The sequence below is a fragment of the Hyperoodon ampullatus genome (assembly GCF_949752795.1).
Source record: "Hyperoodon ampullatus genome assembly, chromosome: 1".
In the NCBI taxonomy this organism is placed as follows: domain Eukaryota; kingdom Metazoa; phylum Chordata; class Mammalia; order Artiodactyla; family Ziphiidae; genus Hyperoodon; species Hyperoodon ampullatus.
In genome coordinates, this window is record NC_136914.1 from 172,135,923 (window position 1) to 172,208,011 (window position 72,089).

The window sequence follows — 72,089 nt, forward strand, 5'->3', positions numbered from 1 at the left end:
ACCCAACTCTTTTTCCTTCCTTATATTTCATTTCAATGTTGTATTATAATTCCCTCAGTTGAAATAAAGAGTTAAAAAGTGATGTGGTAATGGAATAGAGGGAACAGTTACAGAAAACCTTGAATTCTAATGCAAGTTCAGCTCTTTGTCCATCCAGTGACCTTGGACAAGACTTTCAACTTCTAATCTCCGAGTTTTCTCTTCAGTAAAAAGAGGATACTAATTTGCCAAATAGCATCTCTGAAGCAAGAACAAGTAACTTTTTCTATATCTCAACAGAGCTATATTTATTGTAAATTAGAAAGCATTATGGCTGCATTGTCTCCCCACAAAATTCATATGTTAAAGCTCTAATCCCCCAGTACCTCAGAATATGACTACGTGGAGATAGGATCTCAGAAGAGGTGATTAAGGTAAAATGAGGTCATATATTTAGGCTCTAATGCAGTATGACTGGTGTCCTTATAAGAAGAGGAGATTAGGACACAGACAACAGAGACAACAGAAGAACAACTGTATGAGGACACAGCAAGAAGGCAGCCACCTGCAAGCTAAGGAGAGAGGCCTCAGAAGAAACCAAACCTGCCAACACCTTGATCACCTAGCCTCCAGAACCATGAAAAAATAAATTTCTGTTGAGTCAGCCAGTCTATGGTATTTTGTTATAGCAGCCCTAGCAAACTAATACTGCAAGTCTAATCAAAGGTTAAAGAGTCATTCTCAATATCAGCCCTACCTTTTTAGCCATCATTCTATTCCTCAGCCACCTCAACTGATCCAAACCCATGCCCAGAATTCAGAAAAAATACATGCATACATACACTCCTAAGAGCAAAAGAAATGTTTACTCCCTCTCCATACAGGTAAGGATCATTCTTCTCATCTGAATCTCACAGTTGGAAGATTTTTATTCAAATTTTTAGTTACATCACTAATCCAGTTTTTGGAGTACCTGTTTAAGAACATGGTCCTGATTCTCTACCAGGAATACAAAATTATACCCAAGCTCTGATCTAGCCACTTGAGAATAACCAAATAATTCATAAAGGAGATTTTGTTAACTAATGAGAAAAACTCATCAATGTCTTTTGAAAGAATTCCAAGTGGCCACAAATGTTTTGTGCTCAAACTCCTTCCAGTTTCTTCTTAATAGTAATTTCCATTTTTTTACATCTTTATTGGAGTATAATTGCTTTACAATAGTGTGTTAGTTTCTGCTTTATAACAAAGTGAATCAGTTATACATATATATATATATATGTTCCCATATCTCTTCCCTCTTGCATCTCCCTCCCTCCCACCCTCCCTATCCCACCCCTCTAAGTGGTCACAAAGCACCGAGCTGATCTCCCTGTGCTATGCGGCTGCTTCCCACTAGCTATCTATTTTACATTTGGTAGTGTATATATGTTCATGCCACTCTCTCACTTTTTCACAGCTTACCCTTCTCCCTCCCCATATCCTGTAATTTCCATTATTAATGGATGCTCAGTAATGTCACACTTTTACGCAAAGGACCATAATCTATGAAGTCACTTTCTGTCTTCTCTCCCATTCTCTTCCTAGATCTGATGGCGTAAAAAATTCTGCTTCTAATGTCAATTTAAAAAATATATTTAATATGAGTATTAATAGAAATGCAACATTAAATTGCATATGAAAAGTATGCAATTAAATTGTGCTGGAGAGATTAAGCAAATTAAGATTTTTAGTAGATTTATAAAGCATACTTGGGAAGCCTCTGTTGCTTAGTCTTATATACTAATGGTTGAAAGTTTTGGTGATATAAAAAATTATAAGCCTGAAGTTCAACATTATAACCCTACCATACTTAGTCATAAAAGAGATCGAGGACCAATTCATTGCAAACAAGGAAAGAAGAGATACTTGTAAATAACTAATTTATCCATCAAACTTTTATTGAGTAACATGGTGAGACTGCATTGACTACTGTTTTGCCTAGTCCACAACCTTTTGCTTCTCCACTCTTCTGTTAAAAGAATCCCCTCTCTCTTATGACTTATGTATTGCTGACCAAATCCTTCCCCCAATTTAGGGGACCCAGGCCTGGACATTGAAAACATTGAATTTGTTTAATAATAATTGGTATAAGAATGAACAAGTGGGGCCAATCAGAGACCTGTATGGATAATTCTCAAATTGCTTCAATAGGTGATTTAAATCTAAAACTTCTAGACATCTTGAACCAGGTGGGGATAGTATGCCTGAGAATTTCACCATCAGAGAAGAAAAAAAGAGCCAAGAGTTGGAAATCACTGATACCACTTTTTTATTCTCCTTGACCTAGCTAGAACTAATGCTAACTTCCCATTTAGTGAGCCAATACATCTTTTTTTATAATTTCCTTTTTTAAAAATGTATGTTTGTACAAGCAGAACTCATGAAGTAAAATTGCAAAACATTCTTTTTACCCCACTGTACCTTAAAATTGAATCCAATGGAGAAAGTTCTTCCTTTGTCCCTGGAAGGCATGACGCTTTGGTCATTCTTAAATGATTACTTTAAGGGAACAAATGCATTTTCTGTTCAATAATGTAAAATGTCCAGTTCTATATAATAATCAAAACCCATATTTGAGTTAAAGTTGCATGTTCTTCCCTCCTTCAGCTGGGCCTTCAGCAGGCTGGAAAGCAGGGAGTGGAGCTGTGCTCTTTTCAAAATAGTGACATGCCTTTGCACTCTCTAGGCATGGCAGGTGCCTAAAGCTCTTCCTCTTGTGGGAATTTCCATGTGTTATTCAGAGCCTCCTTCTCCTCTCCATCATTTTACCTCTTACCTTCAGTTCCTTAATTCTAATGATTTACCTTCCTAGAGCTCATTATCAACTGTTGCCATTGACGCTAGATCTAGCCATCCCTTCTTCTCTTCCCACTGCGATGCATTCACCCATCCAGGAAATTCTATTTGGTCAAAACTTAACATGACTCCCACTGGCTTTTTCACATGTGCTCATATTTTGTCCACAAGAAACCCTACTGCACACTTAACCATAACTCTAGGAGTATAAACTGATCCCAGATCTGTCACGTCCCCTTTGGCTTGCCTATTGGCAGCTATGGAAGCTGGAGTTTTACTCAATACCTCTGTGGCCTCACCTACAGACATGTCTTTAGCTATCCAAATGCTTTCATTGGGTTTGGCATGAGAGACAGAGGGAGGGAGACAAACCATCCCAGTTCCTTAGGACTGTCCATCTCTTAGCACCAAAACTCTCTTGTCCTAAGAAACTCTTCAGTCTGGAACAAACCAGGAAATATGTTCCCAGCAGAATAGGTACCTCTAACTCGCTCCTTGATTAAGTCTTAAGCATGGCTCTCTCCAAAGAAATATTTAAAAACCTTCCAGCCTTTTTACTTTCAATGTGGGGAAGGATTTAAGAGTTGTATAATAGTTTCATAATCATCTTTTTCAAGACTCTTTGACCACTGTCATTTTTGAGATTTCAGGAGAAACTTTCCTTTTAACATCCTGTTATACTTTTTTGGGGGGAGAGGGATTTTATTTTTTTCCCCAGTCAACCGAAATATATGTGATTACTATACCTGGGTATTATGTGTTTTTTCAGTCAGTCAATACAGAATTATGTACAACAGTGGTTCTCCAAAGCATGGTACCTGGAACAGCTGTGTTAGCATCATCTAGCATCACCTGGGAACCTGTTAAAAATATAAATTCTTGGGCTTCCCTGGTGGCGCAGTGGTTGATAGTCTGCCTGCCAATGCAGGGGACATGGGTTCGTGCCCCGGCCCAGGAAGATCCCACATGCCGTGGAGCGGCTGGGCCCATGAGCCATGGCCGCTGAGCCTGTGCTCTGCAGGGGAGAGGCCACAACAGTGAGAGGCCCGAGTAACGCAAAAAAAAAAAAAAAAAATATATATATATATATATATATATATATGTATATATATATATAAATTCTTGAATCCCATCAGAGACTTACTGAATCAAAAACTCTAGGTTTGAGGCCCAGCAGTTTGTATGGTAACAAGCCTTCCAAGTAACCTAAAATAATGTATGAGAACCATTGATCTAAAATTTTGATTCTCAATTCAAACATTAGAATCACTGAATCCTCTTTTAAAACAAAATTCTAAGGCCCAGATATTTCATGTGTATCTGTTGGGGCTCAGGCACCAGCAGACTTTCAAAAGCACCCCCGGTAATCTCATGAGTAGCCAAGATTTTGAATCACTTGTCTACCATATTACTTATTGAATCTCTGTATTGACTGCAGAATTGCTAGTTGTTTCAGAGCAGTAGGACCCAAGGACTAAATAATTACTGGATTCTTCACTTCAAGTCATCAATTATGTATGTTTAACTATATGTAAACAAAATGTTCCAGTTCATTCCATCTATTTCCTCAGTACTGAATTTCACTGTATTTTCCATTTCTTTATATTCATTTGTTTATGCTTTGTGAAATTTCAAACTGAAGAGAATGCCATCAAAATATGGAATTATGGTTCATTTTAATTTGTGTGTGGTTTTGCCTGTGCTGCCCATGGGTACACAAAGATATCTGTCAATGAGCAGCAAAACTTGAAAAGACATTTACATATGTTTGCTCGATGCTATGACAATATGCATTGAGGATTTAAAAGTGGATGGTATTTATTTCACTAGACTGCAAATCTTGTAACAACATACAGTGTATATGTTACAAATGATATGTGGAAATATGATCATTTGCAAATAGGCACATTAATCTGCAAATGGCCACATGAACCGAGGACCAGTTAAGGCTCTTGAAAACCATTAAGACTGTTAGTTCTGTCCAGAGATAAGCAAAATAAACAAATTCTTGCTGAACTGGAATCAGTTCTGCTGCCTTTCAAACCCCTCCAAAGGATGATGAAGCCCAAAGCTTTCACTGACGTTTTCCTTTTTATTGTTTTGCTTACTCTGCTCTTTCCAAATCAGAGGAACTTAATGTTTGCATCACTAAGGGAGATTTTGCTGAGACCTTCCTCCTCTGGTTGACTTAGAAAAAATAATAATAACAATAATAAAAGCTTAAAAGATTCTTGAGATTTGGGCTGTGATAATTTGGCCTTGTGCAAAGAGATAAGCTAAATTTTAGCTGGAGCTATTTAGATTCAAACAAACTTAGAATAAAAGTAACTACATTATTCAAACAAACGGAATAGTTAACTCTAGCTCTCAACACGCTTTATATTGCAGATTTAAGCATGTCTGAGAGACTTGACCTGATCTAAAATAAAAGTTTAAATATATCTGATAAAAACCTCTGACTTTGCTTTGAATGGAAAGTCTCACACAGGTGGGGGAGAGGGGGATTCTACGAGGGAGGGCTGATATCCCTATTTCCCTTTATAGCTTGCTAAATTTGGGTCCTTTTGATTTGTTTGTTTTAAAGAAACAAACGTGATAGGAATATGCTGCAAATTAAAAACTGATTTCAAATGAGTTTATAAGGTAAAAGGAGAATGTGTATTTAATAGGTTTAAAGAATTTAATCTGATGTAACATAAAAACCCACCACCCCCCAACGCCCCCTGTAATTCTTCATGACACTCTTTTGCTTAATTTTACAGATCTACCCTACGGCTTTCCAAATAATTCACTGAAGTGCTCAGGGTCATGGATTATATTGATCTTTTTCATGGAACTTGACCGAGTTAATTCTCTTCTACCATCACTGCCCTGTTCCTACTCCAGAGAAAAAAAAACAATTGAGTAGAAACTTTATTCAAACTTAAATGCATTCATTATAGCTGAAGCAAAATAATTATTTTGTACTAGTGCAGAAAGAGTATTTTATCCAATAAGTTAAGTAATATTCCAAATGGGTAACTCACTGAAATGACATCATAAAATGACCCAAAAGGTAAAAGCCATTTCCAAATGTTAATACAGAGCTATGTGATTCCACCAATGGCATCCTGAAGGACAAGGCAGTTAGAGTAGAGAGTGTGCAATAACTTTCAAGAATAAATGAAAGCATGTAGCCTGATCTTCTACCCTATGGTCCAGAAGTTAAGCCCATAAATCTCACATAGGATAAAAGAAAAAGAAGTAGCCTTTCTATGAAGAGGCAAAGGGAAAGAGTTGTCTCTTCTTAGAACCCAGGAGCTCTGTGAAGGTGCCCTTTGGAGCGAGAGTGGGGCTAATTAGGCTATTTACATGAAACTCACGATGGAGCATGATATCTAATCACATCGTTTTGACAACTAATTAGAAGATAAATCATTCAAATGACAGTTACTGTATCTTAAAACTACAGTGCAAATACTGTTGACAGCCTTTACAATTGCACTTATTTATTTAATTTTTCATTTAACAGAAAAGAAAGCAGAAGGCAGATTTGTGTACCAGCCAATCTAGCCTTCAAATTCTGGCAAGGGTTAAGCTTGGGCACACAGCAATCTTGCATGAAATAGGACTCTGCTTCTCATTTATAGCAAACATTGGAAAGTTATAAAATATAATACGTGATTTGGGGTCTTTTCTTGTTAACTGATGGTAAATACTAGTCTTTGGGTTATGTGGGAAATACCAATACATGTTTATGGTCTTCAAAGGGTTGCACAGAAAGTGCTGCAGAGGCAGCCTCTTCAGATTTTTCAACCCCCTCCAAGTTGTTTAAATGTCTGTTTATGAATGCTTTTATTCTGAAACATTTATCTTTGAATAAAAGCAAAATGAAAATGCCAAGGAAATGGTGTAAGTACATATATGCGATTCTTGAATGTCCTGTCCATCACATTTATAAATGATTAGAAGACTCAGGAATTTAATTTTTAATTAAAAGCTAAGGAGTTTAAAGAGTTTAAAGTAAAAGTTAAGGAGTTTAAATTTATGGTATATGCCACACTATGTTTTCATAGTGGCAAGGTCATTGCATATTTTATTTCAAGCCAAAATTAAGCCAGATCTAGTCTTTTTTTTTTTTTGCTTTCAAATCAAATTCATGTACACACACACACACACACGCACACACACGTATGAATTTGTGTGTGCCTGTCAACAAGTTTATTTCTTAAAAGTGGTTTTGTACAGAGTCAAGTGATAGGATAGGTATGTGAAAGGGAATGTGATATGATCTGACTGCTGAATGAAGTCTTAAAGGATTGCTCTATGTTATTAAATAAGCAAGAAATTGATCAGCTGTAGTTTGCATTGCTATGTTGGTTCTAACTTAAAATAGTTCTAGGGAAGGATCAAACTATACAACACTTTCTTACTGATTATAGTTTATATTGTGGAGATCTGGGATACCAGGCTCATTTCTTTAATGTGCATCCCTTGGGATACTGCTTTCCTAAAGAGTAATTTTTTCCCAAGATTTTTACAAGTTACCTATGAACCATGTTACATCATCTTTGCCCAAGGAATTTAATGATTTCTTGACGTAGCCTTACACCTCAAAGGATTATAAATACTCAAATGATTAAACCTAAAACTTATTTTTCCTGTTATGATTAAACTAACGTGATTCCTTTAGGATTCTAAAAACAGGTGATAAAGCTGAAACTGGAAATGGAAATTGAGTCTTTGCTTTCTAAGATTAAGTTTTCGGTAACTTGCCCAGAGGACACAGTATGTGGCAAAAGAACTTCCTAAACAAGGATTTGAATTCTCTGCTTTTATTCCATGTACTATGTAGTTTCCAGGGTTGGAAAAGTCCAAAGACTTACTTCATGGTCCTTATGTAATCATTAGAACATTCTGGAGGTCCAGTTCTATCTCTGTAAACATCTATCCAAACTTTGAGACATATTTTCACACCAAATATCACCCCAGTTTCAAACCAACCCGCCAGTGGAAAGTTGAAATGCATATCTAGGACAGAGCAGGACAAGAGCAGACACAATATTGTGAAGGCTGAATCAAGTCTGAGAATTCAACATTTAATCAATTCATAAATGCAAGTGAGTAGGACAACCAATGGATAGAATAGAGGAAAGAGAATAAAAGTCCTATCACTCGAAAAGAAAGGACTTAAATAGTGTGTGTGTGTGTGTGCGCGCGCGCGTGCGTGTGTGTGTGTTTATGTCAAGGATATTTTTGCTTTAAAAAAAAAAAGTCTAGATTCTGGTGCCAAGAAGGGATTAGAAAGAAAGTAGGCCGGTTATAGTTCACTTTAGTCTCTCAGGCACATACCACTGTCATAGCCCCTTTGGACTAGGACTGATACTGTCTTAGAATTTTTTAATCAATTTTAAATTGACTGCTATGTTTGGATCAGAAGAAAAAAATTAGGTAATGTCAGTGAGTCATCAAACTTTTAAATTCAATCTTAGAGTGTCTCTCCCCCAGCCTGTCCAAATAGAATCAGATTACAGAAGGGTCTTCTGGTGTCCATACAACAGGGTGGGGTGTGAATAAAGATCTGGTAACATTTTACTCAATTTCTAATAACTACTAAGACTACTGAATTGTACCTTTTTTTTTTTTTACAATAATGGTGAACTAAATAGAAGGAGGGCTGGTTGGTTGAGGAACACTCCAGTGACAACTGCTGTCTAAAATCCTCTAGCACATACTTCCTGGCTGTTTCAGGTATTTCCAATAAAATGCAAGACTTTTGGATTAAGAACCTTTCCTTGTTGAAGAGTCTCTGCTAAATGACTCTATCAGAATGGGGTGGAGTAAGGCATCATGTTGCACCATTACGTCAACCACCAGTACCTGGCTGTCTGTGGTAGAAGATGGGGTAAGGGAGGATTGAGGTAATGAGAAACATGGTGGTCAGGGAGGTGGACCAGGGGGAAGGCAAAACTGAGCAAGATTGACCATTACTAAAGTGGAAAAAGACTTCATTTTAAAGAAGGGGTTCCAAAGATAAATATCATTGCACTTTATTTTCTTGCTTCGGGCTAGTAATAGCAGAGAGTCTGCATTTAGAAGTGACCTACTGGTGTTGAGTATACCACCCAACTGAGAGCAAGACTTTCTTCTTCAATATACCAAGGAAAGGTTCAGCTTCTTCCTGATACCTCATGTGACAAGTCAGCTTGAAACAACATGAGGCAGTTCTCTCTCTCTCTCTCTCTCTCTCCCTCTCTCTCTCTCTCTCTCTCTCTCTTTCCTCTCTCATTCCCTTTTACCTTTGAGTAGCTCTAACTGGACTGAAACCCATTTTACTCTAGTAAATACCGTCCAGTCCTTCAGAGCTCAGCTCAAGTGCCAACTCCTTAGTGAGGCCTCACCTGCCTGGTCAATCTGACAGAGAAGTCTCTCCCTAGGTTTCCCATCACATCTTGGATAAATGCTTATTTCCCTCTCACAAAAGACAGTGAGCTCCATAAGGGCAGAAACATATCTTCTTAATTTTTTTTTTTTTTTTTTTTTTTTTTTTTTTTTTTTACTTTCTAGAATTTAGCAGAGGGACTTGTACACAGATGGGAGTCAGTGAATATTTCACAAATCATGAGCCAAAATCTACCATGCTGTGAGTAACCTCCAATTACTGTGGCTTATGATTCCCTCAGGAAATACTCAGAATTAGTCTCATCCCCCTAATAGGATTGTTCCTCAATTGTACATCACTTTGCCTCAATTTTATTTCCTTGGCATCACCACTTCAATTCCTTAAGCCAGTGGTTCTCACAGTCACCTGGAAGACTTGTTAAAACACCCATTGCAGGGTCCTATCCCTGGAGCTGTGATTCAGTAGGTCTAGGGTGGGACCCGAGAATTTTCATCTCCAAGTTGCCTGGTGTTGATGAAACTCCTGGTTCAGGACCACACTTTGAGAATTAGTACCTTCTACCATTCCTCATCTGGCTGGATTCATGGTCTCTATTTTCCCGCCTATTCTCTTTGTAGTGTACCCTCTCATAATTAACCAGAACTGAACATAAAACTGGAAATAGAAATGGTCTAAAACTACATTTGGAGAAACAATGCCTTAGACCTTGGTTTATTTTTTGTATTTTTGTTTTTTACACGAACTTCCAATAATCTAAATCATTTTAAGAATATTTAAAAACCTGAGTCAATAAACTATTCCCAAGTTTTGTTGAAGCCAATGTTGAACTTACTCATCAATGGGTTTTAGCATCTACCTATTTTCATTTTATAGTAATCACAATATGATAACTTATAAAAGCATTCAAAGACACTTGTATTCAATAGTCATTCCATTAATACTTATTGAATACCTCCTATTTATTGTACCAGGCTCTGGAGACTCAAGTGAATAAGTAATCCTTATCCTAAAGAAGCTTAAATTTTCCTTATTTCGCATTTTAAACTATAAAAGAATTAGAAAAATGCTACATAACTTAAATTTAGTGCCTGCCATACTTTTAGATTTTTATTTTTGGAGCAGGACAGCTTTGATTTCTGACTTTCCATGTTATAGTCCTTGGTTTATAAATAAACAACAAGATGATAAACTGCTCATAACAAACACAATCACTTGCATTATCCTTTTTGGAATTCTACTTAATGATAAAATGGGACTGAATAATAAATCAAATATTAAATCTATACAGAAAATGCTTAAAATAAATTTCACTTCCTCTCAATAACCTATTTGGAGAAAGTATTTGGGAGTAGGGGAGAATATAAATTTCCTCAGATGCTTTGCAAATAAATTAAAAGTACTATTCAAAAGTTAAGAGGATGGAATTGTCAAGTGTATTATTTACTTGCTACATTATTTTCTTCATGTACACAACCATGTTATGTTTTACATAAAGTACATTGACCATGATGATGAATTCCATGGACTTCTTTGCATATGTAATAGTAATATTACACTGTTTTGTCTAAGATATACTTTGGATAATTACATTGTCATAAATTCGCTTTTATCAACTTATGTTGTCCAAGTTATGCTTCCAATGTGGATGGGATTTGATACTGTCCAAATAATTAATTTATAGGAGACAATAAAATTACTAGAAAGTATATGATGCTTGAATGAACAAAAGAATACAAAATTATATTAAATTTTATTTAAATTAAATCATAAACTCAAACACATGAACATTACTGTTAAAATGTCAGGACCTTTCTAATTGTGTTTACTCTTCTATAAATTAGTAAAAGCTAAAATACAAGCAAAGTTTTATGTACATTGAAATCTGTGTGCTGGAAAATACCTAATAGCAAACTGGTCCCCAAAAGGGTAAGCTCTTTTAAAAAATCCTTTTTGAAAGGAAACAAACAGTTATTCCCTTTGATCATATGTTAAAACAGCTCTGTAGGATGCTGACTTTATGTTTGGTAAAACATAATGTGTTTTAAGGTTCTGTTTCCAATTCCTGACCTACATGAATGCTAGTCTCTCTAAGATCAACCTGGACTGAAAAACAGGAGACTGAGAGGATACAGCTCTTGGTGGCTGTTTGAATTGGTTTTGGGAAAAAATCTACTTTGCTCTGGGGCAGTAGGCAACAAGGCTAGATGTGGAAGGATGAAAAAGGGAAGAACTTGCTGGAATTCTGCTCATGCTCCTGCCCTCCATTGTCTAGATACGATCAGTCCACACCTGGACCAATGGTGAGAGCACTTCCTGAATCAAGAGTTACGTTTTTGTTTTTTTGTTATTTTTTTTTTTGTTTTTTGTGGTACGCGGGTCTCTCACTGTTGTGGCCTCTTCTGTTGCGGAGCACAGGCTCTGGACGCACAGGCTCAGCGGCCATGGCTCATGGGCCTAGCCGCTCTGCAGCATGTGGGATCCTCCTAGACCAGGGCACGAACCCGTGTCCCCTGCATCGGCAGGCGGACTCTCAACCTCTGCGCCACCAGGGAAGCCCAAGATTTACATTTTATGTCATTCTGTGTACCTGAGGGCTGAAGGAAAAGAAATTACTATAAATGGGGGTGAGGGATAAAAATTTTTGCTTGAGAGCAAGAAAAAAGATCAAAAGTCACAAACTCAAATGGCTATATGGTTCAGACAACTAATATAAGTGAAAAAAAAAAAAAAAAAGGCTGGTCGGGGATACAAATGAGAGGTGAGTGGGTAAACTGCCCCTTCGAGAAAGGCAGTGGTCACTTAGCATCAACAGATGGTCGCCATGTTGTGAGCACAGGGATGCCAGACCTTGAGATAGTCTGACGGAAGCCAGAAATTTGGTTTTTATTAGAAATTTACCACTGTTTGAGCGTTGCTTCATTTTTTTAACTCGGTGCAAGCCAAATGAAAGTCACCTGTGAGCATTTACGGCCTGTCTTGTTCCTCAACAGTCCATTCTCCACACAGCAGACATAATGAGTTTCTTAATACATAAATCAGATTGCTTAAAATTCTCCAATGTTTTCCCATTTCACCTGGAATAGTTAAATCTAATTTCATGGTCTGTGTGATCTGTCTCATGTCTACATTTCCAAAGTCATCTTCTCTGTGCCAAGATACTTTATGACTTAGGGTCTTATTTGCTATTTCTTTTGCTGGAAATGTGATTACATAAGCTCTTCAGAGAGCTTCTCATCTTTGTGAACTCTGTTCAGTTGCTGTTTCCTGAGACCACCTTTCTAATATAGCCTTCCTTCACCACTGCACTGGTCACTTACTAGCCCCTTCTTGGTTTTATTCTTTTCTGGAATGTATAACTATCTGGGATAGTATTATTTATTTATTCATTTACTTTATTATTGTTTCTAGACTATATACTCAATAAAAGTGGAGGCTTTATTATGCTCACAACTATATCTAGAGCTTGATTTGTGGCACATATTAGGTCTGTTGGATATTTACTTCTTTTTCCCTCTCAGCTCCAAATCCACCCTTCTAAATTCTGCTCTGTGAGATTGGAGCTTGGCAAACTGTATTTCTCCATTGTCAACTGGATTCCTGTGAGACATTGCTAATCAGGAGCCCTGGATTAGCAGAAAGATGGAAGATGGACTTCCTTCTTACTGTTTTCCTGCTGTTCTGCTGGTAGCATTTCATTCTGGTTTCTAGCTTTTTTCCACAGTCCCACGACCAGCTTCACAGAGCCTCATCAGAGACACTAACCCCTGCCAAGCAACAGCCTTCCACAGAGGAAAGCCCATTCCTATAAGTGTGCATCTCCACTGAGCAGCGCCTTCTCCTCAGAAGCCTTGGTCTCCATCCACATCCATGGGGCAGCCCTCTGAGCTTCTAGTTTTCAACCACCCAAGCCTACCTTTGATCTCCCAGCCCAAATCTCTCTACAGAATGCTCTCTTAGTGGGGGTGATTTCTGCTTTCCTTGCTAAGTCCTGACTGAAACAGTAGGTATTTAATAAATATTTAACACTTATGAATGAATGAATGAATGTGGGCAGCAGATATCCAGTTTCTAAAATGTGCCCTAAAGATCCTACTCGCAAATTTCCATGACAAAAACATCATCCTTACACAAACACAACCATGGTTTGTGTTCTCTTTGAGCCACTTGTCACACCAGGTCAGATGCTCTGTAATCCATCTGTTTGTACCATACCTCCAGGGCCAGATTACAGTCTTTAGAGACCCTTAGACACTGAGAAGATTATGGTGTTTTGAATGGGTAACTCAAAACAAAATAAAATATATAGAGGGAGACGGGGTACAAATATATAATTTACAAGTAAATAAATGTAAGTACATAAATATAATTCTAGCAATGATCTTATTTTTTCATACTATTTCATTGCAGTTTTTTATTTTTAATAATCAATTCCTTCCAGAAAAATATCTTTTCCCTTTATTTTCTGATGCCCCTACTTTCCTGATGCCCTAATCATGCATTCTGTCTGCTGCATAGCCCAGATCTCTGTTTATTAACATTCTTCAAATAACTATGTGAAGAAAATGTTTAAAGACATAAACTTCTGGAATGATTCAGGTAACCACTGGACTCTTCCTTCATTTTTTGACCCTCTGGAGAACCATCATCCATCCTTAGATTAGCGCTTCTATAATATCCTGAATCTCTCACATTTATTGAGTGTTCATTATGAGCTAATGCCCATGCCAGACACTTTATATATATTGTCTCATCTTAGCTGCACAAAACTACTGTAAATTAGAAATCACCCTTATTTTCGCTCTGACAGACCTAACAGAGTGCTGAGTACCCCCCCAGGTACTCCATAAAAGTTGATTGTGTCTCTCTTCACATTTTTAAGAGCATAAAATGGGCCAGGAATTTGTCAAGTTGATTGGCATATATTAAACTTATTTAATTATGAAAGCAAGGTTTTTACCCTAATTTTACATGTAAGAACAACTGATAAACAAAAAATAACTCATCCAAGTTCACCCAAAGAGTAAATGGCAGAAATGGGATTTGAAACCCATCAGTCTGGGTCCTCTTTTAACCATTTACATGTGCTGACCTAGACAATGACCTAGACAATTAAATTTGCTGGATTTTAATACTGGGTTAATACTTTGTGAATAATTGTGTTCAAATAAAACCTGCATTATTGTGTTTAGCCCTTCATAGATTATCTACAATAATGGTCCACAAAATATTTAAATATGAGCACCCCTTTTAGTATGAATGATAGTAGGACTACTTTTAATTTCTCTTTGTTGACAACACAAATGACAAAATGCTGTGATTATTAAGCCAGTACTTTACAGGTCTTACTGGGAATTCTTTAATATCTTCCTATTGTCCATAAGACAAAATCTAAAATACTTAACTTAGCCTTGCCAGCTCACCCCCAACCTTTCTTTCTAGTCTTGGTTTTGACCACTTTCCCCATATGGTTATGGTCTAACCACGTGAGTCTTCTTTCAGTTCCTCCAGCAACTTCAGAGTCTTGACATGTAAGCATTCTGCCTCTACCCGGAATGCTCTGCCCCTCCCCAGAATGCTCTGCCCCTCCCCACTCATATGTAAGTAGTCAATTCCCACTCATGTTTTAGATCTCAAATGTCTCTTCACCCAAGAAGTCTTCCTTAATCCTCCCATCTTGGCTGGGTCCCCTGTGACACATCTTAGTAGTTCTACAAACTTCCCCTTTGGAGTATTTATGATTGCACTACACAATCCTATGTATATGTAGTTGTTAGGCAGCTATGTCCCACAGAGACATAAACGTCTTCTGAGAGCACAGACCATGTCTGTTTCATTCACTCTGTATCCCTAGCACCTTAAAGCAGGAAGAGGGTTTTAGGTTCCCAAGATAGAGATGGCTCTTTCCATCTTTACCTGATAAAATGGGCAAAAGTTCTATTGTCTCTTGAGTTTTGGAAACAATGACCAATACTAATAACAATGATAATGGTTAACACTTAATGAGCAGTTTCTATTTTCCAGGAACTATTTTAAGAGGTTTGAAGTTTGGAAATCAATTCATCTTCACAGCACTGTGAGGTTGGTACTGAAATTTATAGAACTTTCAGTACATACATGCTTCACTCCTGCCAGGGGCTCAAATTTGATGAAGAATTAGTTCTGCTTTCTTTTGACCCAGGCTAACACCTGAAGTAACATCACTTACTTCAAAGTGATCCTTAAAAATATTCTGCTTGCAGAAAACCTGGCCTGGTGGTTAAATTTCTCAAAGATTTCAAACCAGAGGACAGTGGTCCCCAGTGTCTGAACAGTGATCACTGGGGTGAAAGTTTATGGTACAAATTCCCAAATCAAACACACATAAAACCTGAAAAGGAGTCTCAACAAATAGCACAAGACACAGAGAACTGTCACAGTTTTTTTTCAAATATGAGTGGTATTGTCATAATTAGTAAACCTCAAATGCATTTGAAACTGTTTCTTTGTTAATCATGATTGTTGCTGTCTTAGCACTAAATGCAGGATGACTATCATGGCCAATGAAAGGAGTTCTCATAGTTGAATAATTTGGGATCCACCTCTACTGATCATCTATGAAGGGCTATAGACCATTACATCAGTTTTATTTGAACACCTACAAATGCAAAACATTCATAAATCTTAGATATGACAAATATGATAAATCTAGTTGCATATCATGACTGGTCTATAGAAATGTACATGAAGTACGTAGCAATCTTCCAATATCCTTCCTTAGGATAGTTATCCTTCTGGGACACTTTCACCCAGAAAAAGACATCTGGTTTCCTTATATTAACAAACCATAAAGGAAGACTTTATGGAATTCTCAAAATAACAATCACTTTCCCATGTCTCTCTGTCTCAAGATAGTGTCATCACCATTCATATATACTTAGGGATTAAAATTAGATGAATTATTACAGAATGATTTATTTTAAATTAAAAAGAGATGGGATAAAAATTCTAAACAATACTGTAATCTAAAAATCTCTTTGATGAGAATGTGACCTTCACAACTTGAAGACACATGCATGTTCATCAAATGAGAATATGCTACAAAGTGCACTGCAATCCACTTGTTATTTTAGGCATATACAAATCATTTTACATTTTAACAAATCATGATTTATTTCCAGTAACAAAGAATATTTCCTTTGGATTATATGTAAAGAAAGGACTATGGTCTTCCCGCTTTGGCTGGAAGAACAACTGATAAACAAAAAATAACTCATCCAAGTTCACCCAAAGAATAAATGGCAGAAATGGGATTTGAAACCCATCAGTCTGGGTCCTCTTTTAACCATTTACATGTGCTGACCTAGACAATGACCTAGACAATTAAATTTGCCGGATTTTAATACTGGGTCAATACTTTGTGAATAATTGTGTTCAAATAAAACCTGCATTACTGTGTTTAGCCCTTCATTTGGAAAATGTAGAGAAAAAGAATTACAGAAGGGGAGGGGAGAAAGACTATGAAAAATAGGAAGATAAATATGTTGAAGAAGAAAGGATTTAGATTTCTAAAATACAGAAGAAATTTTCAAGGTTTATCTGACTTAAATGACAAGAAACTTATGGAATGTAAATACCTAATGTACATTGATTTTTGAACCAATGAATTATAACACTAATTATAACTAATGGGGAGAAACAATAAACTAGTAAACTAGTAAATAGATATAGCATATGCAGTGGAGAAAGTAAGGCAGAACAAAGGAAGAAAGAAAGATGGGCAGAGGGTAATCATGCCCTGGGGTGCTGTGGGTTCAGTTTTAATTAGAGGGATCCAGGAAGGTCTCAGGGATAAAGTGACATTTGAGCAAAGACCTGAATGTGGTAAAAATTGAAGTCACAAGAATCTGACTGTTTTCTAGAGAGAACAAGTTTACAAATGTATGAAATATAAGACAATTCAGAGAAAACATTGAATATCCATTTTTTTTGTCCTCACATTAATATATTTCAGTATGTATGGGCTTCTCTCTTTTGTATGGAATTCTGATATAGTATTGAAAATTGAGATGGGAATATGGAGGGAAAAATTACACCTGTTTTCAGCTAATTTGTTTTTCATGTTGTATTGCATATTTCATGTATTTAAATATAGTTTTTCAGCTGTAGCTCAAAAGAGCCCCTCTGGAAATGACATAGTACATCTCTGTGGGATATATTTCCTAAATTTAAAAAATACACAATAAAAAAACAACTCCATAGTGTCTGTGTTCCATCAACCATAACCTATTTTCTAATTAAACCACATGCACACTCCTTTTAAAGTTGATTTTCTCTATATATAAACATCTTAACAGACTCATTTTTAGATCTTTGTTTAGCTTGATTTTATTCCATTTAGAAGAAGAGCATTTTGATTTTTCAGACACGTTTGTATGTTTATGATTAACCATCAAATATGGAACTCTATTTAAAATAAAAATGATTTTAATGGCAAAAAAGGAAAAAAATCCTGTTTCCACAAGCTCAGTTTGAAGAAGATAAACTTTTAATTCTAAGTTTGCAAGCATCTTCAATGTGCTTGGTATTTTACATAGAAAAAAACAAAGTCCAAGATGTTACATTGGTAATAATAAGTTAACTAAGTAAGCATGCTAAATTATTAAATTTGGAGAATACATTGTGCTTATTGTATTACTTACCCTTGCAGTGAACTAGAAAATGAATGTGGTCATTCCAGACTGGTTAAATTGGAAATATATTTTATACAGATGTGTCTAATGCAGTTTCCTGGCAAAGGAATAATGCACACAACGTATATTTATAAGTATACAAATCTGGTTTTATATTACGATGCTGTTCTGTAAAATCAGATTTTCCCCTCTGCACTTTGGTTTTCACTTTCAGGATATATTTACATCCTTTTATCATTTAAAGTATCTTTATTAAAACACTATTTTTTTCCAGATCCTTTGGAGTTTGTTTCCTTTATGGGTAGGTTGGGGGTTGGGGGTTGGGGGTTTGAATAGAGAGAATTTAAGAATAAACAGCAAGCAACCTATTTAAAACCAAGGGATTCACCCTCTTCAATTAGTGCTAAATTGATTTTTATAAAATCCTGTTTCTGCCAGCTGCTTAGTTGAGATCATGTTCCTTTTTATTTTGTTTTAGAATTTGTATTAATATTAACTAATTACACTTCAATTTGTTAAGATAGCTGGACTATATTACAGCATCCATTTCATTTCTTTTGGCAATTTTCATTAGATTCACTCAGCCCCAGAGACAATGGAAAATTTACCTAGACTAACTTTCCATTAACATCTCTGATATCTTGGATTTTATGAGTGTGTGTGTTTGTGTGTGTGTGTATGTGTGTGTGATAATTGCTTGTTTAGTTTCACCGCCTGCATTTTAAGAGGAGTTTTATTGAACTGGATTTATTACAGAAATAAAATATATATTGTTACATTTACTTTTCAGTTAATGAATAATACGTATTACACATAATAGAGTGTTTCCAAAATTAGTCCATTCAAAAATGTGTGTTTTCATAGGATGGCAATACAAAGGCAGCACAGAAAGGCATAAACAAGTTAGAATGAAATAATCATGTGTCATTATAAAAGTGTCATCGGACTGCTATTCTAGTTCTAAAGGCAACTAATACTTATGCTCCTTCTCTGGGCCCCCTGTAAAAGGAAGGTTTATTAATTAGTAATTTTTTTCAAATCAAGGCTCATAAAGTCTGGGTGTTAGATCACTCCTGGAATACATTTTTATCAGTGGATTATTACACCATGGATAAGAAGGCATACATTTCAAATTGGGCCTTTAATTTGTGTCCAGTTGGTCCAAAGTGTACAATGCTGAGAAGGCTGAAAAAGCACTCTGTGGTTTCTTGGGATCTGCCAATGGCCATAACCAATGGAGTTCAAGATTGGTCCTCAGAAAAATTATCAATTAGCCAATATTTGCTGTCAGCATCACTGCACCACTTCCTTTCCTCTCTGCAGGATTGCCTCAGAGCTAACTTGAACTGGAAATCATTCCCATGTAATTCTTTATTTTGGACCTTTTCCCAAAAAGTCACACACAAAAAAATACAGGGCAATTTATGCTAAATGATACACATGGTATCCTGGTCAGGGAAGACTCTCCAGAAACAGTACAAACTGAGCTATTTATTGAGCATTCACTGTACATGAGGCACTATGATAAGTACTTTGTGCATATTTTGATAATGTAATAAATAAGTGTAATACCTCCTGTACAAATAATAAATCTCAGGCTAAATGCAATTACGTGTCATGTTTGGAATCACATGTTCTTAGTCAAATGAGCTGAAAATACCTCCTTTTATGCATAGACATGAGCCTGAATAATTTCTTACAATACTTTCTTGAAAAGGTGAGAAGGGTGATGGCGGTCTAAGATGTGGGATCCCTGCTTCTTCCTTAATAAGCAAGACCCTTCCAGATTTGAAATAAAACATCTGGGCCTTGTTGAAACATGAAATTTAAATCAAGCCAAGAACACAATATCAAGCTTAAGATGTTCGTTTAAATAATGTTTATGCATGAATCACTAGATGGGCAATATTTTTAAATTGTCAGTGGCATTTGGCTGGTTTCTCAGCTTTAAGCATTATATATGGATTTGATAGTCTATTCCCCACTCCCAAACTTATCGTGAAAAATGGGTAGATATCAGATTTAGAGACTGAAAGGAAATATCTTGGCAGTACAAGAGCATCACTTTAAGAAATAATTATGATCTGGTAACACAATGTACAGCTACCATGATTGAACAAATAACATCATAAACTACAAAACTGGCAGCTATCCTAAATGATTCCCCCTTCCTCACTTTCACGAACATTTAGTCACCTCTATATCCTATTGATTTTATATCTGCAGTTTCTTTCCTGACTTCTCCTTTCTAGGACCTCAACTCAATTGCATATTCATTCAATGAACATTCACTGGGCTCCTACTATGTTCCAGGCACTCTTGCAGGTGTTGAGGATAAGCCAGCAAACAAAACTAGAGCACAATTTGAATGTAAAGTCTTTCTAGGCAGGAATATTGATTTCTATTTGTTTCTTTTCACTGTTATATTACTAATTTTCACAACAGTTCCTGCCCCATAGCAGACACTAGGTAATTACTGGTTGAATGAATAAAAACAGACTAAATCTGTGTTCTCATGTAGATTTATATTCATCTTTGTGTGTGTGTGTGCATTTGTGTGTGTGTGTTTGTGTGTGTGTGTGTTTGTGTGTGTGTGTATTGGGGTGGAGGGGTAGGGGAGTCTGACAATCAAAAATAAATAGATAGGCATATATTAGGTTACATAATACTGTGCATAAAATAAGGTAAGATAATACATGTAAAGTCAGTGAGTATTAAAGAGGGTGCTTTTTAAAACAGGGTAGTCAGTAAAAATACTTTCAAATGAGATTCTATTTGAGCAAAGATCTTAAAGATCTGAGAGATGATATGGCCATGGAGAAAAGACTGTACAAATAAATCTCCTGAGGAAGAAGTATATCTGGTATTATCATAGAACTGATCGATGAATAAGGTCAGAGCAGTGTGAGTGTGGGCCCAGAGGGTGGTAGGGAGGAACAGAAATGAGGTCAAGTGAGTAGCAAATCAGTGGTCAGTACCAGTCACACTAAGCCCTGTGGTCCCTGGTTAGGGCATTGGATTTTAATCTGAGTGGTATGAGAATACACGTGAGCAGTTTGAACAGAGAGGTGATCTGACCTGTCTGTTTTTGGTTTCTTCCAGTTTTATTAAGAAATAATTGACATACAGCACTCTATGTGTTTCAGGTGTGCAGCATAATAATTTGGCATATATACATCATGAAATGACTATCACAGTAAGTTTAGTGAACATTCATCATCTCATATAGGTACAAAATTATAAAAATAGAAAAAAAAGTTGTTTTTCCCTGTGATGAGAACTCTTAGGGTTTATTGTCATGACAACTCTCATATATAGCATACAGCTGTGTTCATTATATTTATCATGTTGTATATACCATCCCTAGTACTTATTTATCTTATAACTGGAAGTTTGTTTTAACTGGATCTCTCTGGGGAGCAAAGGAAGAAGCTGGAATACCAATGAGGAGGAGATTACAATGGTCCAAACAAAACACTGAAGGAGAGTAAGAGCCTTTCTACCTCTTATCTTATTAACACGCCTATCACCCAGCCCGCTTGCCACCACAGCACCAAGTTGATCTTTTTCATATGTAAATAAAACTGTTCATTTTCTTCTCAAAATTCTTCAAATCGTGGGACTTCCCTGGTGGTCCAGTGGTTAGGACTTCGTCTTCCAATGCAGGGGGTGCAGGTTCAATCCCTGGTCAGGGAATTAAGATCCCACATGCCTCATGGCCAAAAAACCAAAACATAAAAAACAGCAGCAATATTTTAACAAATTCAATAAAGACTTAAAAAAAAAATCTTCAAATCTTTCTCATTTGCCTAAATAATAAATTTTAATCTCCTGTGGTATGTAAAGCAACTCTATCTACCAAGTGTATCTACTCATTCCCTTTGTGATCCTTTTCTGCTCTACTTCACTGCTCAGTCCCGACACGTGGTATACTCCGGTATATGAAATTATTTTCAGTACACCAACCCATCATTAATTCCAGGGCCTCTGCTCCTTTAACTTTATACACTCAGAACTTTACAAAGCTTTCCAATGAAAGTGCTGTACCAGGGTTGGTTAAATTTTGGGTGTTATGGACCTCTGAGAGGTTATTCCTTTAAAAAGTAATATATATATACAAATTTTCCCTTGTACGGGAATTTTTTAGATCCCCGCAAAATCCATTCTTGAGACATATTAACAAATAGATATCCTTAAGAATTATCAAATCCAGCACTTCCGAATTTCATTGCATTACAAATCATTCTTTTTTGGGGGAAAAGGAGTTCATAGTTAAGTAAACTTGGGAAATGCTTTCTACTATTCCTCTATCTTGGGGAATCTCTGCATTAATTTTTATTAAAGGTTCTGAGACATACTGTTGAAATTAGCATACAGTTGAAACTAAGATACAAAGAGATTAAATAATTAGCCCAGGAAAGAAAATACAGAAAATGACAGTGACAAGATGTAAACCCAGAATTTCAGCTCCATGCCCAACCCTCTAACTCCACATCAGATGCAATTTTAGTTCTAAATCAGTGTCTTTATTACACAGTTGGGCCCCAATGAAATTAAGCTATTGCTCCAAATTTTTTTCTTTAACATATATTTCCTAAGCTTTAAGTGATTTTACAGACTATAAGCATTTATAATCCAAATTGAGAACATATACATTTAACTAGTCCATGAGAATGAAACAGGTGGGTAATTATTATTTTTCAAAGAATCCTAATATGAGTTTAAAAAAAAATGAATTAATTTTCCCCTAAAGTACAGTAAAACAATTAGTTTTATTGTCATAGCTTTTAATACTTTCTATTAATTTTCCATCACAATGCTGTAATTAACTGCATCATTAATAAATAATTCATTTATTTATACATCACGAAATGACTATCACAGTAAGTTTAGTGAACATTCATCATCTCATATAGGTACAAAATTGTAAAAATAGAAAAATTATAAATAGTAGTTTCACATTTGAAACTACTATTTATAATTGAGAATTGAGGATATGAACTTCTCATTTGATTAATCTTTTTTCATTTGTAATAAATATCCAATCCAATACTAGTTCTCCAAATTGATTGATATGAATATTTTCATGTAAAATGCTCCAATTCTCACAAGAGCAATATCATCTGAAACATTTGTAAGGTGGTTAAAAATGAGGGAAGAAGTAGGCCGTTTAGTTGAATTGAAATAACCAAATTTGAGTTAAGTACGTTTGTCTAAGGAGGGAACCAGGAGAGTAAGGGAGCACTTATTCATTTGATTAATTTACTCAGTTACTTGTAAAGGTAAAAACAAGACTCATGTATAAACCATGAGGTTAAAGGGAGTCAAGCATATCAGGCAGAGAGAACACCAGTTGAAAGGCTCTGAGATGGGAGCTTGCTTGAATGCCTGAGGAATAGAATGGAAGCCGGTATGACTGGAGCAGATTGTTCAAGAAGAAGTGTTTGGGAAAATGAAATTTGACAGACATGAAGACCAAACATCCCAGAGCTTTGCAGACTAACTGATATGTCGTGGCCTTCCAGAGAGTGGAGGGCAGCTAGGACATGCCATCTGCCTTAACACGATTATTCTGGCCACTCACACTATGATAGACTGAAGGTGTATGCGGTCTGAAGCTAATGGACCAGTTAGTTGGCTGGCTTTGGAAATTCAGGCGAGAGATAATTATACATGGATCAGAATAGTAGAATAAGGAAAAAATATTGGTGTCTAGAAATATTCTGGACAGAAAAGCCAACAAGTTATGCTGATAGATTTGATATGTGGAATGAGAGAAATTCAAGGATGTCTCCAGAGTGTTTGGCCTGAGCCATGGGAAGGATAAAATAAACATCACAGCAGAGGGAAAAGTGATGAGGAGCCCATGTACATAAAGAAAGGCATGAATCACTTTGCTATACACCTGAAACTAACACAACATTGTAAATCAACTATACTCCAATAAAGTTAAACAAAAAACAGTAGGGAAGCCGTGGCATAGGTGTGGAATGGCCAGGAGCTGAGTTATCTGAATGGATGCATGAGGTTCATTCTGAGACATAATGGTAAAAAAGGGTGTAAGGTCAGTTGAAGTCAGATCACAGAAAGCCTTGAATGCCAGCAAACGAATTTGCAATTTATACAGTTTAGGAGAGAAGCTAAGTAAAAGTTTTTGAGGCATTCCAGTAAAAAACTTAAAGTTTACAAAAGATCTGCCCAGCAGTTTTGGAACTTTGCACTTACTTCTACAAACCCAAAAGACAGAGCTAAAAGGGATTCTATGGTAAGAGCTTCTCCTTCAGTTTTTGAAACCCTGAGTAAGGCAATGTGGCATAGTGGTAAAATACTGAAGACTATGGCTGTGGGCCAAGTTGGTATATAGTAATCAAAGATGCAGTGACTCATTTTGAGTAAAGGTGTCATACAGACTGTGATATACCAAGACATAAGTCACAGATGGCAGATGACACTTCAAAGAACATACAAACATTAATATACTAACAGCTCTGTAAGGAAACATAATAGCAGGAAAAGCTCTGGATAAAGAATAGGAAATTTTGCTGTAGTCCGAGTTTCACTGTGGCCCGCTATCATATTTAGATAAGGCATACGGTCTCTCAGTGATGTAAATATTTTATCAGTAGAATAGAGAAAATACCTTGTTACCGAGTCCAAACTCATACTGACTGCCACACAGCAGGCCAATAAATCTAGAAACGAGTTGTTAGGGCAAGGGATAGTGACTTTATTTGGAAAGCCAGCAGAATGAGAAGATGGTGGACTAGTGTCCCAGATGAACCATCTTGCCTGAGTTAGAATTAGAATTCAGGCTTCTTTTATACTAAAAGGGGAGGGCATAAAGTCAATCATTTCCTGGTTCCAGTCAGCCTCCGGAAGAGATTTCTTCCTTCCTGCAGTCATTCACAGGTGGGCCTAGTCAGAATGTGTCCTGTGAGCTAAACAAAGACATTTTAGCTTAACGCTCATTCCTGGGAGGCAGGATTCCCAGAGATCGGCCATTAATTTAAGCTTATAGGCAACATCCCCTTAATGGTTAATGTGTAATATCAATAGAATACAAAGGTTCTTCCCTATTACAAATCTCTTCTACCACTTAGAATCATATGGATTCCACAAAACAGTAAACAGCTCTTCCTTCCTCTCCATTCATGTAATGGTTAATTTCATGTGCTAATTTGAGTGAATCACAGGTGCCCAGATTAAACATTCTTTCTGGCTGTGTCTTTCAGGGTGTTTCCAGATGAGATTACCATCTGAATCAGTAGGCACATTAAACAAGACTGTCCTGTCCAATGTGGGTGGGCATCATCCAATCCACTGAGAGCCTAAATAGAACAGAAAAAGGAAGAAATAGAAATTCATCCTTTTTTTTTTTTTTTTTTTTTTTGCTGCCTCACTGACTCACTGTTTGAACTGGGTCATCTCATCTTCCCTGCCCATGGACTGAGATATAAATCATCTATTCACCTGGTTCTCAGGCTTTTGGACTTGGGCTGAATTATACCAATTTTTCTAGGTCTCCAGTTTAGAGAGAACAGATCATGGGAGATATAGATACTTATAGATATAGATACAGATATATATTGATAGATAGAGTTACTATCCAATTACTTAGGACTTAGGCATACTAAGCAGTACTGACTACTTGTGTTCAGTAGAACATAAACACATGAGCACTAATTTAATATATATTCATTGGTCAAGAAATTAACTGGACCATCCCCCTCTGTAGCCTTCATGACTGCTCCTGGAGCTTGGAATATATGGACACAAGTTGGATACTCTCTTAAAACAATTTTCTCAGATGATGGAGGTATATTTGCACTATTGGCTGGAGGAATATGATGGTCACAGTCAGTGAAAAAAAGACATACATGTTTAAATTGTTTTTATGAGCTATTTATATGTTTTTATAAGCTACTTATATGAACTAAGTCTATTCATTACTCACTTATTCTAACCATTCCATACCCTTCATCATTTCGGTGCATATTTTTACTATTCCGCCATGCTCTGTCTATCATTCTCTGCACAGAGAACTCCCCATCTCTATTCACACTCCTACAAAAAGTCATTCACCCAGAGAATATAGCTGTCTCCTGTTTTGGACTGCACATCACCAACAGAAACATTTTGTTCAATCTCTCTTTTCTAGATGGTGATTCTGTAGTAGTAGAAGAATTTAAGTCTCAGTTCTAGCGCCATATTGTAATTCTTATCTTAGATATCTCTTTCCCACTTGCTGATTATCCTTAGCGTTCCTGTATTGGAGAACTTTATCTTCCTCTGTGTCTTTATATTCCTGGATTCCCAAGAACAGCACAATGTTAACCAAGTGTGTTCAGTGAACATATCCTGATGGAAATCACCTGAATATTCTTGAAAATTTCATTTGTCTTCTGCTAAAGCAAGGTTTCAGAGAGCCTAGATACTATGGAAACAGGTTTATATAAATACTTCTATAGAAAATGTGCTCTGCCAAAGCTCTCAACTAGTTACAGAGTGAATTTCTTTAAACTGAAATCTCTTCAAATAATTGCACTGGAAACCTGTGAAGTCAGGCCATGCTTTTTAAAAATGCTTTTTCTGTATCACATCACATTAACCACCTACATACTGTGAGAAATGTCACTTAAGAAGAGCCTGGTTGGCACAATTTTCCTTGCTACATCACACCTGATCTTAAATTGTTAGCTTCACCACTGTTTGGGATACATGAGTCCAGGTAAGAATTTGTACTTTCTAAATGTTATTTTATTCTGGTACGGCCTAAAACATTTAAGAAGCATTTTTAACACCAGCATGAAGCAGAAGAAACTTGTCTACTTTGACATTTTATGCGAATAGACATATGCATATCCAGATACATCCATTGATTCATTCAATAATAAGTTTTACAAATATTTAATGGGCATGTTACTACATACCAGGCATATTGTTAAGGGGTGAAGGTACAGTGGTGAACAAAATCTATACGGCATCTACCTTCATGGATTTATGGTATACGATATATGTTTAAATAAAAATGCAATGAAAGGCAAAAAGTAATATATTCATTACGAATTTAATCATTTGATTTCAATCCATAAGTTTCTGCTCCAAGTGACATTCCTGGTCTTAACGGCCTCCTGAATAGTGACAATTAAAATGAAATTAACACATTGCTTCCACTGATGGCAAAATATAACATGCTGAAATTTATCTCAGAATGAATCAGAATTATTAAATAATTAGAAAGAATTTTCCTTGCCAGGAAATAAGAAAGTGGGGATAATTAGAGCTACCACCTGGGCTAGAATCCCTAGACAGTTGACACAGTAGGCAAAATGTCCAAGAGTCATGTACAATGAGAATCTGATTGACTGTTTTCAGTAAGAGAAGTTATTTGATATTACTATATTTTCATCATCTCCCAAGCCTATGAGAATTTCTTTCAAAAGTTCAGATTTTTAAATCATAAGAGAAAGTTTTTGATTAAGAAAGAAATATGTACGTAGGAGATGGAAAAATAGGAAATATTTCCTAAACCACTGTTCTGTTCCCAGGAGGTGGGTTCCAAAGAATTCCCACTATTTCAGATGACCAATAGCCAAGACATGGAAACAACCTAAGTGTCCATCAACAGATGAATGGATAAATATGATATGGTACATATATACAATGGAATACTACTCAGCCATTAAGAATGAAATAATGTCATTTACAGCAACATGGCTGCAACTAGAGATTATCACATTAAGTGAAGTAAGTCAGAAAGAGAAAGACAAATACCATATGATATCACTTATATGTGGAATCTAAAGTATGGCACAAATGAACCTATCTATGAAACAGAAACAGAATCACAGATGTAGAGAACAGACTTGTGATTACCAAGGGGGAGGAGGGGTCTGGGAGTGGGGTGGACTGGGAGTTTGGGGTTAGTAGATGCAAACTATTACATATAGAATGGATAAACAACAAGGTTCTACTGTATAGCACAGGGAACTAACTATATTCAATATCCTGGGATAAACTGTAGTGGAAAGGAACATAAAAAAGAATATATATATATATGTGTGTGTGTGTGTGTGTGTGTGTGTATAATTGAGTTACTTTGCTGACAGCAGAAATTAATACAACTTTGTAAATTGACTATACTTCAATAAAAAGTAAATTATAAACAAAACAAAAATTTTAAAAATAAAAGAAATATGTAAGTAGGAGAGGGAAAAAAATGAAATATTCCCTAAATCACTGTTCTGTTTCCGGGAGACAGGTTCCCACTCTCTCAGATGTAAGTAATGATGAAATATAAATAAGACAAAATAAGTAGGAAATAAAAATTAGGAAATAAAACAGCTTTTCAGCCTCCAGGTTCTAACTATGTTCTCTGTTCATAGAGCAAAATATCTCAACTGTAGGGGGATTCTGCAGGGAGCACCTGAATGAGGAGTGAAGATCTGCTTGGATAATAGAGTTTTATCAAAACAATCAAACTCTGCAAGTTCTCAGACCAAAGCTTCCATGAAACTAGCAAATAGAAGCTGAACTTCAATTTCCGGGCATGAAGGAAAGCAAGCATCTAATGTCTCTTTGGTACAGCCGTGAAAATAATCCACATGTAATCACATTAGCAGCAGATGTCAAAAGAGTTAATAAATTGGTTAGCAAATACACCAATATTTTCAGACTGAAAAAGTCAGCCAGTACTCTATTTAATTTCTATGTAACCACATTAAACAGAATAACTGCCTGAGCTCTTTCTAGGATTCAAAACCACTCTTCAGTGACCAAGTCAAATCTAGTTTTTCCACCACTCTTTCTACCCTTCTAGTCTCCTGTCAGGAGTAAAATAACATTTTCTGAAACTAAGACAAAAACAGTACTTACTTCTGCCCACATTTGCTCTTAGTCTACAGGAAATTAAACTGCCCTTAAACTTTGGTTGTGTTTTTTTTCCTCTCCATTGACATAACTTCCTACTGAAGGCCTGCAATTGTCTTCCTCCATTACAAAACTAAGTTTTATGATGTTTGAATCTCTTTGCAAAGTAAAAAGGTAAAAGATGATTTGTAGACTTTTTGATGATGGCCATTCCATTCTGTCCAGTGTGAGGTGATACCTCATTGTATTGATACTTTTGATTTGTATTTCTCTAATAATTAGTGATGTTGAGCATCTTTCCATGTGCCTGTTGGCCAAATGCATGTCTTCTTTGGAGAAATATCTATTTAGGTCTTCTGCCCATTTTTTGACTGGGTTGATTTTTTTTTTTTTTTTATATTGAGCTGTATAAGCTGCTTGTGTATTTTGGAAATTAATCCCATGGTAGCATCATTTGCAAATATTTTCTCCCATTCTATAGGTTGTCTTTTCATTTTGTTTATGGTTTTGTTTGCTGTGCAAAAGCTTTTAAGTTTAATTAGGTCCCTTTTGTTTAAATGCTGGAGAGGGTGTAGAGAAAAGGGAACTCTCCTACACTGTTGGTGGGAATGTATATTGGTGCAATCACTATAGAAAAGAGTATTGCAGCTCCTCAAAAAACTTAAAATAAAATTACCATATGATCCAGCAATCCCATTTCCAGGCATATATCTAGAAAAGAGGAAAACTCTAATTCAAAAAGATACATACAAAAAAAAAAAGATACATGAACCCCAGTGTTCATAGCAGCACTATTTACAATAGCCATGACATGTAAGCAACATAAATTTCCATCAACAGATGAATGGATAAAGAAGATGTGGTATTTATATACAATGGAATATTACTCAGCCATAAAAAAGAATGAAATAATGCCATTGGCAGTAACATGGATGGACCTAGAGATTATCGTACTAAGTGAAGAAAGTCAGACAGAGAAAGACAAATATCATATGACATCACTTATATGTGGAATCTAAAAAAGTGATACAAATGAACTTAATTTACAAAATAGAAATAGACTCACAAACATAGAAAAGAAACTTATGGTTATGAAAGGGGAAAGGGGGAGAGGGATAAATTAGGAATTTAGGATTAACAGATATACACTACTATATGTAAAATAGATAAACAATAAGGACCTACTGTATTGCACAGGGAAATATATTCAATATCTTATAATAACCTATAATGGAAAAGAATCTGAAAAAGAACATATATATATATATATATATATATATATATATATATATATATATATATATATATATAAACTGAATCACTTTGCTGTATACCTGAAACATTGTAAATAAACTATACCTCAATTAAAAAAATTTTTTTAAGTCAAAAATAAATAAAGGTAAAAGATAAGATACTATCAGTCACCACATAATAGCTAGGAAGAGATAACATTTTGTAGAGATCTTTAGAGATTGTTAACTTTTCATATATAATATCTCACATGATTTTCATAATGGTTATTCTTTATTATGTATTCATATTTATCCATGTATTATTTATTTACTCTTATTTCTTCTCCAGATGGAGAAAACTGAGAAACTGAAGCTCAGAGATGCTCAGCCATTTGCAGATGTTCTCAGTCAGTAAGTGGCAAGATTGAGGCTGACTGACCATTCCCCCCACCTTACATCTTACCTTTTCCCCCCCAACGACTCCCTATAGTTGCCATGATGCCTTTTCAAGGTCACTCGAGAATAAGGAGCACAACGTCATGGTAATCCCATAGGTCCCTTTCTGCTAATTTGGAGAACTTTACGTTTATCTTCCATATCTCCAGTTCTCCTTCATCCCCCCTCTTAACAACCTTTGTAAATTTATATATTATCTTTCTTAATTGTAGCCATTATCATAATTCTCCTTAGAAATTATTATTTTGTAGTAATTTCTGAAGAACAACTTAATAAAGTCTTATTCATTTAGAACTTGTACATCTAAGTTTCCCAAACCATTCCTCTCAACATATAAGCCCTGCATCCCAATCATCTTCATGTTTTCGAAATAGTATGTCTATTAGGATATTTTTATCATATCCATTTTAGAAATTTTCTCTTCACTTATTGTGAAGAAAGGTATGGTTTGGGCACTCAGATTATTGTTTTACCCTCCCTCTATGCAAACACATTTACATTCACACATTCATATCCACCTGCTCTGTCCTTCCAATATAAATGTATATATTGTATAAATATACTAACACTTCTAGTTGAATCAATATTTATATCTACATTGTGATTAAATCAGAATTGTTTATACCCGAGCCTAGTAATATATTGAGATTCTATTGCCTTTGTTTTTCTTTCCTTTTTGTTTTGGTTAGAGATAATGGCTCTTTTGTTTTTTTTTCATTTAACATGTTTAATCCTTTGTAACACAGGAGTAAAATCCCTCTGAATACTACTTTTTGGATCAGGTGACCTAGCATTTTCATCACTTGTCTGTGTGTTTGTCTATTGTTTATTCATTTCTGCACCGTACCTCCTGGAACCTCATTCTGACTGCTCCCATTTGGTCTAACTTCCCTCCAATTGCTGTATACTTGTAATTCTGGAATTTCCCCCCTTGTCTGTTTTCTGTTTGTTGCTGTTGTTGTCGTGTGTGGTTTTTTTTCAAAGATCCAATGACTTCCTATTGGTTTAATCCCTCATTTTGGTATGGCAAATATTGCAAAAAGAAAAGAAAAATTGTCCTGAGAATGGGTACCTGGCACCTTGATTTCTGGAAATACTGTACACAATATATCCTAAAAATCTTTCATCTAAAAAATACCTAGAAATATTAGATATATATGAAATAAACTTCATTTTAAATCCATAGCTGAGCTCACAATAAAATAAATTGAAATCAATCCTTAGAAACATTATATTGAAACTGTAGAACAACAAAGAGAATGAGATCTTAAAAGCAGCCAGAAAAACAGACAACAAATTACTACAAAAGAATGATGAAAATAGAAGCAGAAATCAGCAAGAAGCAACATTTATACACCTAAGATTCTCAACATATATAAAGACAAAATTGACAAGATTAACTTCCAAGTGGGAGATTTGAACATAACAATCTGAGTAATTAATAAATATATCAATTAGTAATATGTTCATCTGAGTCACTATTTCTTGTTAGAAGACAGCACATAATTAGAAATTGCAAAATAAATCATTTTCAAAAGAAAAAATTTTATCACCAAATGTTATATGTAGAAACATTGTCTTCTATAAGCGTTTATGCCTATATATCACAGTAGTGTTTCAAAGTAATTTATTGTGACATTATTTTGTATTTTGCTTTGCAGCTGTGGAATAATCAGGAATAATAAGAATTACTCTTACATTTGTCCTCTTCACATACACCAAGGACCAATAAGGTGCACAAAACTTTCCCCTCAGACCACAATTAAGAGAGTTAATTTTGCAGGAGGAACTAAATTGTATTAGGCTCTGACAGTGGAGTGAGGGCCTGGGGTTTGGACAGTAGGAAGTCTAAGTTGTCAGGAGATGGCAGGCAGCTTCCAAGGCTGACAGAGGTGGAGAAGAGATGGTGCTTATTTGTTTGTTTGTTTTTATGGTGGTGAGAGTCATGTAGGGGTTAGGTTGTGGGGATCCATACCACCCTAAAGCCTCTGATAGGTTGGGGTATAGACAGTGAGGTTTATGGTACCCAAGGACCATGGCCCAGGAGCTACAAGAAAGAGTCTCCTTGCTCCATTTTGGCAAAGGGGAGGATGCGCCATAGGAAACCCCAGAAGCAAGCACAGTGAACTGAAGACTGAAGCTCCTTCTCTTATTTTCTAAACACCACAGCACTTCATCCTGAATATGACTTGAGGGAGGTGAAAGGAGAGGGCGAGAGGTTCCCCAAAGAACATATTAGTATGTGAGAGCTGGGAGTAAGATTAATTTGATTTTTGAAAGTGTTACTACATTGTTATTCACCAGAGAATTAAAGAGTACAAGTCATATTTAATACATACCATGAAAAGTTTTCCTGTAAAACATTTTATTTCCAATGTTCATGTGTTTGACATTCTGCAGAGGACAACATTTGAGAACCTCCAGCTCTTATAAAAAGTCTTTGGAGTAACTGAGACTGATTCTGTATTTTGCTGTCTACATTTTGCTGAATCTCTGTTTTGTTATTTTGTAAAATAAGGAAAATAGTGTAGTCCTTTCATTAACAAAAACATCAATAAACAACAACTATCTTGATTCTCCTCAATATTTGAGAAGGATCGGCATTGATAGATGCTAGGTAAATAATTAAGGAATGAGTCTATGCCACTGTCATTTCCATTTCTGCTGTGAAGAAACAGCCAACAGAGTTCAGTTTTACAGATTTTACAGACAATGTCAAATTCAGAATTAAATTGTGGATCTAATTCAAATGTCTTTTTCTTGGCACTAGACCACTATATTTCAAACTTTGGGTCATGATCCATGAGTGGCTCTCAACGTCAATGTAACTGGTCAGAATTGGCATTTCTAAAAGGAAAGAGAAGAGAGAAAAATGACAGAATAGCAGGGATAGCATGGCCTGCACAGCATAGAGTAACATAAACTGGAAAACAAAATGAAGTAAAACAAAACAAACAAAAGAAAACTTCATGTGTCTAGCATAGTAAGGGCCAAGTACTGTTTTATAAAACTTTTGCATATATTGGGTCAATAGGTAAAAAGCCTTTTTTTTTTTTTTTTTTTTTTGCTGTGAGTCATTTTGGGCCATGACTCACAGCAAAAAATAGGTTAGAAAGAATAAATTAGACCATTTGCCTTCTTTAATCACTCCTTCACATTTGCTAGAAGAAAACACCACTTCTAACCTGGCTTTTCTGATTTTGTCCCCTTTAACTTACTTTAATTTTTTTTTTATTTATGAAATTTTCTACACTAACCAAAAGTTTAAAAACCAATAATAGAGATACCTATGCACTAATAGACATTAACCTTGTGCTGTATTTCCTCTCTGTTCTCCCCTCCCCTCTTCTTCTTCCCCCCTTCCCCTCCCCCCTTTTTCCCCTCCACACATCTCTCTCAAGGGACATGATGTTACAGATGCAGCTAAGGCTTCACCCTGTCCTTTTTATAACCTCCATTTCTCCTTAGAGGCAACCACAATTTTGAATTTGGTGTTCATTTTCCCATATATAATTATGTAATTTTACCACATATTTGTCCACCCATAATTCATTTATGCATTGTTTTATATATAGGAATCATGTGGTTACTTCTTTCCCAGTCTAAGTTTTTGAGAGGTATCTATTCGCCCTGTGAAAGACTGTTATGGTATTTTTACAAGCAGTATTACAATGAATATCTTTACACATACTCTCTATGCACATGTTCTGTGAGAATTTTCTACCTTATGTATATAGAAACGAAACTGGTCTGCTTTAGTAAGTTATGGGCGCTTTCGACATTCCTAGGTTTGAAAAAATGATTACTAATTTACACTTGCACAAGATATAATAGCTTTTGTGTGCCCACATCTTTGACAGCATTTGAAGTTATCAGACTTACTAATTTTTATCATGTATTGGTTAACAAATTATTCATTTAATATGAATATTGCTCATTATCAATGATGTTGAGCATTTTTCTATGCTCAGAAATGGTTTATTGGCCATTGGTATTTCATTCTTCATATATTACTTGCTGTCCTTGAGTTTTGAGGGGAAGGGACATTCTTTTTTTTACTGATTGGTAGAAACACTTTATATATTGTGATTAGTAATTTTACCTGTGCACATTACAAGCCTCTTCTCCAGTCTGTGGCACTTTTTAAACGTCACGATATGTTTCATTACATAACAGTTTATTATTATTGTTGTCAGTTTAATATAATCAAAATGATCAATCTATCACTTTATAGCTTATGTTATCTTTTCTTAGAAGTTCTTTCTCATTCTCATAATATGTATTGTATTCCAAAAGTTGTATAATTTTAGTTTTCCACATCATCTTTAATGTATATGAAATATATTTGTGTGTCTGGTGTAATGTGAGAATTTGGTTTAATTTTCTGTTTGGATGGTCAGTTGTCTCAGCACCATATATGAATTGTCAATCTCTTCTGACATGACTTCTAACACTATTTTTAATTCATGTACCAAGCAATCATATAAATTTGGGGTCTTAAAAACTCTTCTTTGGGGGCTTCCCTGGTGGCGCAGTGGTTGAGAGTCCGCCTGCCGATGCAGGGGACATGGGTTCGCGCCCCGGTCCAGGAGGATCCCACATGCCGTGGAGCGGCTGGGCCCGTGAGCCATGGCAGCTGAGCCTGCGCGTCCAGAGCCTGTGTTCCACAATGGCAGAGACCACAACAATGTGAGGCCTGCATACCGCAAAAAAAAAAAAAAAAAAAAAAACCTCTTCTTTGTTTATTTGCTCTGCTTTTCTATGCTTGTGTAAATATCAACTTGCTTTAATTATTTTTTTAACAACCTAGAATCTAAGAAGCCATATCCTCTCCCCTCTCCCTTAAGGATTTCTTATCTATTTTTAGGCCTTTACTCTTATATGTGAATTTTATAATCAGCTTTTCAGGTTTAATGAGAAACTTTTGTGAAATTTTAATTGAAACTGAAATGGATATACAGATTAGTTAGTGGATAATTGCCATGTTTACAATATTGAGGGTTTCCTTCCCAGAAAATGGCCTAACTCTCCATTTATTTAGATCTTTGTCTTTCAGTTTTCATATTTTATTAGTTTTATTTCCCATAACCTTGTAGTTTTGTCACTAAAATAAAGGTGTGGTTTATTATTTTACATTTTGTAATTGCGATTGCTTGTGCACAGAATTACAAGAGATTTTTGTATATTGTTCTTATATTCTCTAAACTTGCTGAATTATTTTATTAATTTGTCCACAAAATCTCATGAATTTCCAATATTAACAATTATATTATTTGCAAATAATAAATTTTTCTTATTTTAAATTCTATATCTCTGATATTTATATCTTTTGCTAATATATTAGCTAATTCGTCTACTACAGTTTGAATAGAGACAATGATAGGGGAATCCTCTCTTCTACTCTTGGTGTTAATAATTTTTATCATGGATAAACATAAAAGTTTACAATTTTTCTGCACTTACAGAGATGATTCCATGATTTTTCTCTTTTATTTAATGTGGTTAATTATACCAATATATCCTCTAATATTAATTAGTTATTACCCTTATGACTATAATATTTATTTTATATACTTTGGGATTTGGTTTATTAGTTTTCTATTACTGCATAACAAATTATCATAAACAAAGTGGCTTAAAACAATGTACATTTATTATCTCACAGTTTCCATTTCCAAGAAACAGTCCAGAACTAATGTTAGCTGGACACTCTTCTCAAGGTCTTAGCAGGCAGAAATCAAGGTGTTATTCAGGGTTGTGATCTCAGCTGAAGCGTGAGATCTTCTGTCAAGCTCACTGGTTGTTGGTAGAATTCATTTTTATTTTTATTACTTACTTATTTATTTATTTATTTATTTATTACCACACTGCAGCTTGTGAGATCACATTTATTTCCCCAACCAGGGATTGAACCTGTGCCCCGTGTAGTGGAAGTGTGAAGTCCTAACCACTGGACTGCCAGGGAATTCCCAGAATTCATTTTTAGGTGTTTATATGACTGATGTCCCTTTTTTTTTCTATGTTGACTAGGACCACTTCTAACCCTTCAAGACTTACTTACCCCAAGCCAGACTCTCTCATGTAAGAGCTCATCTGATTAGATAAGGCCCACCTGGGATGATTTGCCTTCCAATCAACTCAAAGTACATTGATTAGGGACCTCACTTACATCTGTGAAGTTCTGTTATCATTGTCACAAGTTGTTATATAAGCATGAGAGTGATATTCTATCATATACAGAGAGTCAATTCACATTCAAGGGGAGAAATTAAAAAAGATGAGAATCTCAGGTGCCATCTTGAGATTCTGTTTACCAGTTTCCTAACATAATTTAGGAATTTTCTTACTATGGTTGTAAGTGAAATTGAATATCTTTTTTTTAATTTTATACTAACCTTACTTTTTGGAGGATAAACTTAATCCTAATCACGATGTTGGAAGAGTATTAACTCTTGTTTTCTTCTCTGGATATAGATTTTAATGTACGCATTAATGCTTAACATTTTCAAAATACTGCTTGAGCTGCAATTAACCACTCTCCCTTCTTCTCTTCATTGGTTCGTCTTCTAGCTCTCTGTTGTATCAGATCCAAACTGATAGGAGTGATAGATATACTATTCCAAATGTCTCAGTTTCATCAGTCACTGATTCTGTCTCCAATAAAGACTCACAATACACGGGTGATGTAGTGTCAAGATCATGAGATCAGAATTTGGGAGACTAGATTTTAGTTTCAAATTCACCATTGGCCACCCTGACATTGGTGTTCATTAAATCACTTTCTAATTCCTGTTGTAAGACAATTTCCAATGAACATTTTCATGTTTCTACATGCTGCAGGCTTTCTGAGCAAAAAGGGTTAGCAAACTTTGTTAAACAGTGTTGGAATGACAAATATGCCTTAGAAGTTAGAGGTAGCATATTGCTCCAGAGAGAATTAGAGAATTATCATGCCCAGAGCCATTTGTTTACATGTCAAGGTAAAGGCCTTTCCCTCCCCCTCATCAGAAAGGATTTGTTTACATTCTAAAGGATAGTCCTGTCTTTGCAGGGAAGGATTTGCCAAAGTGCCAGCCTTCGTACATAAGTCCTGAGTCTCATAATTTTGGGTGTTCCTCTCACGTGTTGTAATCACAGCATATGTGGAGATGAACATCTGGTCCTTACCTTGTGGAGAATAGGGACATGCGGAACAGGTGCTGAGATGCTCTGAGTACTAAATGGATAAATGGTCTGTTTTTTTAACCCAGACATTCTGTGTTTGCTCTCAGAATATGAATAAGTATATAAACTTAAGAATTCTTGGACTCTTTTGAGAGTTACAGATCTGTTACTGTCCAGCCTAGCACACAGGGTTTTCCTGATGAAACAGATGAGATTATGTTTACAAATATAAAAGTGGTTTTACAAAGCAAGACATGATATGCAACTCAAAGGTGGAAAAGTGGTGATGGTTTTTATGTGCCAAGAGGTTACACGATATTTAAGGAATCAATGTCAATTACCTAAATGTATTTATTTCCATACTTTATTTGCTTCCAGAATAACGCTTATCCATTTAAATCATTGTATACCTACAGGCTTTTTTTGGTAACAAAGAGTGAGACAGAAAGAAGGAGCTCCTTACTTCCATTCAGTGTGTAATCCTGTCATAAAGGATAAATCTAGACAGTAGGAGGGAAGGGAAGTAAGTCCCTGCAAACCTCAACCAATAAAAGCTAAACGAAACTAAAGTAAGTGAAATTAAGGTCAATTTTGTCATTTACTCCAGAAGTCAAAGAAGGTTTTAGAAGAGAAGGGGGTGGGTAGAGAATAACACATAGTTTGGATATTTTTTTCTAGGAACACTTCCTTACTTTCACACCCAACCCAAAAAATACCCCTACAGTTTTAGGAAATTGATGATATTTAATTTATATCTTGAGTTGCCTATGATGCTATTTTATTTATCTCTTCAGTTGCCTATGTTCACCAATAGATTATAAAATTCATGAGAGTAGGGGCTATCCCTCCTGATCACTTAATTCCTATCCCCATGACTGGCCCTTTATAACTCTCTGTAGAGAAGAAAGAAGGTATTGCACCATTGTTCACAGCAAACAAGATATGGAAACAAGATATGAAACAAGTGCCCATCAGTGGATGAATGGATAAAGAAGATGTTATATATATATATATATATATATATATATATATATATATATATATATATATATATCTCCACAATGGAACACTATGTAGCCATAAAGAAAAATCTTACCATTTGTGACAACATAGATGAACTTTGAGAGCATTATGCTAAGTGAGCTGTCAGACAAATACAGACAAATATTGTATGATATCAGTTATATGTGGAACCTAAAATACTGAACTCAGAAAAACAGAGTAGAATGGTGTTTACCAGGGGCTGAGAGGTGCGGGGAACCAGGGTAATGTTTGAAGATGCCATCTTGCAACTAGTAGATAAATAAATTCTGGGGATCTAATGCACAGCACAGTGATTATAGTCAACAATACTATATTATACATTTCAAATTTGCTAAGAGAATAGATCTTAACTGTTCTCACACCAAAGATCAATGATAAGTATGTGACTTGATAGTAGTGTTAGCTAATGCTAAGGTGGTAATAATATCACAATATAACATGCATCATCAAATCAATATGTTGTACAGCTTAAGCTTACACAATGTTACATGTCCATTATATCACAACAAAAATTAATTAATTCATTTTTTAAAAAAGAAGAAAGACAGTACAGAAGGCAAAGAGATGGGGGGAAAAAGAGATAGAAAGGAAGGACAAAAGAATGTCCACTTTCAGTCACCAGGACAAAGATGCTAGGGGGAAGGAGAACCTTGAATACAGATACTGAAGTCTTACACACACAAGATCTCTTGATTTTTTGGAAGAGGGCCTTCAAATATGTTTCTCCTTTTTTCCCACTTGCTTTGTCTGCACCTCTCTCTCCTGAGATCACCAGTTCTCGAAGTTCTGTCTATGAAACCCACCTTATTAAACACTGTCAGGGATGCACAATGTTTTTTCTGATATGATTTTGAATGGGATTTTAAAAAATTTTCTTTCTTTTTCTGTCCTTCCTACAAAACTCTGTCATTTTATGATGAGTAGAAATTTGTTACTGTATTTCCCATGTTATATTCAAAATCTTGTTTAATAATGAAAATGTGAAAAAAGTGACTAATCTGAAGGTTTGAAGACAGCAGGAAAAGAACTGATAAGCATTGTGAAGTTTGAGCAACGTGTAAAACATTTCAAGTACTTTGGATTTCTTTCTCCTTATCCACGACTGCTTAACTCCTAGAACTGAGGACAGTTTTTTCTAATGTCCTATTTAATAGTTATAGCTGAGCCAAATCAAAAGTATAATACTGAGAGAAATTAGTTTACATTTATCTTTCTCTGTTTTTTTTTTCTCTTCTGAACATCTTAGCCTAAATATATAGTTTTAGTTTGACATAAAGCTTATTTTGTTACTCAAGTTATTACATGGGATTGAGCTTTGTGGTTTGGTATGTTAAACCTATGGTTGAAAACTAAACATTTCTGGAAAAAAATGGATAAGAATATCTTATATTTATTGAACATAGCCAAGAAATTTATTTTTAATAACTGAACCACAGATGGGATGCCATCTGTCAGCATATGGCATTGGCTCTTAAAGCAATGTTTACATCTGGGAGATATGACGCTTTCTTTGAGAGAACAAGAGGCATTATTGGACTAAACATGAAGAGAAGTGAAATTTTTAGATTCATGAATATTGTAAGTTTGCTAAGGATAGAATCAGCGTGTTTACATGCATACAGTTTTCATACATTTGGGTGGATAAAAAGAAAGAAAATCTGTCCATTGAAATTCTGTTATGATAATAGAAAATAATTGTAATTTTAAAACCATGGGAATTTTTTTCTTTCATGACAGGCAAAACTATTGGTATGAAGTGATCAGATCCCCAAATTTGAGTTTTTTAATATATCCAATATGATTGATAATGTTTCCAATAAAGATACTAATATAGCATTTTAATTTATTGATATCCCAACTATCAGCTTTTATTCAAAAACATGTACAAAAGGTATAATTTTTGTTCCTTAATTTTGAATAACTTCAAAAATTTACCTGACATAATTTTTATCTGTTTTACTATGCATAAGTATTCTTATTTTTAATCAACTGCATTTTGAAACATAATTGGATGTATTTTTTATTATAAAAGCACTAAATTTATAGATTTTAAATTACCATGCATTTGGAAGGGAATTGTATTTTGCTTATTTGCATTTAACTCTCTGATCACCAAAAATTTGAATAAATTCTGATTAATATTAACCTTTTTTTGTTGTTAGTCCAAAACCAATTCAAAACATATTTCAATTTTCTTCCACCTAATACAACAAAGACTTTATATCTATGATGCATAGAAAATTATATAAATTGCAAAATTCCAGTGAATAGAGAGTATCAACAAATATTCAACAGTAATGATAATAATATAATAGTAATGACAACTATTGGCATACTATTTTAGACTGCTTTTTATGTAACAGAGGATTTGCAAGCATTCTCTTGAATCTTGATAATAACCCTTCCAAATTATAATTTTCCTTTAGTTACAATTGACAGAATAGATTTAATGATATTAAGAAACAGATCTAAGATCACAGAAGCTGTAATCAGCAGTATCTGCTTAAAGATCCATATTCTCTCTTCTAAACAATGCTGCTTCCCTGAATGAGAAAATACTATTGGTAGGTGAACATAAAATATTTATTGATTGTTGAAAGGGGTAAAATACCAACTGCACTAGGAATTACAATGCAAATTGAAATTACAATGAAGTACTAATTTCTACTGATCAAGCTGAAATTTTTAAGTTAATTATTAGTCTTGTCAAAAATTAGAGAAACACCTACAAATATTTCAGATCTGTTTGTGCATGTATAATGTATTTTAGAAATACCAGTCAAGATCCCCAAAATGTTCTTAATTTTTGATCCTACTCCATCAGCTGAAGTTTTTATTTCAATAAGGCAATTTAAAATCTCAAGGAAGTTAAATTGATAGAAGCTATCTCTGCAGCAGAATGCATCTAGGAAGACAGAGATGATAAGATAAATCATCTTCAGTACAAAGATGGTTGGATCTTATTATATAATGCATGCTTAATCACTTCCTTGATATGACATTAAAAAGACGATTGTATAAATATAGCAACAAGCATGAGACATGATATTAAAGGCTCCTTAATCTGTCTTTTTCTTTTTTTTTGATGAATTTATTTATTTATTTTTTGGCTGGATTGGGTCTTTTTTGCTGTGCGGAGACTTTCTCTAGTTGCAGAGAGCAGGGGCTACCCTTCATTGCTGTGCATGGGCTTCTCATTGTGGCGGCTTCTCTTGCTGTGGAACACAGGCTCTAGGTGCACAGGCTACATTAGTTGTGGCACAGGGGTTTGGTTGCTCTGAGGAATGTGAGATCTTCCCAGACCAGGGCTCGAACCCGTGTCCCCTGCATTGGCAGGTGGATTCTTAACCGCTGCACCACTAGGGAAGCCCGGCAGGTGAATTCTTAACCACTGTGCCACCAGGGAAGTCCCTATGTTCTTTCTTAGGAAACTTACTTAAATTCTGAAACTCTATTTCCCCACTTGTAAGATGGAGATAGTAATAGAAACATTCCCATAGTACTGATATGCATAAAAATTATTTGATATATTTAAGATATTTAGATAATAAATGCCCAGTAAATGGAGCTTATTATATAGAATTGATTATAGAAAAAAATAGAAAAAGAAATTTTGCTGTGCTAATAGGCATTACAAGAATACATATGAGCAGGGAGGCAGAAAGGAAAACTTTCATTTGTTCAGTAATGATTTTATGATGAATGTTTATATTTTTTCCCTTAGCTTCCTAGCAACATCTATAATTATAATCAGTTAGATTTTTTTAATTAAAAAATGCAATTCTTAAAAAGTGACTCTGGAAAGAAAATATTTGAGAAGAGAATTGTGACTGTTCAAAAGAGAAATAATGAAAAAAATCATTTATCTTTTTCCAGCATATAGCTTTTGATAGGAGGGTAAATTTTTCTTGGTAGAAAAACAAAACAAAATAAAAGTAGTCCTTTTCATTAACTGTATGTTCAGCACAGAGCACTAAGTACCATACACTCAGTTCTTGCTTCAAAATGAAAGCCAAATATAGATGCCAATTACCTTACATCATGCCTTTTTAAATCCAGAAAACTAACTTTATCTCAGAAAATATATATAAAAAGTTATGTGGGGTGTGCATGTGGGTATGTGAGTGCACAGGCCCCTATACCATCAAAGATTTGGGAATTAACTATACTGATACTGTCAGAGATTTGTGAATCATCAATTAATGATTCTTCTTTACCTACAAATTCACTTAACCCACACCACAGAAAAATAGCAGGTACTTTTTTAATATCAAATTTCATTAAGACCTCTGAATAGTTTCTCTGAATTCAAGGACACTAAATGTTCACTGCTCTGGGAATTGGCTACATCAGAGTCATGAAAGGACATTAGATAAAAATAGAGACCCTCAGTTCCTTTTGCATTAGTCAGAAGAATGTATCCCAGGAATGTTTATTTCTAGCATAGGTTCAAGGTGATTGTGATGTGTGGGACACTCATTGGTCAGATCACTTTTCTGACTTTATAAGGTTATTTATCTGTTTCCATTGGGGTTCTGATGCAAAAAACAGAATCTATTCTAACTAGTTTGAACAGAGATTTATTACCAGGTGTTGAATGACTTCCTCAATTCTTGGGAAGTAGAATCAAACAGATAGGAGGAACAAGTCTCAAAGTGACAACAAATCAAGAGCAACATCTGGAGACATTTCTGCCTCTCCTAACATCAGTGGCTGTAAGAGAAGAAAGCTGCTAAATCAGGACAGTGTTGTGATAACTTCCAGCTCTGGAACCACGCCACCTCCACACTAAACACACAAGCAGGATGGATGACAGCCACCCACTTCTCTCTCCATGTCACTTCAGTTCTGTATTCAAATCTTATGCAGCTGGATTGGATTCATGGATATATAAAAACTTGGTGAAAGTGAGTCTGGGGAAATTTTAGTTTTCTAGTCTCTTCAGGCCAAGAAGAAATACTTGAAGGAAGTTAGAAAAAAATAATGAAGTAGCCAAATTATTATAACTTCTACAATCCCCAGATTCTCTAGTCAAATACATATTTAATTGGCTTAAAACAAGATTATTCAGAAAAGGATTAAATTTCATACCAGGAAGCAGTATCATTTTCTCTCTCTTTTCTTTTTCCTGATTGATACCACTTTTCCCATGAGAAATAATTTCTCATTCCTCTGAATCAGATCATTTAATCTGAAACTTCCTATCAACATGTGTCACTTTCTACCATGTTCTATGGATATCAATTATTTTCCTTACTGTTCCAAAAAAAAAAACCCTTTCAGTCCTGATTTATTGTATATTTCCCAAATTTACTGTAGTTCTTTGCAAGAGAAGGTGCTTGTTCTGAAATATCAGTTTCTCCAAAAATGAATGTAATTTTAATATTCTTATTATTTATGCTGTTATGACTTTGAACAAATGAATTAACAAATTTATGTTTCAACTTTGACTATTCTCAATTGTTGCAAGCCTTTACAACAGTTATATTTTAATATATCTTTGTTATATAGATTTATATTTTAATATGATTTAGAGGTATTCAGATTTGATATGAGGTTTATGTGTGTCAGTCCACTACCAAACTTTACATAACATTGGATGCAAAGCCCAGTAAAGGTCAATTTTGCAGTAGAAATATATTATTACTCTTCCCAAAATACATGTTTCTTTGTTCCAAAAATAGCAGGTCCTTACTTTCCTCACTTTCCCTTTGACTCAGTTTATATTCCATGGACCATTATTATAACTGTTGATGTGTGTGTACCTACATTTCTCCACTAATTTCTACATTCTTAGTATCTAAAAACCCCACTTCTGGATAAATCCATCTTTCTACCCATTCTGTACCTGCCTTTTCCTAGCTGAAAGTGCATAGAGGAAGATACACAACCATACAATGATTTATTTATGAACCAACGGGGCTCTTACAGACACCCAACAATACTGTTAAGAATTTCTGAAGCCAGTTTTTTCCTATCATCCCAGTTGACAATTTCATACCTTTTTCTCTCCCCTACAACCTCCAGACTACGTTGTCCCATCCTCATTATCGTTTAATATCTGTGTTTCCTACATCAGTACAAATACTGAAGTAATAAGAATAAAACTTCCAGGCTCCCAACTACACATCCATCCACTCCCCTACATCTGTGCCCATATATCCTGCCCTTGTCTTTTGTGCAATTTTATTACAGGGAAACTATCCATATTTTTATCTAAAGCCAAATGCTTGGATCTGTCTCATTGCCTGCCTCCTTCGCAAGAGTAACATTCCATCCATTATTCCCCGCTCTGTGGAATCATGAAATTTTCCATGATTATTCGATTACTTCTATAAGCAGAAAACACATTATTCTGACTATCTAAAAAAAATACCCCTCTCATGATGCCTCTTCCCTTTCCAACTACCAAAAATATCTGCTCCTCTTTACCAAAAACAAACACCTTAAAAATATAGTCTGTATGCATTATCTGAATCCCTCCTTCCCATTGCTCCCTTAAATCCCTGCAAATGAGCTTTTATTTCCACCATTCTACTGAATCATTCATTCATTCATTGATTCTACTAATGTATCATTTCTTCTTCATTACCAATGACCTATATACATCATTAAATCCGGGGGTCAGCTCTCCATCCTTATCTTACTGGACCTATCAGAAATATTTGGCCCTCCCAAACCACTCCCACCCTCTGAACAGGTTTTCTTTGTTTAGAATCTTAGACACCACACTTTCTTATTTCTCCTCCTACCCTTCCAGCTAATCCTACATAATATCCTCTGTCAGTTCATTCTCATTAACTTGCCTTCTGACTGATAGAGTTTCCAGGTCTCAGTTCTCTTCTCTTTCCCATCTATATTCACCAACTAAGGTGTCTTATCCAGTCTCCTGGCTTAACTGACATTTCTATGCAGACATCATATAAATGTCAGCTTTTAACTCTACCCAGTTCTCTGCCTTGTAGTCTGGACTAATGTATCTAACAACCCACTTGATATCTCTAGTAGAATCGCTAGTAGCATTTCAAAATTATCATTTCTAAAATGGGGTTCCTGATCTCTTCCCCAAAGCCTGCTTTTCCTACACCATTACCCATCTTAGTAAAAAGCAATCCCATTTATTTTTCCAGTTGGTCAGGGAAAGAACCTTGGACTCACCCATAACTTCTCTTTTTACTCACACACCTCGTATCTGTCAGCAAGTCCTTGTGAACTCAGCTTTCAGAATATATCCCATGTCAGGCCACTTCTCCACACCTCTACCAATAACACTCTAGACAAAAGTGTTTTTTGTCACGATGATCTCTCGCCTGGATTATGTTAGTAGTCTCTAAATTGATCTATCTACTCCTTTACCCATCCAGAGCCTATGCTTTACACAATTGCAAGAATTATTCCTTTAAGACACAAATCAGAGCACGTCATTCCTTTCCCCAAAACCTTCCACTGGCTCACCGAGAAAAAAACTAACATCTTAATTTCAACCCTATTTGTCTTTTGCCACCAAATCTGTATCATCTCTTACCTCTCTCTTTATTGTTCACTCTTCTCCAGGCTCACAGGCCTCTGTTCTTTTTTCAAACCCAGAAAACATGCTTCTAGGTTATGGCCTTGATCTTTTCTTCTGTCTGGACTGCCCCTCTTCACTCAAATAGCTGTATAAATGGATCCTCACTTCAGATCTCTTAATGAGAGTATCCATTCTTGGCCACTCTAGTAAACAGCAAATCCTCTGCCCAAAACCACTGTACTCTACCTCTTACCCAGCTCTATTCTTCTCTATAATATTTATGTCTATCTGGTATATAGTCTATTTACTTATGTATGTGCTTATTCATTTATCACTATCTCTTCCCACAAGAATATAAGAATCAAGAGATCAGAGATTCTGTTTCAGTCCCTTCTATCTCTCTAGCACCTAGAATAGATCCTGATTATAACAGGTGCTCAATAAATACTTATGGAATGGACGGATGAACATTCTGGCAATTTTCATTTGGAATCAGTGCCTCGCATTTTCAGTCCTTGTAGGCTGAGTGGGCACCTGGGAAGTAACTGGGCCAGTTTGTGACATTAGCCATAGTTATTAACTTAACAGCAGATGTGTGACCAGAGCTAATTCAGTAAGAATAATCTGATGTTTGTGATGGCTACTATAGAAGAGGGCCTTTCTTTTCTCCTGGACTTGTAAATGAGAGTATGTAAACTTCAGCTGCTGCTGCCAGAGTCCAACTCCTGAAGCCCGAAAGAGAAGTTAACACACAGACAAGAAATGAGTAAAACCAAGGATTGGAGATAAATTCAGGCCTGATGACGTTGTTTGAGCCTTAAATCCAACTGTGTTTAAAGCACTGAACTCTTGGACTTTTCAGATACCAAACCACAGAAATTCATTTTTCAAAACCCAGTTCAGGGTGGGTTTTCTATCACTTTCAATAAGAAAATCATAACAGATGTCCCAAATTAGGTCAGGTAGTCTTTACATGTGCTTCCGTGATAACCTATGATTTCTGTTTTCACAGCATTTAAAAAACTTAGATGTATTTTCCCCTTTACTTGTCAGTCTTATTCATCTAGACTATATAAATCTTAAAAGAAAGCATTATAAATTATTCACTTTTTATGTCCTGTGCTTTATCCAGTATCTGATTCATGGTAGATGGTCAATAAGAAGTTACTAAATGAATGTCAATACTATTTAACTGCTCCTGGATAGTAAGAATTTTAAAAAACTTTATTAGGTCTTTACAATAAACGTGCTTGTTAAAACAAATATCATGGAAACTGGTAAATTGTTATATTCCTTTTCATTTTCCCTCAGCCATGCATACACCTCACTTCAGTTTTCTCCATGTAAAGGTGGGATAGTGGAAGGACAGAAAGATCATGGGCTCTGAAGTCACATGTGAAAACTATGAATCACCACTCTACCAGAGGCAAATAATAAATGGACTATTTTGCTTATTTTTTTGACTTATCACCATAAGAAAGATACACGCATACCAGACTGTATTCAAAAGCAAGCAACAAGTATGGTAGTTCACTATAATCATATTATATAAGGAAAATACATTCATGTGTTCATTAATTAAATAAACTGTTGTTTAATGAGCTACTTCTATGGAAAAACACTATATGAGGCACTGTTATGGGCTGAATTGTATTCCCCTAAATTCATATGTTGAAGCCCTGACATCCAATATCTCAGAATGCAACTGAATTTGGAGATGAATTCTTTAAAGAGGTGATTAATTTAAAATAAGGACTTTAGGGTGGGCCCTAATTCAGTATGACTGGTGTCCTTATAAGAAGAGGAAATTTGGACACAGAGTGAGAGACTAGGGATGTGCATGCTTGGGGGAAAGACCATGTGAGGACACAAAGCAGGTAGTCATTGCAAGCCAAGGAAAGATGCTTCAGAAAAAACAAAACTGTCAACATCTTGGACTTTTAGCTCCAGAACTGTGAGAAATAAATATCTGTTGTTTAAGCCATCTAGTCTGTAGTATTTTTTTTTTTATGTAAGCCCAAGCAAAATATGGAAGCACTGTGTATAAAGCATGGAGTTCACCTTTTGAAGCTTAAAATGTAATTATCAAGAAATATAAATATATGAAAAATTATACAACTATATAATTACAAACCCAGGATGAGCTAAGGGGGAAAAATCAAGGAAGCTGTGAAGGCACAGAGTAAAGGAACCTGACCGGTCTCGGGAATTAGCACTGAGAAAGCAACATTATTATTGAAAGTTTTGAAATGACTAAAAGCTAACTAGATGAATTGGGAGTCAGGACCATGAGAGTTGAACGAACAACTTGTGGAAAGATAATATTGTAGGATGCAGCCAGATTCACTGGAGGAATTAAATAAAGGCATATGTGGCTCTTGAGCATATATGAAAAATAGGGGACAAAGAAAAGCTATGCTAGACTTTGTGGGTCATATTAAGAGCATCCTAAGAGTACCAAGAAGCCTTTAAAAATACAGTCTGATGAAAGAATAATGGGTCTATTTCTAGAGGTAAAGCTAGAAGCAGATACTTTTATCTTCCAAATGAATTAAATTGTATACATGACAGACTCACCACTTATGCTGTATTGTTTCAGATACATTTGGCTACAAGAAATAGAGACCAAGAAATTTATTATGTTACTCATAACAGAAACCCAGAGGTAGAGTGAGCTATAAAACTGACCAATTCAGTGGCTCAAAAATTTATCAGGGTGAAAGGTTCATTCTACCATTTTGTTCTGCTACCCTCAGTGTTAGTTTCATAATTAAGCTGGCCAAGAAATGGCTGCTGACCTCACATTCAGTCAAGACCCCATACACCTGTTCTTCTAGCTTTCTTAAAAATGATAAAAAATAATTCCCAGAAGCCTCCCAGCAAACTTCTCCTTACATAGCAAAGGCCAGAGTTGAGTTACATGGGCATTCTTTACCCAATCAAAGAGTGAAGTAGAATGATCATAACTGGCTCAGACAAATCACTGAGGGTAGAATGGGTGATTGGTCTCTTTCACAATGACTACTACTTGCGGGCAAAGTAAAAGTAACCCTTAAGACTACCTTCCATCTACAATAGACACAGTGCAAAGTAAATAGAGGGACTTATTAAAAGGAGAAAGCTAAGAGTTAAAATTCCTCCCTATCCTAGACAGGCTTCCACATACAACAATAATAGAAGGAGTAGGGGCTGATTCATCCCTACCATTTGGAGATCACAATGAAAGTGAGTCTTTCCTGCCTCATTTAACTGCATCTGAATCACAGTGAGTCTCAGTTAGTAATGGAACTCACTGAGTCTTCATCCTATTGCTTCAAGCTGATTTAGAAAAAAAGACATCAGACCCTTTCTTTATGGGGTTATAGAGTACAGACTAATTCAGGAAACTGTGTTGCCAAGCCTTCAGGTACCTGGCTAACCAGGCATAAGTAATACACGAGTACACAGATTAAAAATCAAATATATACTCGCACTTTGTACATAACATTGGAATCAACTGTTATGGACTGAATTGTGCCCCGCCCCCAAATTCATATGTTGAAGCCCCAAAACCCAATGTGACTATATTCAGATATAGGGTCTTTATGGAGGCACTTAATTAAATGAGGTCAGAAGGGTGGGAGTCTAATTCAGTAGGACTGATGCCCTTATAAGAAGAGGAAGAGACACCAGAAACTGCTGTTGCTCAGGGCTCACAGAGAAGAAAGTTCATGTGAGGACACAGCAAGAAGGAAGCCATCTATAAGCCAGGAAGGGAGCCCTTACTAGAAATCAAATTTGCCAGCAGTTTGACCATGAACTTCTAACCTCCAGGACTGTGAGAAAATAAATTTGTTGTTTAAGCCATGCAGGCTGTGTTATTTTCTTATAGCAGCCCAAGTTGACTAATTCGCTAATCTTCAAACGACTGAAGAATAATCAAGTTTATTTGTCAGCTTTAAATCTAATGTCTACAGACTTCAGTTATTTGAGCAGATAAACTGATAACTAAAGAAAGCCTCATTATAAAACAGCATTTAGGGCTTCCCTGGTGGTACAGTGGTTAAGAATCCGCCTGCCAATTCAGGGGGCACAGGTTCGAGCTCTGGTCTGGGAAGATCCCACATGCCGTGGAGCAACTAAGCCCGTGCACCACAGCTACTGAGCCTGCGCTCTAGAACTCACGAGCCACAACTACTGAGCCCACATACCACAACTACTGAAGCCCACACGCCTAGAGCCTGTGCTCTGCAACAAGAGAAGCCACCGCAATGAGAAGCCCGCACACCACAATGAAGAGTAGACCCCACTCGCCACAACTAGAGAAAGCCCGTGTGCAGTAACAAAGACCCAACAGAGCCAAAAATAAATAAATAAATTTTTAAAATATATAAAAATAAAACAGCATTTGCCTGAAGGATTTCAGGGAGAGAATATCTCATGATTCCTCTATCAAAATAAAGCATTTTACTCACTAGGGAAACATAAACAGGTTTATGCTATTTTTCAAAAGATAGCTTTGGTTGTATTGTTGTAATTGTGTCATGTTGTGGAAGAAAGGGAAAGAGTGGATGAGATAAAACACATTAGTAGGTTATTAGAGAAATCCAAGAAGTAAGCAATTGTGGAGAGTTTCACTTTTGATTAAGATATAGTAGGATAAGGAAGACCATAGCACTTGCGTTAACAAGAAAGAAAAAACATAATTTTTTATAATGCTATTGAAGAGCAGTTGATTCAAAGTCCATAATAAGATAATATCAAAGAAGGATGAAGTCTTCATAGGTAGACAAAGAAGTAAGATGCTTCAACCCCTAGAGACAAGTGTCTGGTATGAGTGCAAATGTGCAGAGGAGAGGCATGCCTTAGATGGAAAGGTTTACAAAGAGAAATCAGGCGAATTTTAAATGACAGCATAGGTGGTAAGATAGATTGTTATCTGGAAAAGCCCCAAATGCAAAAATAAATATTTTATCCTGACAATCCCCTCCCCCAGAAATTTTGATGAGGGAAGGGCAGGAAAAGTGGCAGAACTAGCAATGGATGAAAAACAGTGTTTGCATAGTCTCACCATGCTCAGATCCCAGTGCTTGCTGAAGTATAACACAAAAGTAAACCTAGCTCAACTAAGGCTAGAACCCAAACCACTCCCAGAAAAAATCCTGAAAAGATCAAAGGATAACCCCTCTGAGGCTACTGCCCTGAAAGTTGGGAGTTAGGCTAAAGGGCAAACTACAGTCTCCACAGTCCCATTTGAAACCAGTGGTGAAGACAATCTAATGGGAGTGAAGGGAGGCATGAATACTCAGAGCACAGAGGATTTGCAGGGCAGTGGAAATGTTCTGTATGGTACTATAATGATGGATACAAATCATTATACATTTGGTCCAACCCCATAGACTGTACAACACCAAGAGTGAACTCTAATGTAAACTATGGCCGTTAGGTATGCAAACTATGGACTTTGGGTGATTACGATGTGTCAGTGTTGTTTCATCAGTTGTAACATATGTACCACTCTGGTGGGAGATGTTAATAATAAAGGAGTTTATGCATGTGTGGAGGTAAGGGATATATGGGAAATCTCTGTATCTTTCTCTCAATTTTGCTGTGAACCTCAAACTGCTCTTAAAAAAAATATTTTTAAAAAATTCAGTTCAGTCCTTGTTGGAATCAGAGAGCAGTCCCTCACCATAGGTGTTCAATGAAAGAAAGGAATTGCACACTTTGAAAGTTGGAGATGAAGATATAACAATTTAAAATCCATTATTCTTTTAGACATACCACATGTCATGTTGCCATGTGAAGAGATTGAAGAAGTAGGAAAATGTGGCCTATAATCAGGAGCAAAATTAATCAACAGAAACAAAATCGCAGATAGTTCAGATGGCATAATTCCTTATCAAGGACTTTAAGACAACTATTATAAAAGTGTTAAATCATGTATAGTGTAAGATGGAACAAATGGCTGAATATATGAATGTTTCTAGGAGGATATCAAATATATAAGAGAGAATCAAGCTGACATTTTTGTACTGAAAAGTACAAAATAAGAAATAGAAATTTATTAGAATGTTTTAACATCAGATAGAAAAAAAACAGAAGAAACCACTGGTGAACATAAAGACATGTCAATAGTAATTATCCAAACAAAAGTACACAAGGAATATAAGATTGGGAAAAAACTAATCAAGGGATAAGTGTTCTATGGGAAAATATTAACTTAGTAAACATGTATGTAATTTGAGTCCTAGTATGAGAGGATATAAAGAATTAGGCAAAAAATACTTAAAGAAACAATAGCAAAGCACTTTTAAAATTTAATTTAAAAAATCTCAATTTACAGACCCAAAAAACACAGGAAACACCAAGGAAAATAAGAACAAAGAAATTCACACCTAGGCACAGCATAGTCAAACTTTTGAAAACAAATATAAAGAAAAAAATTCTAAAAGCAGTCACAAAATAAATAAGACTGAATGAGTATAAGGGAAGGGGAACCAGATGTCAATGAAACACTATCTTTTAAAGTGTTGAAAAAAAGAAATGTCAACTTAGAATTCTATGCCCAGTGAAAATATACTTCAATACAAACACATAATGAGGAAATATTTAGATAAAAATATGTTGAAAATTCATTTCCAATATACCAACACTACAATTAATGGTAAAGAGAGGTTTTCAGGCTGAGGTAGATGATAATAGTCACTAATACCTAGAGTAAAGAATAAAAATAACCAATGATGGTTAATATGTTGGGAAATGTAAATAAAATACATTTTTCTTTTCTTTTAGTAAAATCTTAAAGAAAAAACTGACTTTTAAAGTACCATTTTAAAAGTAAACCATTTTTATGGTTAATAACATAGAAATAAATAAATAACAGCATAGTACAAAGAATGATGGGTAAATGGAATTATACTGCAGTAAGGTTCTTACATTATCTATGAATTGCCATTATGTTAATTCAAAATAAATAGTGTTAGGTCAATAATGTATTTATGAATGCTACAGCTATTATCAAAAATAAAATACATATTTTATACAAATATATAAAAGTTATACATATAAATATATTAAATAATATGGCTAAAAACAAATAAAAGAAATAAAATGGAAGCTGAAAGAATGCCAAGAAGGCTATAATGTTGGATACACAACAAAATGCATTTGTGAAAACCCACAAAATTTTGCAGCACAAAAAGTGTATAAAAATTTAAGAAAACATCATCTAAAAGATTGGGGGCCCCCAGGATAGAATGTAGAACGTCACTGAAGAGGGTGGGGAAGGGGGGAAGTTGCTGACTTAAATATCTTTGGAAATGAGTGAAATCTATAAGACTAAAGGCAAAAGGAACTATACATTTAGCATTGTACTCTAGTTGATAAGGGCATTTCCCAAGGGGTATGAATTAAGGATTCTGATACTGTTATGCATGTATATTGGAACTGAACAACTAAGTGAACTGATGGCAGATGGTGGGAGCCACTCTTTTCACTACTGGAGTGAGAGCACACAGGTAAGCAAGGAAAAGAGGATAGAATGCACCATATGTAGTAAATTAGAGACATGAGTAAAAATTCATGTTTAACTTACTATAGATGTAGATTTCTCCATATATGAAAATTTATAGGTGTACACATGGGTTAGTATACACACTTATATTCCTTTGCTCTGTCATTTTAGAGGGCCTAGAAGCATCAACACCCTAGTAGTATCATTCTATTATCATTCTTTGAAAAAAGGAACTGAGATTCCTTGGAGAAATGGCTTCTTGTAACACTGGATCAGGGACTCTGCCAAAAGATCCTGGAGCATCTTGAAGTGTCAGGAAGTAAGGAAGTTCTCCTCACCCTTCAAACGCACACACACACACACACACACACACACACACACAATGATTAAGGGGTATACCAAAAAATCAGAGGAGCCAAACAAAAGAGCTCCCAGTGGCCAAAGCTGAAAAAATTTAAGCAATATAATAAAGTAGTATTGGATTATTACCTAAAGTATAAAATAAATGTCTATGAATTTATACTAATATAAATAAATGATTGAATAAATTAATAAATGGGAGAGAGTAGGCAAAACTTCTGTTTAGAATGCCAAATAATTTATGTAGATACTGCCCCCTCAAGGAGGTGAAGCTTAACTCCCCACTCCTTAAGTGAGCACTGCATAGAGAGACCTCCTTCTGAAGAATACAGTATGGGAAGGGGTAAATGAAACACTAACTTTACACGGAGAAACCTGACAAATGCTACCTCAGCCAGGTGATCAAGATTAACATCAACAGTGATGTCATGTTGATAGAATGTACTCAATATGACATGATGAAAATAGCACTTTACCTCTCTGGTATTCCTCCCAAAACCCATAGCCCCAGTGAAATCATGAGAAAAATATCCAATTCCAATTGAGGAGCATTCTACAAAATTACCAATCTTCCTACAAATGGCCTCGGTCCACAAAAGCAAGGAAGTCTAAGAAAATGTCATCACCAAAGGGAAACTAAGGAGACATGACTATTAAATACAATCTGGTTTCCTGGATGGAATCCTGGACCAGAAAACAGACATTAGGTAAAAATTAAGTAACTCTGATAAGAGTATGGGCTTTAGTTAACAATGATGTACCAATATTGGTTTATTAATTCTAACAAATATAAAATACTAATCCAAGATATTAATAATATTAATATTAATTAAAGGGAAGAATAATATGATATATTGATAACTTTTCTGTAAATGTAAAACTGTTCTAAAATGAAAAGTTTATCTAAATTGTTTTTGTTTTTAAAACAATCCAGTGAGGACAGGCGAGAAAGAAGGAAGGAAGGAAGGAAGAATGGAAGGAAGGAAGGAAGGACGGACAAATGAGTCAAATAAAAAATAAATAGCAATGGGGACTTCCCTGGCAGTCCAGTGGTTAAAACCCAGTGGCGCTTCCACTGCAGGGGGTACAGGTTTATCCCTGGTCAGGAAACTGAGATCCCTCAGGACATGTGACATGGCCAATAAATAAATAAATGTGTTTTAAAAAAATAGATAAGAAATAACAATACTGTCATATTAAACCTAATCATACCAAAATTTACATCCATTAAAATAGGCAAAACACATTCATTAAAAGGCAGAGACCCGTGGCCACTGCAGGGGCCACGGGTTCAACCCCTGGTTGGGGAAGTTCTGCCTGCCATGCAGTGCGGGCAAAAAAAAAAAAAAAAATTATAATGGACTCTATAACCTAAAGATGAATACCAAAAACTGTAGCACAAACACTGAAGAAACAAAAATTTATATCTAATAAAGCCAAAAATAAGATAAAATCAAATTATACAAAACATGTTATTAATACAAAAGAAGAGAGAAAAGAGGTGGCATAAAAATCAAATACAACAAAAGGAAAACAAATGGAAAGATGATAAATTTATGTCCTAAAATACATTGAAATGTAAATGGTCTAAACCCCCCAATTAAAAGGCAAAATATTTCAGAACAAATATAAAAGTTAGACCCTATTGTTTGCTATATATTATCCACAAGAAACTTACATTGTATATAAAGAAACTAATAAGTAAGAGCAAAAGGATGTGTCAATAAATTAGATAAATGAGACGAAATGTAAAATTCCTAGAAAGACACTAGCAAAACTGACTCAAGAAGAAATAATCTGAATAGGCCTAGAGCAAGCATGGAATTAGTAATTTCAAAATATTCAACAAAGAAAAATCCCAGGATTTGATAGCTTCACTGGTGAATTCTACATAATATTTAAAGTAGAATTAACACAAATCCATCACAAACTCATCCAAAAAAATAGAAGAAGGAATACTTCCCAATTTATTGGATGCTGGCAGTATACCCTAATACCAAAATGAGACAATGTCATCCTAAGAAAAGAAAACTAGAAACCAATTCCCTTATGAACATAGACATAAAATCCTCAAAAAAAAACAAAAAACAAATTAAATCTGGCAACATATAAAAAAGATTATGTGCCATGAGCAAGTAGTATGTATCCCAGAATGCAAATTTGCAAGAATAAAAATCAAATTAATACACCTCATTCATAAAGAATAAAAACCATATGATTATCTCAATAAATGCAGAACAAACTTGATAATACTTTTTTATGATAAAAGTAATCAACAAACCAGTTATAAAAGGGAGCTCTCTGACCTAATAAAAAGTTGAGGTACAAAACCCCCACAGCTAACAGCATAATTAACATGAAAGAACTGAATGCTTTTTCCTTAAGATCAGAAGAAAAATAAGGAAGACCATTCTTGCCACTTCCATTCAACAATATATTGGAGATTCTAGCCAAGAAAATTAAACAAAATAAAAATTAAACTTAAAAATTAAAGGCAGCCATATTGGAAAGGAAGAAGTAAAACTCTCTCTACCTGAAGATGACAAGTACTTGTATATAGAAAATCTTAAGGAATCCATAAAAAATGCTCTTAGAACTAAAACTACATAAATACAGCCAGGTTACAGAATACAAGATCAGTATACCAAAATTAATTGTTTCTATACACTAGCAATGAACAATGCCAAAATGAAATTAAGAAAACAATTTCATTTGCGGTAGAATCAATAATAATAAAAAGGAATAAATTTAACAAAAATATAATACTTGTACCTTGAGAACTAAAAAAACAATTATTGAAAGAAATTAAAGAGGAACCAAATAAATGAGAAGACAGCCCATAATCAGAGGTCAGAAGACTTAATTTTAAGATAGCAATACTCCGAAAACTGATCTACAGATTCAAAGCAATTCTTGTCAAAACGCCAACTGACTACTTTGCAGAAAATGACAAGCTGATCCTGAAATGTATATAGAAATTCAAGGGGCCCAGAATAACCAAAATAATCTTGGAAAAGAAGAACAAAGTTGAAGGACTTACACATTCTGATTTCAGATATTACTGCAAGGCTACAGTAATCAAGACTTTGTGGTGCTAGAATAAAAGTAAACATACAGATAAATGAAACACAATTGAAAGCCCAGAACTGAACTCTTAGGTTTATGGTCAATTGATTTTCCACAGTGGGGCTGAAATAGTTCAAAGGGGAAAGAATAATCTTTTCAAAATGTGCTCTAGGAGGAAGCAATAGAAAAATGTTACCATTGTAAATCCATAGCCAGAAACAAAAAGAGCCAACGGAATAAATAATCCAACTTTAACTCTCCGCTCACTTTCTGATACCAATGGTACATTATGATGCCTCAAACCTAACCAGGACAACCATCCAAGGATCAAGGGACACAGTCAATGCATACCATAAAGAACAGCCTCCTTTGGACATACAGAGTAAGAAGTAGGTAGGGTATAGGTAGATTGAAAAAACAAATAGTGAAAATGAGATTAGATTAGACCAACCCCCTGAAAATTCAGATAATCTCCCCACCTCAAAGTCCACAACTTTAGTCACATCTATCATGTCCTTTATGCCATGTAAGGTAAAAAATCCACAGATTCTGGGATTAAAGCATAGATATCTTTGCAGGGTCATTATTTTTCCTACCACTCTTTATTAAATCATTCTTTTACTATGATCTAATTTAAATAATAATTGTGCCACACACCAAAAAAAACTGTACACAAATGTTCATGGAGGCATTATTCATACTAGACAAAAAGTAGAAATAACCCAAATGTCCACCAACATTGAATATATGTTGAATATGAATAAATTGGATATGAATAAATAAAATGTAAATCCATACAATGTGATATTATTAGGCAATCAGAAGGAATGAAGTACTGATACATGCTAAGGTGAATGTTGAAAACATTATGTTAAGCAAAAGAAGCCAGTCAGTCATGAAAGACCACATGTTATGATTCTATTCTATGAAATAACCAGAATAGGTAAATCTATAGGGACAGAAAGGAAAATGTCCTGCCTAGGACTCTGGGGTGGGGACCTGGGGAGAATGGGGAGTGACTGTCGATGGGTATAGTTTCTTTCTAGGATGATGAAAATATTCTAAAATAAGTGAATTCTATCTCAACAAAGCTGTTTAAAAAAGTATGAATGACAAGACTAAATTATTATACAATGTTAGTGGTCAAGATAACAGATTTCCCTTAGGAGAGAAAGGAGGGAGTGGTTGGAAGAGACTCAAGGGGAACCGTTGTATTAACAATGTCCTAGTTCTTCACCAAGTGGTGGTTACATGAGTGTTCTCTTTGCTGTCATCCACTGAGCAGTACATTTAGGATTTATACATTTGCTGGGTCTAACTTATACTTCAAAATAAAATGTCTAAATAATTTTTTTAAATAGTGATAAATGTATTTCTACCCATGACATAAAGAAGGAACAATAGTTTGGAAGTATTACACTAGTAACAATGTTCTAATGATGATAAAAAGAAGTAAAGAGATAACATGAAATATTTGAGATTTTAAAAATCCAACAAGAATTGGAAGTGAATTGAAAGAGAAAAGTGACGGTGGTGTTAAAGATTACTTTTAGCTTTCTTGCTGTCAGACAGCTTTCCTTTCTGACAGCAAGCAGACTGGATTTAAGTGAAAATGCATATGTGTTTCAATATACTGGGTCTGAGATGCTTTACCATCCAACTGAAGGTGTCAAATAAAAGCTTTATATACATGTTGGAGATACAGGAGATATCCAATTTGAACATTCTGCTGATTTTCCCATTTGTGTTTCTAGATCTATCCCACATTTTCCCCTGCCTTTCTGTATGTTTTGTTTTTGTTTTTGTTTTTTATGAGATGCATCAACTGTATCCCTCGACCTCTGGGCAGAGAGTTATCTTGGTTGAGTTTGTCCAGTGGGAGATACCAGAAGATCAGAGGATGAAAGGAGAGTAAAGTTCATGCGTAGGAATAGTAAAAGCTCCCAGCCTTTGCCAGCCCCAGGGTGCTTTACCAACTCTTTTTGATTTTGGTTTCTCTTATCCCTATACACAATTCTTATTAAACTCTCCTTAATCAGACCATTTGAATGTACCATCTGTTTCCTGTCAGGATCTTGAATAATTCAGTAATTGGCACAAGAAGTGGCCCCAGGAAACACCTTTAAAATAGGTTCCTGGAATGGGTAGGTAGAATATTTGAGAAGCTCACAGATTGCTTCTTTTCTTTGGGAAATGGGACACTGATAACCTCTGGCATGCTGTGACATCATGATTAGTCGGATAATCACTGGTGGTGGCATAAGATGAAGTGTAGATGCAACGAAGGCATTGGGAGATCAAGTGGCTGTGGCACTTAGTCACTATGGCAACAGTAGTTATTACAAAGATTGTAGTGAGAGAAAAGAAAAAAAAAATGAAGGTCTGCTTCAGAACATGAATGAAAAATCAGAACGCTTCTATGGAAACCTAAAAGCATCCCTTATCTCCAGTAGCCATAGGGAAGGTATGAATGAGAATCAAGCCCAAGGACTGAATGTAATTGCAGAGTGGTTAAAGCCCACTAAATGAAAAAAACAGCCAGGTATCTTATGCTAAGGTAAGACTACTAGTGGAAAAAGAATAAGAAATTTGGGAAAACAAGGAAAAGGATGAGAATTTTGAATCTCCAAATTCTGCGTATACTCAACTGAGATTTGAAAGTTAACGAATTGGATTTCAGTACCCAAGGAGGAGTGTTCACATCCACAAGGCTAGTTAATTAATGTATGGGCTTAACATTGGCTTACAGATAATGAGAAAGCAATGCTAGAAATTCTCTGACATAGTGCAGTGGCTCTAAACCTTGGTTGTACATTGGAATCACCAAAGAAGCATTAAAAAAATTCATGTATTGGTCCCACCCATATAAAGTCTGATTTTAACATTCTGGGGTACATTCTGGGCATTTGAGTTTTCTAAAGCTCCCCCAGGTGATTCTAATGTGCAGCGTGAGTTGAAAATCACTGATGATGGAGAAGGAATCTGAAGGTTTATGATATGGGACTATTAGAGCAGGTTTATCATGTGTAACATCCTCATCTTCCCTCTACCAATCACCCTGAAAGAGCCTGGAGGATACTTCCCCTACCAAAGCATCTTTGAAAATCTCTGTGGTGAATGCCTCCTATGGGCCAAAGGTGACTGATGGTAGAAGATACTGCAATAGAAATGGCTCAAAATTTCAGTGGAAAAATAGCATGCCAGTGTAGTAGAGCCCAGATCAAGGGGCTTAACCATCAGAAACAAGGTGTTTAAAATTACATTAATAAGGCATGTGTTGAGCTGATCATAGTGTTCTGATCTGCATTAACCTGTGTCATTGGCTATCTAACCACTAGGTCCCTCAGAATGAAATAGATGAACAGCCTACTGAGGTGTGGCTTAATATATAAAAGCAGAAAATTCCTAGGTCTGGTGTTGAAAATCTCATTAAAGTCATCATAATGGGAATTCATACCCTCTTATCCAGGTCCAAAATCTAAGTCAATACACATGCCTAAAGCACCTCCACTGAAGGGAAAGTTAGTTCCCTTTGAGAAAGGATCTGCAACATAGCCATTAATGAATATTGTGTATTCCCTAAACCTCTTTGTGACTTCTAGCCATTTACCAGCTTATGCACTGGTGAAACGGAAATACTCAGAATTTCTGGGGGATTATTAAGTAAAGGTTCTGAACTGCTACTAATCATTAGAGACTCTAAATACATCTTGGTACCCTAAGACTGGGCATTTATTAAAGTCAGGTGATAGATGGAATCTTGACTTGATTCATATCAGAGTGAATCTAAGGGGACTTTGTGGGTTATTTACATTAGGGCAAAGCAAGTGAAAGCTTCTCAATCTGTATCCATGGCTAAGACAGTAAATCAAAAGCAATGCTCAATCACTAGCGGTAATGCAGAACAGTATCACCATCAAATGCTAGAAAGATGTGTGTAGTTAGGGGTACAAGGAGTTCTTAATACATACCCAATTAACTCACATTTTTGGCTGATGAAAAGCCAGTTTTGGAGACTGACTATGGATCATTCCAAACAAAATCAGGCATTAATGCCTATAGCAGCTCTGTTTTCAGATGCAGCATCTTTACTGGAGAAAATCAGTATTACCCCTGCCCCTTGGGTGGTTTAAAGTATACTTCTTGGATCAGCAATATCAGCATCACCTACAAACTTATTAAAAATGCAAATTATTGTATCTCATTCATGATGGACTAAATCAGAAACTGAAAGTGAGTGAGGCTCCCAAATCTGTGTTTTAACAAGCCTTTAAGATGATTCTTTTGCCCTTTTTTGTTAGAGAAACACTGACTAAGATCAATTTTTTTCCCCATTTCCTATCATGAAAAATACTCATAAGCAATTTGCCTTCACAAGGCAAGGATAGTAACTCATCTGTACTGTCTAGTCAAGTTTCATGCTGTCTTTCATAATATAAACTGGAGAGAACTTAATCATTTTGTGTCCCATAAAATTGATGACCTTATGTTAATTGGTCTATAAGTAGGAAGTGGCACATACTAGATACCTTATTAAGACATATGGGTACCAATTGTTGAGAGATAAGCCCTGTAAAAGTTCAAGAGCCTGAGCCTGCCACACTGATATAACGTTTTAGTGGTCTGGGATAGGACAGGATATTTCTTCTAAAGTGAAAGATAAATTACTGAAACTTGCACCACCTACTTTTAAGAGGCATAAAACTGGTTGAGCCTATTGTGGAAGTAAAATACACTACCTTTAGGCATGATTATCTAACTAATTCACTGGCTAATTCATAAGATGTCCTAAGATTGGAGCCTGAATTAAAACAGACTCTTCAGTCCGTCTATGCTGCAGTGAAACTGCCACCATTTGGGTCCTATGCCAGCAGAAGTAGTTGTTTGATACAAAGAAGTTAAATGAAGCTTCTGGAAAACTCAAAAAAAGGAACATCACTGTGCACAAACCTGCAGTTTTTCTATAAGACCATTTATACTTTTCCGCCAAAAATTCATATCCATTTGAAAATCAATTTTATACTGACAGTTGGGCTCTTTTTAATATTGAATACCTGATCACAGGTCTATGAGAAATAAACTTCTCGTTATTAAATGATGATTATCTCATTCAATTAAAATTAGATGTTAAAGGTTAACAGTGACTGGATTTACCCTCACATCTAAAACAGCTGAAAAACTGGATGGAAACAACTTTTCAAAATATTGGGCATTGGCAATGAAAGATAGTCATCCCTGAAAGAGGAGTAACAAATGACAGTTTGTTTCCAAGCTGTGTCTAAGGGACAAGGTACCTAGACAGAACCCAGAGATGTCCCTGAGCTGGACAAGATAGCTCTGGGAATTTGAGAAAGAGAAGGCAGCTAGGTTTACATGACAAAGTACTAGGTGAGAGCTAAGAGTGAAGAGATTTTCAGAGGGGCCCCCTAAAGACTTCAGCTGAGTACTGGCCAGCATATCCATGTGAGAAAATTATGTAAGACTTGAAAAGGAATCACTTGAAAGAATTACGTAGAATAATTACCAAGTGAGGATCACAGAAGACTTGGAATAGTTCCTATTTCTGCCAGCCAGGTTAGAAGACCTCACAGTTCAAGGGGCATCAGAGTACCCAAAATGTTTTGACCTTGGTAGTTGGCTAAAACTAGTCCCAGATTAAATGCTACTTCTAAAAAAGATTTCAAAAAAAGACCAAAAATTATATTGTTCATGAATAACAGCACTGCATTCTAGGAAAAAGCTCAATAATATTTACAGAAATGAAGTTTATGGGACTACAAAAATATTCATCTCCAAACAAGGTGAAATCCATAATGGCTGGCATTAAATTTAGAAATCACTAGGCATTTAAAGAAACAGGAAAGAAAATATTAATCAACTGAAAATAGTACAGATGGTAGAAGTAAAAGGCAGTTACTTTAAAACTTTAATGTAACTATATTCCACATGTTCAAGAAGCAAGAGGAAAAATTAAACATTTTTAAGTGGACACAAAATATAGAAATAGGGTTGAAGTTGATATTCTAGAGATGAAAACTGTTATGTCTAAAATTTAAAAATAATTAATGGCTTAAGAGCAGATTAGAAATTGAAAAAAAAGGATTAGTAAATTTGAAGAGTAGCAACAAAACCTATCCAAAATGAAACACAGAGGAAAAAAGACTGAAAAAATAATGAGCATAACATCATTGTACTGTGGTATAACTTTAAGAGGGCAGTATGTGTTTAATCAGGGTCTCTGAAGAAGGGGAAAAGAGGATGACAACAATATCTGAAAATATAAGGGCTGAAATTCTCTATAACTGATAAAAATTATGAACCTATAGTTACAAAAAGCTCAATAAACCTCAAGAACAAGAAATATGAAAAAAAATAATAAACAATGAAAGACCACGGTCAATTTGAGTAAACCAGTGAAAAGAGAAAAATCTTAGAAGTAGCCAGTGGAATAAGATACATTATGTAGCTAGGAACAAGGATAAGGTGATTTTTTTCATTTGAAAAGCCAGAACATGTTTAAGTACCGAAAGAAAATAAACTACCAAACTAGAATGCCACACCTAGTTAAAATATCTTTCGGAAACAAAGGGAAAATAAAGAAGTTTTCAGAAATATAAAAATTGAAAGAATTCATAAGCAAGACCTGCACTATAAGAAATGTACTATCCAAAAATTATACCAGACAGAGGAAGATGGCGGAAGAGTAGGACGCAGAGATCACCTTCCTCCCCACAGATACATCAGAAATTCATCTACACGTGGAACAACTCCTACAGAACACCTACTGAACGCTGACAGAAGACCTCAGACCCCCCAAAAGGCAAGAAACTCCCCACATACCTGGGTAGGGCAAAAGAAAAAAGAATAAACAAAAGGATAGGGACGGGACCTTCACCAGTGGGAGGGAGCAGTGAAGGAGGAAAGGTTTCCACACACTAGAAGCCCCTTCGCGGGTGCAGACTGCAGGTGGCGGAGGGGGAAATCTTCGGAGTAACGGAGGAGAGCACAGCAACAGGGGTGTGGAGGGAAAAGCGGAGAGATTCCCGCACAGAGGATCGGTGCCCTCAGGCACACACCAGCCCTAGAGGCATGTCTGCTCGGCCGCCGGGGCGGGCGGGGCTGGGAGCTGAGGCTCGGGTATCAGGTTTCAGTCGGAGCGCAGGGAGAGGACTGGGGCTGGCGGCAGGAAGAGAGCCTGAAGGGGTTAGTGCACCACGGCTAGCCCAGAGGGAGTCCGGGGGAAAAGTCTGGAGCTGCTGAAGAGGCAAGGCACTTTTTCTTCCCTTTTGTTTCCTGGTGCGCGAGGAGAGGGCATTAAGAGCGCTGCTTAAAGAAGTTCCAGAGACGGGCGCGAGGCGCGGACCCCGGAGACGGGCGTGGGACGCTGGGGCTGCTGCTGCCGCCGCCACAAGGCCTGTGTGCGAGCGCAGGTCACTGTCCAACCCCCCTTCCGGGGAGCCTGTGCAGCCCGCCACCGTGCAGCCTGGGACCCAGGGATGGCTTCCCCGGGAAAGCGCACAGAGCTCCTCGGGCTGGTGTAACGTCACGCCGGCCTCTGCAGCCGCAGGCCCGCCCCTCACTGCGTGCCCCTCCCTCCCCTCGGCCTGAGTGAGCCAGAGACCCGAATCAGCGGCTCCTTTAAACCCGTCCTGTCTGAGCGAAGAACAGACGCCCTAAAACGACCTACGCGCAGAGGCGGGGCCAGGTCCAAGGCTGAGACCCGGGAGCTGTGAGAGCAGAGAAGAGACAGGGAAATCTCTCTGTGCAGCCTCGGAGGCAGCAGATTAAAGCTCCACAGTCCGCTTGATGTGCCCTGCGTCTGTGGAGTGCATGAATGGACAGCGAATCATCCCAAATTGAGGAGGTGGACTTTGAGGACAAGATTTAAGATTGTTTCCCCTTTTCCTCTTTTTACAACGAATTATCCCAAATTAAGGAGGTGGACTTTGAGAGCAAGATTTCAGATTTTTTCCCCTTTTCCTCTTTTTACGACGAATTATCCCAAATTGAGGAGGTGGACTTTGAGAGCAAGATTTTCAATTTTTTTTCCCCCGGTTCTCTTTTTGTGAATGTGTATGTGTATGCTTCTATGTGAGATTTTCTCTGTATAACTTTGCGTCCACCATAGGTCCCAGGGTTCTGTCTGTCCGTTTTTTTTTTTTTTTTTTTAATTACTATTTTATTTTTAATAATGTTACTATATTTTATACTTTATTCTATTTTACTTTAACTTCTCTCTTTCTTTTTTTCCTACCTTCCCTTCCTCCCTCCCTCCCTCCACCCCTTTCTTCCTTTCTTTCTTTCTTTCCTTCCTCCCTCCCTCCCTTCTTTCTTCCTTTCACTATTTCTTTTTCTTTCCTTCGTGCCTCCCTCTCTCCTTTCTTTCTTTCTTTCTTTCCATCCTTCCTCCCTCCCTCCCTCCCTCCCTCCCTCCTTTCTTTCTTTCTTTATTCCTTCCTTCCTTCCTTTCTTTCCTTCTTCCTTTCTTTCTATCTCTCTTTCTTTCTTCTACTAATTCTTTCTTTCTAAATTTTCTCCCTTTTATTCTGAGCTGGGTAGATGAAAGGCTCTTGGTGCTGCAGCCAGGACTCAGTGCTGTGCCTCTGAAGTGGGAGAGCCAACTTCAGGACACGGGTCCACAAGAGACCTCCCAGCTCCACATAATATCAAGCAACAAAAATCTCCCAGAGATCTCCATCTCAACACCAGCACCCAGCTTCAGTCAACGACCAGCAAGCTACAGTGCTGGTCACCCTATGCCAAGCAACTAGCAAGACAGGAACACAACCCCACCCATTAGCAGAGAGGCTGCCTAAAAACATAATAAGGCCACAGGCACCCCAAAACACACCACCAGACATGGACCTGTCCACCAGAAAGACAAGATCGAGCCTCAACCACCAGAATGCAGGCACTAGTCCCCCCCACCAGGAAGCCTACACAACCTACTGAAACAACCTTAGCCACTGGGGACAGACACCAAAAACAACAGGAACTACGAACCTGCAGCCTGCAAAAAGGAAACCCCAAACACAGTAACATAAGCAAAATGAGAAGACAGAAAGACACACAGCAGGTGAAGGAGCAAGATAAAAGCCTACCAGAGCTAACAAATGAAGAGGTAATAGGCAGTCTACCTGAAAAAGAATTCAGAATAATGATAGTAAAGATGATCCAAGATTCTATTTCCAAGATCCAAAATCTTGGAAATAGAATAGACAAAATGCAAGAAACAGTTAACAAGGACCTAGAAGAACTAAAGATGAATCAAGCATCAATTAAAAAAACACAATAAATGAAATGAAAAATACTCTAGATGGGATCAATAGCAGAATAACTGAGGCAGAAGAACGGATAAGTGAGGTGGAAGATAAAATAGTGGAAATAACTGCTGCAAAGCAAAATAAAGAAAAAACAATTAAAAGAATAGAAGACAGTCTCAGAGACCTCGGGGACAACATTAAATGCACCAACATTCGAATTATAGGGGTTCCAGAAGAAGAAGAGAAAAAGAAAGGGACTGAGAAAATATTTGACGAGATTATAGTTGAAAACTTCCCTAATATAGGAAAGGAAATAGTTAATCAAGTCCAGGAGGCACAGAGAGTCCCATACAGAATAAATCCAAGGAGAAATACGCCAAGACACATATTAATCAAACTGTCAAAAATTAAACACAAAGAAATCATATTAAAAGCAGCAAGGGAAAAACAACAAATAACACACAAGGAAATCCCCATAAGGTTAACAGCTGATCTCTCAGCAGAAACTCTACAAGCCAGAAGGGAATGGCAGGACATAATTAAAGTGATGAAGGACAAAAAACTGCAAGCAAGATTCCTCTACCAAGCAAGGAACTCATTCAGATTTGATGCAGAAATTAAAAACTTTACAGACAAGCAAAAGCTCAGAGAGTTCAGCACCACCAAACTAGCTTTACAACAAATGCTAAAGGAACTTCTCTATGCAAGAAACACAACAGAAGGAAAATACCTACAATAACGAACCCAAAACAATTAAGGAAATGGGAATATGAACATACATATCAATAATTACCTTAAATGTAAATGGACTAAATGCTCCCACCAAAAGACACAGATTGGCTGAATGGATACAAAAACAAGACCCATATATATGCTGTCTACAAGAGACCCACTTCAGACCTAGAGACACATACAGATTGAAAGTAAGGGGATGGAAAAAGATATTCCATGCAAATGGAAATCAAAAGAAAGCTGGAGTAGCGATTCTTATATCAGTCAAAATAGACTTTAAAATAAAGACTATTAGAAGAGACAAAGAAGGGCACTACATAATGATCAAGGGATCGATCCAAGAAGAAGATATAACAAATGTAAATATTTATGCACCCAATATAGGAGCACCTCAATACATAAGGCAAATCTAACAGCCATAAAAGGGGAAATCGACAGTAACACACTCATAGTAGGGGACTTTAACACACCACTTTCAACAATGGACAGATCATCCAAAATGAAAATAAATAAGGAAACACAAGCTTTAAATGATACATTAAACAAGATGGACTTAATTGATATTTATAGGACATTCCATCCAAAAACAACAGAATACACATTTTTCTCAAGTGCTCATGGGACATTCTCCAGGATAGATCATATCTTGGGTCACAAATCAAGCTTTGGTAAATTTAAGAAAATTAAAATTGTATCATGTATCTTTTCCGACCACAATGCTATGAGACTAGATATCAATTACAGGAAAAGAGCTGTAAAAAATACAAACACATGGAGGCTAAACAATACATTACTTAATAACGAAGTGATCACTGAAGAAATCAAAGAGGAAATTAAAAAATACCTAGAAACAAATGACAATGGAGACACGACGACCCAAAACCTATGGGACGCAGCAAAAGCAGTTCTAAGGGTGAAGTTTATAGCAATACAATCCCACCTTAAGACACAGGAAACATCTCGAGTAAACAAACTGACCCTGCACCTAAAGCAATTAGAGAAAGAAGAACAAAAAAAACCCAAAGTTAGCAGAAGGAAAGAAATCATAAAGATCAGATGAGAAATAAATTAAAAACAAATGAAGGAAACGATAGCAAAGATCAATAAAACTAAAAGCTGGTTCTTTCAGAAGATAAACAAAATTGATAACCCATTAGCCAGACTCATCAAGAAAAAATGGGAGAACACTCAAATCAATAGAATTAGAAATGAAAAAGGAGAAGTAACAACTGACACTGCAGAAATACAAAAGATCATGAGAGATTACTACAAGCAACTCTATGCCAATAAAATGGACAACCTGGAAGAAATGGACAAATTCTTAGAAATGCACAACATGCCAAGACTGAATCAGGAAGAAATAGAAAATATGAATAAACCAATCACAAGCACTGAAATTAAAACTGTGATTAAAAATCTTCCAACAAACAAAAGTCCAGGACCAGATGGCTTCACAGGCAAATTCTATCAAACATTTAGAGAAAAGCTAACACCTATGCTTCTCAAACTCTTCCAAAATATAGCAGAGGGAGGAGCACTCCCAAACTCATTCTACGAGGCCACCATCACCTTGATACCAAAACCAGGCAAGGATGTCACAAAGAAAGAAAACTACAGGCCAATATCACTGATGAACATAGATGCAAAAATCCTCAACAAAATACTAGCAAACAGAATCCAACAGCACATTAAAAGGATCATACACCATGATCAAGTGGGGTTTATTCCAGGAATGCAAGGATTCTTCAATATACGCAAATCAATCAATGTGATACACCATATTAACAAATTGAAGGAGAAAAACCATATGATCATCTCAATAGATGCAGAGAAAGCTTTCGACAAAATTCAACACCCATTTATGATAAAAACCCTGCAGAAAGTAGGCATAGAGGGAACTTTCCTCAACATAATAAAGGCCATATATGACAAACCCACAGCCAACATCATCCTCAACGGTGAAAAACTGAAACCATTTCCACTAAGATCAGGAACAAGACAAGGCTGCCCACTCTCACCACTCTTGTTCAACTTAGTTTTGGAAGTTTTAGCCACAGCAATCAGAAAAGAAATGGAAATAAAAGGAATCCAAATTGGAAAAGAAGAAGTAAAGCTGTCACTGTTTGCAGATGACATGATACTATACATAGAGAATCCAAAAGATGTTACCAGAAAACTACTAGAACTAATCAATGAATTTGGTAAAGTAGCAGGATACAAAATTAATGCACAGAAATCTCTGGCATTCCTGTACACTAATGATGAAAAATCAGAATGTGAAATCAAGAAAACACTCCCATTTACCATTGCAACAAAAAGAATAAAATATCTAGGAATAAACCTACCTAAGGAGACAAAAGACCTGTATGCACAAAATTATAAAACACTGATGAAAAAAATTAAAGATGATACAAATAGATGGAGAGATATGCCATGTTCCTGGATTGGAAGAATCAATATTGTGAAAATGACTCTACTACCCAAAGCAATCTACAGATTCAATGCAATCCCTATCAAACTACCACTGGCATTTTTCACAGAACTAGAACAAAAAATTTCAAAATTTGTTTGGAAACACAAAAGACCCCGAATAGGCAAGGCAATCTTGAGAACGAAAAACGGAGCTTGAGGAATCAGGCTTCCTGACTTCAGACTATACTACAAAGCTACAGTAATCAAGACACTGTGGCACCTGCATAAAAACAGAAAGATAGATCAATGGAACAGGATAGAAAGCCCAGAGATAAACCCACGCACATATGGTCAACTTACCTTTGATAAAGGAGGCAGGAATGTACAGTGGAGAAAGGACAGTCTCTTCAATAAGTGGTGCTGGGAAAACTGGACAGGGACATGTAAAAGTATGAGATTAGATCATTCCCTAACACCATACACAAAAATAAGCTCGCAATGGATTGAAGACCTAAATGTAAGGCCAGAAACTATCAAACTCTTAGAGGAAAACATAGGCAGAACACTCTATGACAGAAATCACAGCAAGATCCTTTTCGACCCACCTCCTAGAGAAATGGAAATTAAGACAAAGATAAACTAATGGGACATAATGAAACTTCAAAACTTTTGCACAACAAAGGAAACCATAAACAAGACCAAAAGACAACGCTCAGAATGGGAGAAAATATTTGCAAATGAAGCAACTGACAAAGGATTAATCTCCAAAATTTATAAGCAGCTCATGCAGCTCAATAGCAAAAAAACAAACAACCCAATCCAAAAATGGGCAGAGGACTTAAATAGGCATTTCTCCAAAGAAGATATACTGACTGCCAGCAAACACATGAAAGAATGCTCAATATCATTAATCATTAGAGAAATGCAAATCAAAACTACAATGAGATATCATCTCACACCAGTCAGAATGGCCATCATCAAGAAATCTAGAAACAATAAATGCTGGAGAGGGTGTGGAGAAAAGGGTACACTCTTGCACTGCTGGTTGGAATGTGAATTGGTACAGCCACTATGGAGAACAGTATGGAGGTTCCTTAAAAAACTAAAAATAGAACTACCATATGACCCAGCAATCCCACAACTAGGCATATACCCTGAGAAAACCATAATTCAAAAAGAGACATGTACCAAAATATTCATTGCAGGTCTATTCACAATAGCCCAGAGATGGGAACAACCTAAGTGTCTATCATTAGATGAATGGATAAAGAAGATGTGGCACATATATACAATGGAATATTACTCAGCCATAAAAAGAAACGAAACTGAGCTATTTGTAATGAGGTGGATAGACCTAGAGTCTGTCATACAGAGTGAAGTAAGTCAGAAGGAGAAAGACAAATACCGTATGCTCACACATATATATGGAATTTAAGGGAAAAAAATGTCATGAAGAACCTAGGGGTAAAACAGGAATAAAGACACAGACCTACTTGAGAATGGACTTTAGGATATGGGGAAGGGGAAGGGTAAGCTGTGACAAAGCGAGAGAGAGGCATGGACATATATACACTACCAAACGTAAGGTAGATAGATAGTGGGAAGCAGCCGCATAGCACAGGGAGATCAGCTCGGTGTTTTGTGACCGCCTGGATGGGTGGCATAGGGAGGGTGGGAGGGAGGGAGACGCAAGAGGGAAGGGATGTGGGAACAGATGTATATGTATGACTGATTCACTTTGTTATAAAGCAGAAACTAAAAAAAAAAAAAAAAAAAAAAAAAAATTATACCAGGTGAAATTATGAATCAACACAAAGAATTGAAGGGCATCAGAAATGGTAAGTATATAGGAATATGTAAAATATTTTTCTAAGAATTTAAATATTTTAAAAGAAGATTGAATGTCAAATTAAAACTATGTATTTTTGGATTTACAAAATAAGGAAAATGAAAGTGTATTTGACAATAGCAGAAAGGCCAGTTAAAGAAAAATGGAAATATTGTGTTGTGAGGTTCTTATATTATAGGTGAAGAAGTCTAATACTACCTGAAGGTTGACCGTGAGAAGTTAAACATACATAATATATGCCAAATTAATATGACAAAGTTTTAGCTAATATGTCAATTTAAAAAATAGAAATAGATCATTAAATATACTCAAACCAAAGGAAGGCAGGGAAAAAAAGAAAAAGGAAACAAATAGTGCAAATAGAAAATGAATGACAAAATGGTAAACTTAAAGCCAACCATACAAGTAATCAAATCAAATGTAAATTGTCAAATGTAAACAGCCCAAATGAAAGACAGTGATTGTCAGATTGTATTAAAAAAGCAATTATTAACTGTATGTTGCTTACAAGAAACATACTTTAATATAAAGCAACAATGATAATAAAGTAAAAGTGTGGTAAGATATGTGCTACATTAACAATTTAAACAAAGGTGGTGTGACTATATTAATGTCAGACTTAATAAATTCAGAACAAAACATATAGCTAGGGATAAAGGGGGCCATTTCATCTAACAAAGAGGTCAATTCATCAATAGGACATAATAGTTCCAAATATTTATACACCTAATAATTATAACAGCTTTTTAGTAAAACTTCCAGGAGAAAT